This window comes from Budorcas taxicolor, chromosome 15 (genome assembly GCF_023091745.1).
Source record: "Budorcas taxicolor isolate Tak-1 chromosome 15, Takin1.1, whole genome shotgun sequence".
NCBI lineage: Eukaryota > Metazoa > Chordata > Mammalia > Artiodactyla > Bovidae > Budorcas > Budorcas taxicolor.
The window spans coordinates 41,320,922-41,393,010 of record NC_068924.1 but is presented as its reverse complement, the minus strand read 5'-3'; the positions used below and the strand labels follow the sequence as shown (position 1 = coordinate 41,393,010).

Sequence of the window (72,089 nt, the reverse complement as noted above, 5' to 3'; positions counted from 1 at the left end):
CTATAAAGTTGAGATTGTGGGCCTTCCCCTAGTTACTCTGTCAAGGCAGGCTTACATCTGGAAGACTTCTCCTGAAGTAGTGCTTCTCAACACGTGACTGCCTATTATACATGCTTTAAATTGAATTTCCTGGATTCTATTCCAGATTGAGGGTTGTAGAGCAGGGGGTTCTGTCATTTCTAACAAGCTTTCTAAGAAATTCCCACTGAAATTTGAGAACCACTGCCCTAACTAGTGACAGGCCAAAAAAAGACACTAATGAGCTCATGTGAAATGAAAGTTTTAGAATCCCCTAAATGCCTATAACTACTCTCAAAAAAAAAAAAAGAAAAGTCTATGCCATTTGTTGCAAAAGATTGTTGGTTTGTGGCCAAGATGGAATGGGAAGACCCTGAACTCTTTCCACAGGCATACCAAAATCGCAACTACTTACAGAAGGGAATTCATTCAACTCATTATCCAACAAACAAACAACCCAATTAAAAAATGAGCTGAAGACTCGAATGACATTTTTCCAAAGAAGACGTATATTAAATTGCTACCATGGTATGTATATTCAATAAATATTTTCTAAATCTGAGCTGATCCAGAAGACGAAATCAGAAAGAGAATTCTGGGATAGTTAATAGAAGAAAGAGTTGAGAACCTGGCTCTGTGTCCTCACAAAGCCAGTGTGCCCAAGGATGAAGCTGGAGAGGAAGTTGCAGTGTCCTCAGGCTTGGCCACATCCCAGTGGCTCACTACTGTCTCTAGTCACATAAATCCTGCCACAGTGTTCAGAGCTAGAACCTTGACCTGGTGAGAAGCAGAGCAACAACTGTCCAAACTCAGGTCTCCTCGGTGTTAAGATGCTGACACATTAATGCTGAAAGTGTGCAGCCCAGACTCAAGCACCTATGTTCTTGCCTCCTTCTAAGAGCAAAGCTCTCCTGGAGGAGCAGGCAGGAAGAGTCAGCCATGACCTTGGGTTCCCCTGAATAGCATCAAATGTATTGGGGTGTACATAAGTATTATCAGGGATGAAAGGTCTTCTGTTCCACTCTGTACACACCCTTTTGGCTTTCAGCTTTCCCACTTCCCTTAGTCTGGCATAAAGAAGGCCCAGCTGTCAGTTCTGGGCACTGCTTGTCCTCCAGCCTTCATAGGAACCTAGATCCCCTATAGAACAAGGAGAATAGGTAGCTGACATCCCCTTCACTTATCAGGGACTGAATTCCCAGTGGTGGTGTAATTTGCCATGAGGTATGAAGCTTCTTCACAGTGACCTGAACTGAAGATAGGAGGGAAAGAAGGTGAACAGAGTTGGGATCTGACCTCAGCTCTGGGCTCTGTGGATCCAGCATGGACAGCGGGCTTGGGGATAGCCTCTCTGACACTTTGGGAGCTTACCATCACCATCACTACCCACCACCACTGTCACTGCAGCTTAGAGAAAAGGGGAAAATAAGAACATCTACAAGTTTAGGTCCCACACATAAATTTGGAAGCTTGTGGGGCTCAGCAGGCCTGCCACTACCAATGTGTGACTGATACAACCGCCATCTCAGTAGAAGGCACTTCACTTCGAATGTTGAATGGTTACCATTGAAGTCCACTAAAATCCCATCAGTTATCAGGACTTTACAAGAGCTCCTAACAAATAATGATAACTTACTCATGGTTTGAATTGTATTACCCCAAAATTCATATGTTAAAGTCCTAACCCTCTTAGAATGTGACCATATTGGAAATAGGATCACTGCAGATATAATCATTTAAGATGAGGTCCCTAGGGTGGGCCTAATCCAATGACTGGTGTCCTCATAAAAAGAGAAATTTGGACAGATACAAACACACACGTACTCTGCACCATGTGAACAGACACAGGAGAAGATGAACATATACAAGCCAAGGAGAGAGGCCTCAAATAGGTCCTTTCTGATCAGCCCTTAGAAGGAACCAACCCTGCCGACTCCTGATTCAGACATCTGGCCTCCAGAACTGTGAGACAACATACTCCTGTTGTTGAATTACTCAGTGCTTGGTACTGTGTAATGCTATCCCTAACAAATGAATACTCTCACCATTGAGAAATTCTCACTATAAATCACGATCGCTTATTTCAGTCAGCCCTACAACAGCCTGATGAGTCAGGTACTTTAAAAAATCTTTATTTAGTTATTTTATTTGGCTGTGCCAGGGCTTAGCTGTGGCACGCGGGATTCTCAGCAGCATGCAGGATCTTTAGTTGTGGCACATGGGATCTTAAATTGCAGCATGAGAACTCTTAGTTGCAGCATGTGGGATCTAGCTGCCTGACCAGGGGTCGAACCTGGGCCCCTCTCATTGGGAGTGCAGAGTCTTAGCCACTGGACCACCAGGGAAGTCCCTAGGTACTTTTTTTTTAATCCTCATTTTTCCAAACAAGGCCTCTAAGGTTATGAAAGGTTAAGAAACTTGCCCCAAGTATTACATCATGGATCCAAGGTTTGACTTCTGCTGCCTGACTTTGAAATCCCTGTTCTTTTCTATACCACCCACCACTGCCTCAAGAGTTATGAATAATGCTGTTGTGGGAACTAGGCTCACATGAACTCTGCCTGGTAGTTGCGCTCCCCGTGTGAACATGCTCAACTCACTGTTGTCAACTCAATGGATTTCCTGACATGCCACTGGCATGGACCACACTTGGCAGTTTCCAGATGGCCAAACAGGATCCAGGGCGGACAACAGGTCAGCAAGGGCTGACAGATGAGATCCAGCTAATAGGATTTGGCAAGGAAGTGGGGCCAGTATTCACGGACCTGACAGGCTCAGTCATGGATCTACAAGGTGGGTGGTACTGGGGACCAAGAGAAGCCAATGAGAATCCCATGCAGGCAGGAAATAGATGGGCAGTTATTAGAAATTGAGCCTGGAGAGGAATAAGGACAAGACAGGGGCAGAAATGCAGGACCTGGGATCCAGAGAGACCAGGGAGGCTGAAATTCAAGGCTGGAAGGTGGGGACAGGCCACAGGAGCCCCTCAGGGAAGATGCTGCCAAAGTCAGAAGTAACTGGTCTCTGAGGCTGATGTCCATGGGCTTGACTTTGGTGGGAACAACGAAGAGAAGAGAAGAGGCTTCTCATCTAACTACTGGAGAAATAATTCCTCATGTGCAGATGAAGCAAATGGGGGAAATCTTGCATAAGGCAGTTGCCCCAGCTGCAGGCTTACAGCCACCCTGGGTTTCGCTCGGGGTTCCTCTGCCGCTACTAGGTCTAGTTCATGTCCTAGGTCATGAAGCCTTTAACAGCCCCAGACAGAGCATGCTTTCTTCATTTCTCTTCTGACTGTAGGCCCTGACTTCCTACAAGATAGGGTACCAAAACGCCCAGCCATTTCCCGAGCATTTCTCAGACACTATCAGTGGGCCACCACTGCTTCCTGGAGTGTCTCGGGTCCCAGATATGAGCTTATGGGCTCATCATTTGGGACCAAGAACAGCATTCAGGAAGCTGGTGGCAGGGCACTTGCTCCCCCTCTGGCTTCTACTCACTCGTGTTCGCACCACTGCAGGACTTCCTCACCGACCTTTTGTGGGACACGGATAAGCATTTTGAATGTCCTTAGATGTATATTCTAATCCAATATACACTTTGAAAAAGGAAAATGTTATGAGTGACAATGTAATGCTTACGGCTCCTTGGGATAAGTTTAACAAAAATGTCACAAGAACCATAGACAAATCCTACTTTTTGATCCCATAATATCACCCTTGTAAAGTCATTCTAAGGATATATGCTCAGGAGATGAGGAATATATTAATTCATAAATTTAGTAAGCTTGCCAAAGATGTGAGGACCTGTAGAGAGGTGAATGAACCTAGAGCCTGTTATACAGAGTGAGGCGAGTCAGAAAGTACATCAAACATTGTATATTAATGCATATATATGGGATCTAGAAAAATGATACTGATGTTCCTATTTACAGGGCAAGAATAGAGACAGAGACATAGAGAACAGACCCGTGAACACGGCAGGGGAAGGAGAGGGTGGGACAAACTGAGAGAGTAGCGTTGACATATATACACTACCCTGTGCGAAACAGATAGCTAGTGGGAAGCAGCCGCATGACACAGGGAGCTCAGCCCAGGGCTCTGTGGCAATCTACAGGGGTGGGATGAGGGGTGGGGGGAGGGGGGCTCGGGAGGGAGGAGATACACGTGTACTATACCTGATTCACCTTGTCATACAGCAGAAGCCAACGTAACATTGTAAAGCAATTATCTTCCAATTAAAAATAAATTACAATTTTAATTTAAACATAAATTTAATTTAAAAAAAAAAGATGTGAGGGCTGTGTGGCAGGATCACTGTGCAGGGCACTCACATTCCATCTTGCCAGCAGCCTTGGACTCTCCTTTTCATTTTTCCACCCACACGGCCTCAGAGGCTCCAAATCCACCCCCCACCACCACCATTATAAAGAATAACTTTGCTCTCCACAACTCCTTCCCCAACATTCCTCCACTCAAACCTGCCAAATGCTCCATTCAGTATACTCTCATTCCCCACTCCAGAGAAGGCAGTGAAAAATGGTTATTCTTAGCACAGTTTTTTATTCCTTCCCCTCACATATACTATGGAAATTAAACAGCTATTAGAAAAGAGGGAGGATTAGATCTGTATGTACTGACATGAGCAAAAGATGTCAGGGATTTATCATCAAATGAGAAAAAAACAAACAATTAAGCTCCAGGGTCATAAATACAGTGTGATACATGTATATCACACATCTGAGATACAGTTAAGCCTCAAGATCCACGAGGTCTGGCAGGCTGCGAGTCAAACTGTTAGCTGTTGTTTCCTATGGGGAGAAAACGGGATTAAGGTTATAAAGGAGAATATTCTTTTTTTTTTACTCCATACTGTTTGAACTTTATTTTACAATGAAAATGTGTTAAATAAATAAAGGAAAAACAGTCACACACACTCAAAAAAGAAAAGAAAGAAAGAAAACGTGTTGACTGTGTAAGTCAGGAAGAAAATATGTAGGATTTCTGCATGGGAAAGTGGCCAAGGATTGCCAAGGCCCTGCCCTCTTGGAGAAGCAAAAAACCAATTTTTTAAACATAGTTCTTTTTTTAAAAGTGTTTGTTCATTTATTTATTTGGCTGCATGGATCTTAGTTGCAGCATGTGGGATCTAGTTCCCTGACTTGGGATTAAACCCAGGCCCCCTGCATTGGAAGCATAGAGTCTTAGCCACTGGACCACCACGGAAGTCCCTTGGAAAAGCTAATTTTTACCTTCTGCTAGTTTGCTCATTTATCCTCAACTGCCCCAGGAAGCCAAGAGAGGGTGGTCTCTCCTGTTAGAGGCATTGCTTGGGGAGCCAGGCTGGACGCTCTTCCATTACTGCTGAGTAACAACCCTTCTCCTTCAGCCTTCCCAGATCACTCACCCGCGTGCAGTGCACAGGGGTAGGCTGGGGCCCAGAAGACACCTCCTTGATAGGTTCTCCTTTCTCCAGTAAGAGCCGTGCCCAAAAGCCTGGGGTTCACCAGGACCATAAGCTCCTCTTTGACGAGGAGAGGTGAGGGGATTCTGAGCTCCTGATATACCTCCTCACCTTTCTTGGCGGGATTGATCAGGCTTGGCTAATACCAACCAGTAACCCTGAATGAAAACAGAAAGCCTCAATTAGGAGCTGCGGAATTTGGGGGAAAGTATTGAACCTCTCTGAGCTTTAGTTTCCTCATCTGTAAAATGGATATAATGATATCTACCCTGATATCTTCAAGGTAAATATTTTTAAAAAAAAGAAAACAGAAAGCCTTAGTTCTATCCACTATGCCTCAACTCATAGGAAACAAAGGTAAGTCAACAGGTTATCATTTTTAACCACATTAATGGATCAGGGGAAGAAGCAGCTTTGAATGTCCTACCAGGTTCAATGGGAGTTTCCCTTGTGGGGGAAGAAAATTCTTGGCAAGTTGGCCCTAGTTGTTGGCAGGAGGCCTCAATTTCTTGCCGTGTGGACCTCTCTCCATAGGGCTGCTTGAGTGTCCTCACGACACAGCAGCTGGCTTGCCTCAGACTGATCAGAGAGTAATGCTCAAAATTCTCCAAGCCAGGCTTCAGCAATTCGTTAACCATGAACTTCCAGATGTTCAAGCTGGTTTTAGAAAAGACAGAGGAACAAGAGATCAAATTGCCGACATCTACTGGATCATCGGAAAAGCAAGAGAGTTCCAGAAAAACATCTACTTCTGCTTTATTGACTATGCCCAAAGCCTTCAACTGTGTGGATCACAATAAACTGTGGAAAATTCTGAAAAAGATGGGAATACCAGACCCCCTGACCTGCCTCTTGAGAAATCTGTATGCAGGTCAGGAAGCAACAGTTAGAACTGGACATGGAACAACAGACTGGTTTCAAATAGGAAAAGGAGTATGTCAAGGCTGTATATTGTCACCCTGCTTATTTAACTTATATTCAGAGTACATCATGAGTAACACTGGGCTGGATGAAGCACAAGCTGGAATCAAGATTGCCAGGAGAAATATCAATAACCTCAGATATGCAGATGACACCACCCTTATGGCAGAAAGTGAAGAAGAACTAAAGATCCTCTTGATGAATGTGAAAGAGGAGACTGAAAAAGTTGGCTTAAAGCTCAACATTCAGAAAACGAATATCATGGCATCTGGTTCCATCATTTCATGGGAAATACATGGGGAAACAGTGGAAACAGTGGAGGACTTTATTTTGGGGGGCTCTAAAATCACTGCAGATGGTGACTGCAGCCATGAAACTAAAAGACGGTTACTCCTTAGAAGGAAAGTTATGACCAACCTAGATAGCGTATTCAAAAGCAGAGACATTACTTTGCCAACAAAGGTCTGTCTTGTCAAGGCTATGGTTTTTGCAGTAGTCATGTATGGATGTGAGAGTTGGACTATAAAGAAAGCTGAGAGCCAAAGAATTGATGCTTTTGAACTGTGGTGTTGGAGAAGACTCTTGAGAGTCCCTTGGACTGCAAGGAGATCCAACCAGTCCATCCTAAAGGAGATCAGTCCTGAGTGTTCATTGGAAGGACTGATGTTGAAGCTGAAACTCCAATACTTTGGCCACGTGATGCAAAAAGCTGACTCATTTGAAAAACCCTGATGCTGGGAAAGATTGAAGGCAGGAGGAGAAGGGGACAACAGAGGATGAGATGGTTGGGTGGCATCACTGACTCAATGGAGATGAGTTTGAGTAAACTCCAGGAGTTGGTGATGAACAGTGGGGGCTGGCGGGCTGTGGTACATGGGGTGGTGAAGAGTCGGACATGACTAAGCGACTGAAATGAACTGATCAGGGAGTGATCAGGCCATGTGTTTTATGACCTAGTCTCAGAAGTCACATATTACTTCTGCCACATTCTATTCATTATAAGCAAGTCAGTAAGCCTAGCCTGTCATGCAGAGTGAAGTAAGGCAGAAAGAGGAAAACAAATATCGTGTATTAACACATATATATGGAATCTAGGAAAATGGTACTGATAAACCTATTTGCAGGGCAGGAATAGAGGCACAGATGTAGAGAACGGCCTTGTGGACACAGTGGGGGAGCAAACTGAGAGAACAGCTTTGACATATATACATATATATATATATATATACACTATTATGTGTTGAATAGATAGCCGGTGGGAAGGTGATATACAGCGCAAGGAGCTCGGCTCGGTGCTCTGTGATGACCTAAAGGGGTGGAATGGGGATGGGTGAGTGGGAGGAGATATATGTATACATACAGATGATTCATAATGTTGCACGGCAGAAAGTAACATAACATTGTAAAACAATTATATTTCAATAAAAAAAAAACAAACAGGGACTTCCCTGGTGGTCCAGTGGTTGAGAATATGCCTTGCGTTGCAGCCAACGTGGGTTTGATCCCTGGTTGGCAAACTAAGATTTCACATACCGTGGAGCAACTAAGCCTGTGCATTGCAACGGCTGAAGGCCCCGCGCTCTAGAGCGGTTGCAGCGCACTACTCTAGTAGTTGCTCCACGGCAACCAGTGAGCCCGCAGGCCACAACAGAAGATCCTACATGCCGCAACTAAAATTCGACTCAGCCAAATTAATCAATCAATTAATTTTTTTAATGGGACCTAATTAAATTTAAAAGCTTTTACACTGCAAAGGAAAGCACTGACAACATGAAAAGACAACCTATTGAATGGAAGAAAATATTTGCAAATAATACGACCGCTAAGGGGTTGCTATCAAAATCTGTATGTGTGTGTGTGTTTAGCTTATGCAACTCAATATTTTAAAAAGATTTTTTAAAAAAATGAACAGAAGACCTGAATAGACATTTTTCCAAAGAAGACATATAGATAGCCAACAAGCACATGAAATGATGCTCAACATCACTAATCATCTGGGAAATGAAAATTAAAAACCACAATGAGATGTCACCTCACAACTGTCAGAATGGCTATTACCAAAACGTCTACAAATAGCAAATGTAGGCCAGGATGCGGAGAACAGGGTATCCTCATACACTGTTGGTGAGATGTAAATTGGCACAGCCACTATGTGAAATAGTATACAGGTTGCTCAAAAAACTACTTCTATCCCAGATATATAATCAGAATAAATGAAAACACTAATTTGAAAAGATGTATTCACCCCAATGTTCATAGCAGCATTCTTTACAGCAGGAAAGATATGAAACAACCTAAGAGTCCATGAACAGATGAATGGATAAGAAGATGCAGCGTGTGGTGTGTGTGTGTGTGTGTGTGTGTGTGTGTGTGTGTGTGTATACACACATACATATAGCTGTTGTGGTTCCATCACTAAGTCATGTCTGACTCTATGACCCCATGAACTGTAGTACTCCAGGCTTCTCTGTCCATCACTGACTCCCAGAATTTACTCAAACTCATGTCCACTGAGTCGATGTTGCCATCCAACCATCTCATCCTCTGTCGCCCCCTTCCCCTCCTGCCTTCAATCTTTCCCAGCATCAGGGGCTTTTCCAATGAGTCAGCTCTTCACATCAAGTGCCCAAAGTATTGGAGCTTTGGCTTCAGCGGTCACTCCTTCCAATGCATATTCAGGGTTGGTTTCCTTTAGGACTGACTGGTTGGACCTCCTTGCTGTCCGAGGGACTCTCAAGAGTCTGCTCCAGCACCACAGTTCAGAAGCATCAATTCTTCGGCGCTCAGCCTTCTTTATGGTCTAGCTCTCACATCCATTCATGACTCCTGGTAAGACCATAGCTTTAACTATACAGATCTTTGTCAACAAAGTGATGTCTCTGCTTTTAAAAACACTGGCTAGGCTCGGACACAACTGAAGCGACTTAGCAGCAGCAGCAGGTTTGACATAGCTATTCTTCCAAGGAGCAAGTGTCCTTTAAGTTCATGGTAGCTGTCAACTGTCCATATCAATTTTGGAGCCCAAGAAAATGAAATCTGACACTGTTTCCACATTTCCCCCATCTCTGTGCCATGAGTCACAGGACTGGATGCCATGATCTTAGTTTTTTGGGTGTTGAGTTTTAAGCCCGTTTTTTAACTCTCCTCTTTCGCCTTCATCAAGAGGCTGTTTAGTTCCTCTTTACCTTCTGCCATTAGAGTGGTATCATCTGCACATCTGTGGTTGTTGCTATTTCTCCCAGCAATCTTGATTCCAGTTTGTGATTAATCTAGCCTGGCATTTCACATGATGTACTTTGCACAGAAGTTAAATAAACAGGGTGACAATATACAGCCTTGACGTACTTGAACCAGTCCATTGTTCCATGTCTGGTTCTAATTGTTTTTCCTGTCCTACATACAGTTTTCTAAGGAGGCGGGTATGGTGATCTGGTAGTCCCATCTCTTTAAGAATATTCCACAGTTTGTTGTAATCCACACAGACAGGATTTAGCATAGTCAATGAAACAGAAGTAGATGATTTTTTGAAATTCCCTTGCTTTTTCTATGATCCAGAGTATGTTAGTAATGTGATCTCTGGTTTCTCTGCCTTTTTAAAATCCAGCTTGTATATCTGGAAGTTCTCAGTTCATGTACTGTTGAAGCCTAGCTTGAAGGATTTTGAGTATAATCTTACTCGCATGTGAAATGAGTGCAATTGTACATAATGTGAGCATTCTTTGGCATTGCTTTTCTTTGGGACTGGAATGAAAACTGATATTTTCCAGTCCTGTGGCCACTGCTAAGTTTTCCAAATTTGCTGGCATAATGAGTGCAGCACATTAACAGCATCATCTTTTAAGATTTGAAATAGCTCAGCTGGAATTCCATTACCTCCACTAGCTTTGCTTGTAGTAATGCTTCTTTAGGCTCACTTGACTTCACACTCCAGAATGTTTGGCTCTAGGTGAGTGACCACATCGTCACAGTCAACTGGGTCATTAAGACCTTTTTTGTATAGTTCTTCTGTGTATTCTTGCCACCTCTTCTTAATCTCTTTTGCTTCTGTTCGGTCCTTGCCATTTTTGTCCTTTATTGTGCCCATCTTTGTATGAAATGTTCCCTTGGTAACTCCAGCCTTTTTAAAGAGATTTCTAGTCTCCCATTCTATTGTTTTCCTCTATTTCTTTGCATTGGTCACTTAAGAAGGCTTTCTTATCTCTCTTTGCTGTTCTCTGGAACTCTGCATTCAGCTGTGTGTATCTTTCCCTTTCTCCTTTGCCTTTCACTTCTCTTCTTTTCTCAGCTATTTGTAAGGCCTACTCAGACAACCAGTTTGCCTTCTTGAATTTCTTTTTCTTGGAGATGGTTTTGGTCATCACCTCCAGTACAATGTTATGAACCTTTGTCCATAGTTCTTCAGGCACTCTGTCTACCAGATCTAGTCCCTTGAGTCCATTTGTCACCTCCATTGTATAATCATAAGGGTTTGATTAATGTCATAACTGAATGGCCTAGTGGTTTTCCCTGCTCTCTTCAATTTGAGCCTGAATTCTGCAATAAGGAGCTGATGATCTAAGCCACAGTCAGCTCCAGGTCTTGTTTTTGCTGACTATATAGAGCTTCTCCATCTTCAGCTCAAAGAATATAGTCAATCTGATTTTGGTACTGACCATTGTCCATGTATAGGGTCATCTCTTGTGTTGCTGGAAGAGGGTATTTGCTATGACCAGTGAATTCTTTTGGCAAAACTCTGTTAGTCTCTGCTCTGGTTCATTTTGTACTCCAAAGGCCAAACTTGCCTGTTATTCCAGGTATCTCCTGACTTCCTACTTTTGCATTCCAGTCTCCTATGATGAAAATAACCTCTCTTTTTTGGTGTTTGTTCTAGGAAGTCTTGTAGGTCTTCATAGAATCATTCAACTTCAGCTTCTTCAGCATAAGAGGTTGAGGCATAGACTTGGATTATTGTGATATTGAATGATTTGCCTTGGAAACGAACCAACAGCATGCTGTCATTTTTGAGATTGCACCCAAGTACTGCATTTTGGACTCTATTGTTGATTGTGAAGGCTATTCCAGTCCTTCTAAGGGATTCTTGCCTGCAGTGGTAGATATAAGGTCATCTGAATTAAATTCTCCCATTCCTGTCCATTTCAGTTCATTGGTTCCTAAAATGTTGATGTTCACTCTTGCCATCTCCTGTTTGACCACATCCAATTTACCTTGATTCATGGACCTAACATTCCAGGTTCTTGCACAATACTGTTCTTCACAGCATCGGACTTCACTTTCACCGCCACAGTCACATCCACAACTGAGTGTGGTTTCCACTTGGGCTCAGCCTCTTCATTCTTTCTGTAGTTATTTTTCCACCCTACCTCAGAAGCATATTGTTCATCTACCAACCTGGTAGGTATGAAAAGGCAAAAAGTTACATAGATATATTTATATATGTATAAAATACATTCCTCAGACATAGTAAAGAATGAAATTTTGCCACTTGCAGCAACATGGATGGACTTGGAGGGGATACGCTAAGGGAAATAAGTTACACGGAGACTTATTCGGTCAAATACTGCATTTTACCACATATATGTGGAATCTGAAAAAGAAAAAAATGAATGAATGAATATAACAAAATAGAAACTGACTCAGATACAGAGAACAAACTAGTGATGACCAGTGGGGAGGGGGAGGGGAGGCAAGCTTGGAATCGTGGATTAAGAGATATAAACCAATATGTATAAAATAAATGTTACAACAATATATTGAACAGCACAGGGAGTACAGCTAATATTTTATAACAATTTTAAAAAATACTTATTTATTTGGCTGTGCCGGGTCTTAGTTGTGGCGTGCAGAATCTTCAGTCTTTAGCACTCAGAATCTCTAGTTGCAGCATGCGAACTCTTATTTGCAGCGCGTGTGGGATCTAGTTCCCTGACTAGGGATTGAACTCAGGCCCCCTGCACTGGGAGCAGGCAGTCTTAGCCACTGGATTGCCAGGGAAGTCCTTATAATAACTTTAAGTGGAGTACAATCTATAAAAATTTTGGATCACTATGTTGTATGTCTGAAACTAATATAAGGTTGTAAATCAACGATGCACAATTAAAAAAGAAGTTGCTGTCATCAAGAAGCTTTCAGCTCAACAAAGGAGACTGACCACCCTGGATTACATAAACCATGGGAACACAGAGAAGGTTTTCTCTTGGGGAGGGAAGGCCATGGGAGGGGAGCCTCTGAAAGGAGGTAGCATCTGATGTGGGCCTCACAGTGTGAGTAGGAATGTACTAGATCAGGTGAGCTGATGCTCAACCCCACTGCAACCTCCTTCCCGTGTTCCCAATACTGCAGGAGCTGCTAACATAAAACTATTTTTCTCAGACTTCCTTGCAAGCAGCGCTCTGGATAGGGTTTAGGTTCTACTCATAAGGTTCACAAAAGCATGACGTAGAGGGCAGGAATCAGGCGAGAGCCAAGCTCCCATCTCTTTGACTATTTCTGCTGTCAATATGGAGGTATTTGCTTTTTCTGTAGCACAGGTGGTAGCAGCCTCAGCATCAGAGTCTAGCTCATCGGTGTCCAGAGAAGGCAGAGAGAGGGGCATCTTTTTGCTAGTGAGACTGTGGCCAGGGTGACATGGTTTTGGAGGGACAGCTGTGTGATTCCCAAGAGTAGAAAACGTTCAGGCCTTCCAGAACCTCATCTAGAGTTGGAGTAGAAGAACTCAGAGCACAGGGACAGTTTGCCTCAAACTCTCCCTCCTGTGTCTACTAATCACCTCAACTTCTACCCTTTCATACCCTTAAATGAGGGAGGGGCCACCCTTTGCAGGCCCTCAGAGGTGATCTGACTTTGCTAAGTGTCAGGATCTTGGAGCCTTAACTACAGCTGGGAGTGAAGCCATTTCATTTTAACAGCCAGTTGCTCCAAGTTAAAAACCATGAAATGTCAACAAAAGCTTCAGCTGCCCTCTCCAGTCTTCTACGTCTCCCTCATGGAACCCATCCACACAGGCAAAGCTGTCAGCCAAATGAAAGTGTTGCAGGATTCCTTTAAGAGATAAATGTGGGATCTTTAGAAAGTCTATAAACTCAGCAGTTTTCAGGAAGCCAGCAACTGATATTTACCCTTGGTTTCTGGGCTGTGTACCTGGGATGTACTAGTTAGAATAGAGTTCATCTCCCCCCAGTCCTGGGCTGCAGAGATGCTGACTTGCAATGGGTTTTTACAGCTCTTGTTTTCAATCATTAATGCACTGACATCACGTGCCAGCTTCCGCGGCGCTCTTGTTCTCTAGCAGGCTCCCCCACTACACACATTCACACACATACACACACCACTCCAGATACTCTTCAGACACTGACATCACACATTCATTTGATAAATATTTATAGCTCTGGCTGGAAAGCCCACAACAACACTCATGGATCCCACCCACAGTGGGACTGGCCCTATGTCAGCTTGGTTTGTAAACCTCTCTGAGTGCAAGGCAAGGTGTCCTGGGCAAGAGGCAATAAACACACATTACTTGGTTGAGCCCCTGACTGACAGAATCCTGAAACCAGAAACGAGTCTACATTTCCTGCATAGCCTGTATGCTTTAGATCTCCACGGGTGCTCGGCCTCGATGGGAGACAAGCAAGAGGATGAAATGGATTTGGCTTTTGAAAGATGACTCTTTTTTTAATTGCAGCAAAGAATCTGTGACCAGGTGTCTCCGGAAGACCTCGTTATGCAGCTTCCAAACATTTTCTAGATCCTGGGCCCTTTTCGGAATGTGATTAAAGTTCTAGGTATTCTCCCCAGAAAAATGCACACAAGCACATGTACAAGACATTCTGTGCACGTAGTAATATCAGAGACAGGCCTTCAAGAAGCTAAGAGTCCCACAGAGAACGTAAATGAGAGGACAGAAATGCACATAAATAAAGATAAGACAGTTATGGGTGCTCTGAAGGACTGTGGCGTTTACGTATTTTGAGAGCTCCTGGGGGAGAGAGATCAAGCTGTAAGGTAGAGAGTCAAGCACCACATGAAGGAGCCTGTCTTAAATGCATTCTGATGTCCTGATGTCCTCCAGACATCTGCGGAGGGCCTCTGAGCCTTGATGTCCAGTGCGGTGGCCTGGACTTCTAAATCCCATGGACCGAGGAGTTCCACGCCCTCTCCAGCATTTCTGCGGGTTCCCTGTGGGGACCTCAGTCTCTTGGCCGTTCTACCTCTCAAAATGCTAGCTTCCTTACACACCATTTCTGTCCCCTTAGGACACTCCCTCCCCCAACACAAAATTCAGCCACTCATCTGGTTTGCACAAGAAAAACTCAATCACACCAAGAATTTATACACACAGGTTTCATACAGGAGAATGGCTCCTGGGATGGAGTCGTGTTAAATATCACCTGGCCTTCTACCATCCCTCTGCCCTCTCACCACACCTTTGTCTCTTTCCTCTTCTTTCTCAGAAGCAACTCAAAAAGTTCCTGAGCCTTAGTGCCAGCTGACACCTAGGCCTGGGGTGCCGGTGGGGCAAGGGTTGGTGGGAGAATTTCCCAAGGCCTCCTTCCAAAGCACACACACAGTCTTTCGCTAAGAGGAAGCTGGCAGTAAAAGTCTCTCCATCCCATTTGAATTGGTGAATTGAAGAGAACAAAATCCACTCAAGCTAGATTAAGCAAGAAGGGATTTATGACAGGATATTAACTGTCTTACAGGACTACTAGGAAGAATTTAGAAAAGATTTTAGGTTGAGCTTGCAGTAAAGTCTTCCAAAGCAGATCCCGGCCACCAAGGAAGCCACTTGCTCCAGAATCAGCAATGCTTCTGCTACAAGGCCAATGGCAGAATGCATGATCCTGGGCCTCCCAGCATCTATGAGACTGTGGCAGGATCCTGGGATGTCTGCTCATGCCAGCAGAGAAAGCTCAGTCAGCCCCTCAAGTGCAGTGCCAGCAGAAAGTGCAGGAGCAGCAAAGGGCTGGCCTCTGCCTGGCTACCCCCTAGATCTGTTTTGCCTCACACCTTGAGGTTTGATCATCTACGCCAGGGAAGACATCACAGTCTTCCCTGAGAGTCCATCACAGTCAGGATCCACTAGGCCTACCCAGCAGGTAGGGACTCTTTCCTGAGCACTCATCCTTGTAATGTGGGCCACACACACATGGGTGCCCTACTCCTTGGGCCCAGGCAGAGCCAGGACTGGAATGAGACAATGGGCACCAGAGGCCCAAAGTTGAAAGAGGCACTTCTGTGGCTCACGCAAATGCAAGGCCAGCCCCTGGAGTGAGTGTCTCCTTAAATATCTGTGCACTCAGTCCCCTGTTCGCCTCACTGTAGTTCCAGCCAGCTCCCAGGAAAGATGAACCTGTACTCCTCCCCCAGCCTTGACAATCTGGAAACAGGTCCTGGCTGGACACCATGGTGAGATTTCCATGTGGAATCACGAGGTGCCACCTCCAGCTTGATACCTAGGCCAGATATCAGAAGAGGCACCAGGCTCTCTGAAAGTCAACCCTTCTATGCCAGCTTCCTTAATTTGAGAGTCATCAATAAACAGATGTACTTTGTACCTCTTAATCCCTTACCCCTATCTTGTCCCTCCTATGGATACAGTTAAAAAAAAAAAAAGCTGTAATGATATACTGTTGGGGCTTCCCAGGTGGCATAGCGGTAAAGCACCTGCCTGCCAATGCAGGAGGTGCAAGAGACACGGCTTGGGTCAGGAAGATCTCCTGGAGTAGGAAATGGCAACCCACTCCAATATCCTTGCCTGGAAAATTCCATGGAAAGAAGAGTCTGGTGGGCTACCGTCCATGGAGTCGCAAAGAGTCAGACACAGCTGAGCACACACACACACAATGAATACACACAGGGAATATAGCCAATATTCTACAATAAGGCAAATGGAATACAGTCTTTGAAAACTGTGAATCACTATGTTGTACACTTAAAACTTATATAATTTTGACCCTGAGACCTGACCCCAGGCCAGCTGGGTGGCCAGCACCGTGCCACATTGCCTCCCTGGCAGAGGCTAACTTTTTAAGGTCCATTTCAGGATACTTCCCAGCACAAATGGAACCCTGGTATAAAAGGTCCTCTATCCTCCCCATTCCCACCACCACCCCTGTGAAATGTTAAATGGACAAGGATAACTGTTTCCTCCCACTTCTTTGCAGCCCCCTCCCCTGGAGACCCACCCAGACTGAATCAAACACAGGAGGCAGCCGGGAGTGTGGTGGGCGGTGTGCTGCCCTGTAAGGGAGACCGAGAGGCTTCCAGCCAAAGGGCCCTGGGTTGGAAGCCCAGCACCACCTCTATGCAGCACTAAGCAGGTGACACTCTCTCTGAGCCCCATTCATTATCTGTAAAACAGGATAAGTGATACCCACCTCGTAGGGTGGTGAAAGGGATTAAACATGTATGTATACAGTCTCGCCTCTGCATCCATAGGGAATCGGTTCCAGGAGCTTCCTCGGATGCCAAAATCCACGTATCCTCAAGTTTCTTAAATGAAATGGTATAGGATAATCAATACAGTCAGTCCTGTGTATCCATGGGGTTTTTATCCATGGATTCATCCAACCAAGGGTTGAGCAACTGGTTGAATCAGAAGCTGCAAAATCCAGCAGATTCAGAGGGCCAACTGTGTATACAAAATCTACGTTGCCAGCCAGGTTGCCTACCCTTTGAAATTCAAAAACGCTGGCTTAAATCTCATCTCAGCCTCTGCCAGGGACCAGATCCATTTAGAGATTTATTTCTGCACAAATTAGAATTGTGTCACTTTCCTTCGAAGGCAAAAAGGCTATAGTTGGCCTTGGGTTTAAATATTGTTTTCCTCTCTGTTATTCATGAAAATCTCTGAGAACTGTTCCAGGTCCACTGTAATCACTTCGAGGACCCAGAGGCCAAGGGGGGATAGAGAGGAACAGTCTCCTTCTTAAAGCAGAGACTGAACCCCTCCAAAGCCTCCTATAGAGGATTTCAGGGAGGAGCTGCTCTGTTCTGAGGTTTTATGATATAAGAAACAGAAAACCCAACCCGAAGGCCTTAAACACCAGGACGACTTATTGGTTCACAAAGTCCAAAGACAGGGTGAGCTCTAGCATGGGTTGTTCAGAGGCTCCCAATGTGTGGAGGTCTATACCCCAGTATATCCATGAGTCTTTCCACCCCCCCTCCCCCTCCCCCATCAGCTCTTTTCAAAGTAGCCTTTTCTTGGGGTAGCAAGATGGCTGCTGGCAGTTTCCAGGGTGACATGCTTCCTCATTCACAGCGAATGGATGGATGTGGTTGCATACCCACTCCTATGCCAACAGGGTAGGGACTGTGTTGATGACTTAGGCCATTTGAAACCTACCCCTGAAACCAAAAGTTGGCTTGACCCTTGACTTAAACCACATCGTTGTTATACATGCTGAGATGGAGAGGCAACCATAGTATCTGCTACAAAACCCCTTTATCAGCGTGGGTGCAGGTATGCTGTGTTGTGTGTGACATGTTTGATATGCCACTGCGTGTAAAGCATGAGTGTGCTATGTGCATGCGATGTGCCTGTGTGAGCATGTGTGTGAGATGCGCGTATATAAGTGTAAGTATGCTTAGTAATCATTTTGTAATATATACAAGTCAAATCTTTATGTTGTGCACCTTAAACACTGTGTGCATTCGTGCTAAGGCACTGTAGTTGTGTCCAACTCTTTGTGACCCTATAGACTATAGCCAACCAGGGATTCTGTCCATGGGATTCTCCAGGCAAGCATACTGGAATGGGTTGCCATGCCCTCCGCCAAGAGATCCTCCTGACCCAGGGAACAATCCAGGCAGGTTCTTTATTACTACAGCTACCTGGGAAGACCCAAACTTATACAGTGCTATATACTTATACAGCCAATCATAAGACGCTTTCTCCTCGGAAGAAAAGCTATGACCAACCTAGACAGCATATTAAAAAGCAGAGACATCACTTTGCCAGCAAAGATCCATATAGTCAAAGCTATGGTTTTTCCAGTAGTCATGTACTGGATGTGAGAGTTGGACCATAAAGAAGGCTGAGCATCGAAGAATTGTTGCTTTTGAACTGCGGTGCTGGGGAAGACTCTTGAGAGTCCCTTGGACTGCAAGGAGATCAAACCAGTCAATCCTAAAGGAAATCAACCCTGTATATTCACTGGAAGGACTGACTGCTGAAGCCGAACCTCCAATACTTTGGCCACCTGATGGGAAGAGGCGACTCACTGGAAAAGATCCTGATGCTGGGAAAGACTGAAGGCGGGAGGAGAAGGGGATGACAGAGGATGAGATGGTTGGATGGCATCATCGACTCAATGGATGTGAGTTTGAGCAAACCCTGGGAAACAGTGAAGGACAGGGAAGCCTGGCGTGCTGCAGTCTGTGGGGTCACAAAGAGTCAGACACAACTGAGTGACTGAACAACAAATATGTCAATCATATTTCAATAAAACTGGAAAAATTTAAAGTGTGTGTATGCTATGCGAGTGTGTATATATGTGTGTATGTGAAATGTGTGTGTTGAGAAATCCAAGTGTCCAGGTTAAGTGAAACTCACTCAGTCCTTCAGTTGCTGTCAGTCTAACTCTTTGTGACCCTGACCCCATGGACTATAGCCCACCGGAGTCCTTGGGATTCTCCAGGCAAGAATACAGAAGTGGGTTGCCGTTTCCTGCTCTGGGGGATCTTCCCCACCCAGGGACTGAACCCAGGTCCCCTGCATTGCAAGCGGACGCTACCATCTGAGTTGCCAGGCAGGTCCAGATTAAGCGCTGCTTCTGTTTGGGGCCTGTTACTCTGACCTCTGCTGCTACCATCTTGATGAGCGCTAAGGAGCACAATGCTGCCCCCTCTCCCCCCCCCGCCCCTGGCCAATTGTGTACAAAATCCTTTACCCCTAAGTACAGATGAGAGGTCGCAAATTTTGAAAACTATACTAACAAAAAGGAAAAACAGTCAATTCAGAGAGCATACTGCTACTGCTACTGCTAAGTCGCTTCAGTTGTGTCTGACTCTGTGCGACCCCATAGACGGCAGCCCACCAGGCTCCCCCACCTGGGATTCTCCAGGCAAGAACACTGGAGTGGGTTGCATTGCCTTCTCCAATGCATGAAAGTGAAAAGTGAAAGTGAAGTCACTCAGTCGTGTCCAACTCTTACGACCCCATGGACTGCAGCCTACCAGTCTCCTCTGCCCATGGGATTTTCCAGGCAAGAGTACTGGAGTGGGGTGCCATTGCCTTCTCCTTCAGAGAGCATAAGAATTATTCAAAGTTATTTCTGGCAATGTCCACTGAGGAGCCAATAATGACCTCCTGTTGACCCCAAAGCGCTGTCTGCCTTTGCTCCTTCCCAGCACGGGGCTGCGACTGAGACACATCTCATTCCCTGCTTTGCCGAACAGTCACCAGGAAACCTGTTCCCTTGCTGCTGCTGCTGCTGCTAAGTCACTTCAGACGTGTCCGACTCTGTGCGACCCAGGCCAAAATTTCCATCTGTGCTCACCATTTCACCTCAGGGCCCTTCCTCCTCCTCCCTCCTCCTTTCTCCTCCTCTCCCCTTTCCCCCATCCCTGCGCCGGGAGACCGCCCTTCGCAGCAGCAACCGGGCCACAGTGAATCAGCTTCATTATACTCTGTGATAAAAAGCAGCACAGTCTAAACACAGAAATATGGCCTCACGCTCTTCATCAGCGCACTTTAGGCTCCCATGAAGGACCGGCGACTTTCGTCACCTTTTTCCTAAGCCCCAGCCTGGGGCGGGGTCTAGCTGCCTAGCCTGCTGCCCAGCCACCCCTCTCACCGCCCCGGGCCAGGCCAATCCGGCAGAACCACAACCCTATGCGGCCCTCTACTGCCCTCTGCTGGGACTTTGCTTACACAGCCCTGGAGTTCACTAGCAACCAGGGACCAACTCTACTAAAAGATGAATCCTCTTCAGTCTGGCCGCTGAAATGTAACTAACCAATATTTAACCCACCCATCGCTACTCAAATGCTTTATTAATTTTTAAAAACGTGTATGGGATTTAAAACTCTCACTCCACAGGGCCAGGATGCAAATCGAAAGGGCTTACTTATTCATTCATTCATGATTCAAAAATTGATCGCAGGCTACTTGCTAAAATCCATATTAGCCCTAAGGACACAAAAAAGACTAAGAGAGAAACTACCCTAAAAAGGAATAAATAAGATGCTGGGATAGAATATAATAAGGAGAAGCTACTTGCATGAAGAGGAAACAACACTTCTTTGCAGCAACTTTTTTTCGACTCCTCCCAGTCTCCAGCAAGAGTGACAATGTCATATAGTGGGAAACTGGAGCATGTCACTTTTCTACTTCAAATCCATTAAGTGCACCCCTTTATACTGAGGACAAAGCCAAGCTCTCCAACAAAATGTGGCCTATTATTCCAACCCCTTCATATCCTTCTCTTCTGTGTTTGCTGTGCTCACCACACTGGTCTTTTTTTTTTAAATAGCTTCTTCAAATAAGCCAAGCTGTTTTCTATCTCCCAACCTTTGGATATGTAGCTCTCTCTACCTTGAATGTTTCTGCCTTCATCTCCATGAAGCTGGCTACTTCTTATTCTTCAAATGTTAGCCTAAATGTCACCCACCAGCAAGACCTTCTCTGTTTAGCCTGTCTAAAACATGTCCACTTCTAGTTCTGTATGGTATCAAAATATATTTCAAACCTTCAATTAATAAAGCAGTTTGATATGAGAATAAATTAATGAAACCAAAGAAAAATAAGACATAGACTCTAATGCACAAGGGAATTTACTGTAAAGATGGAAAAGTGAGACCTCAAAATGCTGGGGAAAAGAGGCTAGTGAATAAAAATAAGTAGTGATGGCACAACTTGTCTGTATATATTGAGATAAAAACAAAGCTGGGATCTTATTCCTTATATCCAATTCTGATATATCAAATATGAACTGTAAAAAAATAACTCAAAAAATATCCTTAAAAATATGTTGCTGCTGCTGCTGCTAAGTCACTTCAGTCGTGTCCGACTCTGTGTGACCCCATAGACGGCAGCCCAACAGGCTACCCCACCTGGGATTCTCCAGGCAAGAACACTGGAGTGGGTTGCCATTTCCTTCTCCAATGCATGAAAGTGAAAAGGGAAAGTGAAGTTGCTCAGTCGTGTCTGACTTAGGGACCCCATGGACTGCAGCCTACCAGGCTTCTTCGTCCATGGGATTTTCCAGGCAAGGGTACCGGAGTGGGGAACTAAATGCTAATCTAAAACAGAGGCTTTTCTAAAAAGACTGTGAAATCTAGCAACTATATGGGGAAAAATTAGTCAAGTTCTCTAGGTAGCAATGTAACTTTGGAATGAAAAAAAAAAGGAAAATAATGACAGAAACTGAAATTTAAATGAAAGGCTGTTTCAAAACAGGGAAAACAAATTCAAAGAACTCTTTTTCTTAACTTAGATAGAACTGATATAAATGAATATTTTAAAAAACAGCGCAATAGAAAAGTGTGCAAAGGATAGAAAAAGTTCATAAAAAAGCAAATTCAAAAGATAATAAACATGTGAAAAGATGCTCTAATTCACGCATACTTAAAGAAATGCAAATCAAAATGGCAAGAAAACTTTTTTTTTTTCCTTATCAAACAGGTACAGGACTTTTCAGATGCTGGGAGGGATATGAAGAAACTAATATTCTGGCTTCCCAGGTGGCTCTAGTGTCTAGAATCTGCCTGCCAGTGCAGGAGATGCAAGAGCTGTGGGTCTGATCCCTGGGTCAGGAAGATCCCCTGGAGGAGGAAATGGCAACCCACTCCAGTGTTCTTGCCTGGAACATCTCATGGACGGAGGAGCCTGGTGGCTACAGTCCGTGGGGGCCACAGAGTTTGACACAGCTGAGCACACCCACGCAACACTCTCATTCACTTTTAAGGAAAGGAGGGTGCAAATTGATACAGTTTCTTACTGCAGATAAGTTTGATAAATACCAAAATTTAAAAGGCACATATCCTTTTACATAGCAAAAAATTTAGATATGGTTATACCTACAATTGGAGAAGGCAATGGCACCCCACTCCAGTACTCTTCCCTGGAAAATCCCATGGGTGGAGGAGCCTGGTGGGCTGCAGTCCATGGGGTCGCGAAGAGTCAGACACGACTGAGCAACTTCACTTTCGTTTTTCACTTTCATGCATTGGAGAAGGAAATGGCAACCCACTCCAGTGTTCTTGCCTGGAGAATCCCAGAGACAGTGGGCCCCCGTCTATGGGGTCACACAGAGTCGGACACGACTGAAGCGACTTAGCAGCAGCAGCAGCATACCTACAATAATTTGGCCACATATGTACAGGAATCTTCCTGGCAGAATTTTTATAGAAGCAAGAACCAAAGTATGAATTAAAAGTGAATAAATTATCCATCATCTATGATTCCATACATATAGAGTTCCAAAGATGCCATGGAAAAACTACGAGAGCTCATTGATAAATTCTGTGAAGTTACAAGGTAAAAAAATTAACATATAGATATCTATTGCATTTCTATACACTTACAACAAGCTATCAGAAAGAGACATTAAAACAGTCCCATTTATAATCCCATAAAAAAAAATAGCTAGGATTAAATTTAACCAAGGAGGTAAAAGACCTGTATTCAGAAAACCTTAAGACACTCATGAAAGAAATTGAAGATGACACCAACAGATGAAAAGATATATCATGTTCATGGATTGGAAGAATTAATTGTTAAAATAACCACACTACCCAAAACGATATTCGATGAAATCCACAGATTCAGTGCAATCCATATCAAAATATCAATGGCATTTTCCACAAAACTAAAATAATTTTAAATCTTGTGTGGAAACACAAAAGACCCCGTATAGACAGCAGTCACCCTGATTTCAGACTATACTATGCAGCTATACTATACTGTACCATAAACTCCTAGAAGAAAATATAGGCATAACACTCTTTTAACATAAATAATTTTAAGCAATTTAAAAAATCTATCTCCTAAGGTAAAGGAAGCAAAAGCAAAAATAAATAGGACCTAATTAAACTTTAAAACTTTTGCACAACAAAGGAACCCATCAACAACATCAAAAGAAACCTACTGAATGAGAAAATATTTGCAAATAATATGACCAATAAAGAGTTCCTATCCAAAGTATATACTGTATGACTCCACTTATACGTGGAGTCTAACACAGCAAAACAAACAAATAGGCACTAACATAGTGTTGTAGGTCAAAAACAAACAAATTTTAAAACTCACAGAGAAAGGTATCAGATCTGTGGTTACCAGAGGCAAGAGTTGGGAGGAGGGAGAATTGGATGAGGGCGGTCAAAAGGTATAAACCTCCAGTTGTAAGATAATGGCATCCGGTCCCATCACTCCATGGGAAATAGATGGGGAAACAGTGGAAACAGTGTCAGACTTTATTTCTGGGGGCTCCAAAATCACTGCAGATGGTGATTGCAGCCACGAAATTAAAAGATGCTTACTCCTTGGAAGAAAAGTTATGACCAACCTAGATAGCATAGTCAAAAGCAGAGACATTACTTTGCCGACTAAGGTCTGTCTACTCAAGGCTGTGGTTTTTCCAGTAGTCATGTATGGATGTGAGAGTTGGACTGTGAAGAAGGCTGAGCGCCGAAGAATTGATGCTTTTGAACTGTGGTGTTGGAGAAGACTCTTGAGACTCCCTTGGACGGCAAGGAGATCCAACCAGTCCATTCTGAAGGAGATCAACCCTGGGATTTCTTTGGAAGGAATGATGCTAAAGCTGAAACTCCAGTACTTTGGCCACCTTATGCGAAGAGTTGACTCATTGGAAAAGACTTTGATGCTGGGAGGGATTGGGGGCAGGAGGAGAAGGGGACGACAGAGGATGAGATGGCTGGATGGCATCACTGACTCGATGGACATGAGTCTGAGTGAACTCCGGGAGTTGGTGATGGACAGGGAGGCCTGGCGTGCTGCGAGTCATGGGGTCACAAAGAGTCGGACACAACTGAGCGACTGAACTGAACTGAACTGAGGGAGAAGGCAATGGCACCCCACTCCAGTACTCTTGCCTGGAAAATCCCATGGATGGAGGAGCTTGGTAGGCTGCAGTCCATGGGGTCGCTAAGAGTCGGACACGACATTAGCAACTTCACTTTGACTTTTCACTTTCATGCTTTGGAGAAGGAAATGGCAACCCACTCCAGTGTTCTTGCCTGGAGAATCCCAGGGACGACAGAGCCTGGTGGGCTGCCGTCTATGGGGTCTCACAGAGTCGGACACAACTGAAGAGACTTAGCAGCAGCAGCAGCAGGATGTAATGTTTAACATGAAAAATATAATGAACAGTGCTGCATGTGATACATGGAACTTGTTAAGAGAGTGAATCCTGAGTTCTCATCTCCAGAAAAAATGATTTTTTCTATTTCTTTGATTTTGTATCTACAAGAGATGATGGATGTTTCTTAAACTTATTGTGATGATCACTTCGTGTTGTATAATGAAATCATTATGCTGTGTACCTTAAACGTATGTACTGCTGTATGTCACTTGTATCTCAATACAACTGGAAGAAAATAAATTATTCATCATTCACATGATGCAATATTCTTTTATTTTTAATGGAAGGATAACTGCTTTACAGTATTGCCTTGGTTTCTACCCAACATCAACATGAAACAGCCATGGGTTTACCCATGTCCCCTCCCTCTCAGACATCCCTCCCACCTCCCTCCCCACATGAAGCAATATTGTGCAGAGATTAACAAGAATATGGGTGTTCTGAACATGCCAATGGGGAAAGACTTTTAATACATTAATATTTAATATTTTAATTTTAATTAATAATTAATTTATTTAATTATTAATTCTCTTTTGTTCTTGAAAGCATTCTGTAGAGGAAAATGATCCCTTTTGTATGATTTATAGCATTGACACATAAGTGGGTAAGTGCATCTTTTTCTGGAAGGAATCATAGGAAACTATGCTTTTTACCTTTGAAGAGAGAAAATGGGATGGGAAAGGAAGGAACAAGATTCTCCATTTTTGTGTTTTCTGGAGTAAAGCTGAAGGACTTGAAAAGTTTCACCTTGGATTTATATTATTTTTTAACACTTTAAAAAAATTTGACACTCAACTGTTTGTAATGAAATTATGGCCTCAGTTCTGAATGCCCCTTTCATATCATGTTCTGTGCTAAACAACAGGATCCCTTTAAGCATTTCTCCTTTAAATTGAGCAGGATGTGAAAACTTTCTTAACTGGATGCACTGGAGGGATGCTGCAGGAGAGAGTAGGCTTTCATGTCATTCCCAGGTTGGAGGGGTGGGTGTGGGGACGAGAGCCTGCCCAGCCATGGCGCAGAGCACTGTCCCTCCGTAGCCCTGCAGCCTCAGCCTATGTAGGGTGACCTTCCCTTAAAACTCAAAACCTTGAGCCCCCATGCAGCCCACATATTCTAAAGGGCTCCTCCCTAAGCCAGGGCCCCAGACCATCCACCCTGGTGGCACATGCCCCTCCTGTGTCCCAGGAGGTAGGCTATTGCTTGTCCAGTGAGGCCAGAACAGCTCTGGCCTGCCCCAGTCAGCCAACCTCTCTGCTATCCCACATCCCACGGCAGAACCGTACTGCTATGGACTGGATTTCCTCCGCCTTAAAATTCACATATATAGTTCTAACCCCCAGTGGGATGGTAGGTGGAAATGGGGGTTGTCCCCAGTAAGAGCTCCTTTATGAAGCAGTGAGTGCCCCTTCCTGAGAGGCTTGACAAAAGCTGAAGAGTCATGGATCAGGTATGTTAGAGAAATTATTCCTACGTGAGGAAGAAACTGGGACTAGAAGATCTTTAATCTAGATAAGAAAGCATATTTCTTTCTTTCTTTCTTTTTTTTTTTTGAGTGTAACTGCCTTACAATGTTGTGGTAGTTTCTGCTGCACCACAGTGTGAATCAGCGATAAGTATAGATACATCCCTTCCCTCTTGAGTCTCCCTCCCACCCCACCCCTCCAAAAAAGCATATTTTAACAGAAGTAACATTCATCTAGAGACAGAAAAACCTGGGTTCAAATTCTGGCTCCTCCACTTACAAGCTATGTGATCTTGGATAACCAAATTAACTTTTTGAGCCTCAGTTTCTTGATTTATAAAATAGCAATAATTGTTTCTGATTTGTAAGGTTGTCATCTGGATTAGATGTTAACAGATGTAAAGTGGCTTGCACAGTATCTGACCTAATATCAATATCCAGAGGTCCAACTCTAGAATTCTCTAATCCCAGGGTGTCTCAGCAGCAGTTCTCAGTGTGGTCCCTGGACCAAGAAAAGAAGCATCAGGAACTCATTAGAAATGCAAGCTCTCCATCCCACCTCACACTTACTGAGTCAGAAACTGGGATTAGGCCCCAGAAATCTGAGTTTTAACTAGCTCTCCAGGTGATGCTTATTACACTAAAGACTTTGAACGACTTTGAAAAGCAGTTCTCTAAGCAACAGTCTTGTCTCTGAAACATAAGAATGGGAAATCTCTCCAAAACTTGAAAAGTTCTTGCTTTTTTCCACCATAAAATAAAATTATTTTAAAATAAAAATAGTGCTGAAATGTTGACCCAAATGCCTTTTAAAAGGCAATTGCCTTTGTAAACAGGTTTCACAGGCAGGAGTTATTTGCACTCTGGGGTAAACATGTCAGTATGACCTGGGCTTGGCAAGCATGCCCTCAGCCAAAAAGCACTGATAAATTGACTTACTTTGGTTACACCATATAAACCACTAATTTGACCAATCATGAACTACACAGTCGAGCTGATTTTCCACACTCATAAAGGGGGTAAGTCAGCAGAATAGTTGGAAAAGAATTTCTTAAATTGTGATAGTTCTCTAGATGGGGAGTCACCTTGAGGGTAAGTAAAAAGAATTCTCACTGGAGTGCACATTAACTTTTTCTCTGCCCGAACAAGTCTCAGAATTCAGTGATATGTTTATCATATACATAAACCTGGACAAAGAATCAGGTTAAAGTAATTTTTAAACAGTTTTAAACTCATTTTATAAACAGAGGGGATCTTTTAATATACAAAATGTAGGATAATTCCATCAAAATAATCCATTTTTTCTTGAATTTGAAATGTTTCTCACGGTTTTTAGGGATGAATGCGAAGAAAAATATTCACTTTTCAAAGTTCTGAGACTATCTTGAAAATGTTGTTTAAACAGTCAGGCAGAAAACTTCATCTACACAAAGCAATAGTACCCAAATTCCCTGGGCACATTTGCTTTTGAAAGGAATATCCTTTACTGTGCTTCCAACTCTGGCTTTTACCAAGCAATTTAAACTTCTAGGCTCCTCAAGCTGGGAGAGGGGAGTATTCAAAAAGTATTCTGACCTTGAGGAAAGGAAGAGTCAGAGGGGAGAAAACACTGCATTCAAAATAGGTATTTTAGGGACTTCCCTGGGGGTCCAGGGGTTAAGACTCTGCTTCCAATGCACAGGGGTGACTGGTTTGCTCCCTGGTTGGGTAATTAAGATCTCACCTGCCACTCAAACAAAATTGGTATTTTAGCCTCTTTCCATGCTGACACTGCTCTCACAAACATGGTGAATGTTCCTAAAACCCACCAGACTTTCTATAAGAAGTGTGGCAAGCGCCAACCGCACAAAGTGACACACACCAGGGAGGGCAAGGATTCTCTGCCTGCCTAGGGAAAGCGGCATTATGCCAGGAAGCAGAGTGACTATGGTGACCAGACTAAGCCGATTTTCCAGAAAAAGGCTAAAACTACAAAGAAGAGTGTGCTGCAGCTCGAATGCATGAAGCCCAACTACAAGAGAATCTTGGCTAAAAAGAGGTACAAGCATTTTGAGCTGGGAGGAGATAAGAAGAGAAAGAGGCAAATGGTCCCGTTCTGAGCTTCATAGTTTTATTATGAAGAAAATAGAAATTTGAGATTGTTTACCTCAAAAAAAGACACATATTTTAAATATACTGTGATATACTAACATGGAGAACAGACTTGTGGTTGCCAAGGGGGAGAGGGTTGGGGGAAGGATGGAGTGGGAAGTTGGGATTAGCAGATGCAAGCTATTATATATAGGATGGATAAACACAGGTCCTACTGCGTAACACAGGGAACTATATTCAATATCCTGTGATAAACCTTAACGGAAAAGAATATTTTAAAATATATATATATGTGTATAAATTAACACGACATTGTAAATCAACTATACTTCCATTTTTCTAATAAAAAAAATAAATTAGTATACTGTGATACATACTTTCTTCCAAAAAGAAAGGAGGAGAATGGGGCAACAGGGGATGAGATGGGTGGATGACATCACCGACTCAATGGACATGAGGTTAAGCAAACTCCAGGAGACAGTGAAGGACAGGGAGGCCTGGCGTGCTGCAGTTCATGGGGTCACAAAGAGTTGGACAGGACTTAGCGGCTGAACAACAACAAAACTGAATATCGTTCAATGCCAAGCTATTTTTGGAGACAATAAGACAAATAGAAAGGAGAGAGTTTCCTGAACGATGTTAACAAGGAAGGCTTCTTGGAGGAGATGGGAAATGGAATAATATGTATATTTTAAGGCAGGCAAGAACATTTAAACAAAATTCTGCCTTTCTGTTCCATTTGGGCCTCCTCCCTTCCCCCTTAATGTGCAGTGTGCATCTATCTGCATTACAAGTTAACCAGAGCTCCGCAAAGATGGAAATTCCTACTCGAACTTAAACATCAATTTTTTTTTCTTCTTTCTGCTGATGCTAGCAACATAACTTCCCAAAAGATTCACATTCCTTCCCAAGTCTGTAGGCAGTCGTGGGAACTTACTGCTCAATTTGTACATGTTTACCTGGACTATGTATTTTTGGTGAGTGTGATTTAACATATCAGTATATCATTTTAATGTATGATCCTTTGTCTCAAGAATGTATATGACCTTGCCTTCAATTTCTAACAGGTCTCAGAGCTTCTGAGAGTCTGTCTCCTGGGTTGTAATCCTCAGTTTGGCCTAAATAAAATCCTCTTTTTTCTTCTTAATGTGATTTTTAATTGAATATTTGTCAACAGACACATGATGAATGTCAAAGAACTGGTAAGTTTTAATGCTGGGATGAAGGCTTCCCTTGTAGCTCAGCAGTAATGAATCTGTCTGCCAATGTAGGAGACTCAAATTCAATTCCTGGGTCATGAAGATCCTCTGCAGAAGGAAACAGCAACCCACTCCAGTATTCTTGCCTGGGAAATCCAAGGAACCGAGGAGCCTGACAGGCTACAGTCCATGGGGTCAGACACGACTCAGCAACTAAATAATAACAATGCTGGGATGTACTCACTTGTCACTGGCCTTTAAAGAGTGTTATTCTTGCCATTAAGATTTTGCTTGAAATGGTTCCCACATCTGCCTATTCAAATCCTACCCATTTCAAAGCCACTTCAAAGTCCATCTTCTTTTCTTCTTTCAACAAGAATCTATAACGTCCTTAAAATAAGAAGGGACCTGTGCTTCTTACCTTTGGAGACAATAAGAAAGAGAAGAAGTGAAGACTTTGAGAGTCTGTCATCCTATCGGAAGTAGAAAACCCCAAGGGATAGAGCATATGGTTGCAGTTTCCAAAGTAGAGTCACATGCACTTTGGCCCATCACTTTATACCTCATCTTATTTCCACACTGATCCCAGGAGAGAGATATGACCACCCGCCTTGGCCTCCGTACCTTTGACAGTTTACTGTACCCATGTCATAAAGCTGTTCTGAAGATTAAAGGAGTTTCGGCATTTCAAGTACTGGAACAAGCAAACATTCAATACCTCTTAGTTACTACTATTTAATTTCTAGTAGGGGAAGTACTCCAGTGTTCTTGCCTGGAGAATCCCAGGGATGGGGGAGGCTGGTGGGCTACCGTCTATGGGGTCCCACAGAGTTGGACACAACTGAAGTGACTTAGCAGCAGCAGGGGAAGTAAGGGCCAATCAATCAAAAATATTAAGTAACTTGCCCAGCCATGCCAGGGACACCACACACTTACGGATAATTCCTATGCTGTCTTGCCTTGGGAATTCCCAGACCAAGAGGAAAATGTCAGATACTCAATCTACCTGATATATAGATCCTGTGGTTGCAATTTCTTGAGGGAGATTCTCCCACCCCTCCCCCACTACCAACTGCAAATTTTATACCCTGAGACCAGACTGTTATCTGTATTGGTGGGATTTTTTTTCCTTACCCTCTTTTACTTAGAGAATAGCCTCTTAAGGCTTCCAGCATAAGCCCCAAACCTCTAATTCTCTCTCTCTGTGAGCATTACTATTACCCACCACTATCTAGGTAGTCTTAGCACGGACTTTAATTTCTGTTATTCAGATTAGTAGATCTCTCAGCTGTGCATTTACAAGGACATGCCATACTATAATATTCTCATTTTTTTTTGAATTCAGCATATCTAGGTTATCTAGCAACATATTCAACATGTCTAGCAGAAGGATTTTCTGGTTATTTCAGTTTGCCAGAACTAAGATTTCTATCATAGTTTTTCTTTTTTACTGACAATGAAATTATTAATAGTTCTGTTGATCTTTACATTCCCAGTTCTTATCTAAGGGAGCTTTTTATATAGTTTTAAATTTCTGAAAATAGGCTCATGTTTTAGAGATGAAAGTTTATTAAAAACCTAGAGGTGGGGGAAGAATAAGGGGGAAAAAAAAAAACCTAAAGGAAACTATGACATAGATCATAAAACAACTGCCCAGAAAAATGTAATGACAAACTAGAAGCCTAAAAAGTTTACTAATGATCAGGCATCCCACTACTACAGGAACAAGGCTTATTTTAAAAAAGGACAAGAAAAAGCACAGTTTAAAAATTCACCTGGGAACTTCCCTCATGGTCCAGTGGTTAAGACTTGACCTTCTAATGCAAGGGGCATGGGTTCAATGCTCAGGGAAATAAGATCCCACATGCCTCCTGGCCAAAAATACCAAAACATAAAACAGAAACAATATTGTAACAAATTCAATGTAAGCTTTAAAAATGGTCCTCATCCAAAAAAAAAAATCTTTAAAAAATAAAAATTCACCTGCAAAGACATATCCTATGATAGGCTCTGTTAAGGCCTATATTATGTCTTCCCGTAATTCAGATGTTGTAATCCTAACCCCCAGTGCCACAGAATTTGACTTTATTTGGAGTTAGATCTTGAAAGAGGTAATTAAGTTAAAATGAGGTCACTAGGGTTAGTCCTAATCCAATTATGACTGGCATCCTTAAAAGAAGAAGAAATTAGGGCACAGACACCCAAGAGACAGCCAGGTGGAGACAGAGGGAGAAGACACCACATACAAGCCAAAGAGAGAAGAATCCTCAGAAGAAACCAGCCCGGCAGACACCTTGATCTTGGACTTTCAGCCTCCAGAATTATGAGAAAACAAATTTCTGTTGTTTAAGTCACCAGGCCTGTGGTACTTTCTTGTGGCAGCCCTAGCAAATGAATACAATTCCTATTCTTTCTTAATAATGTATACAAACTACTTAAAATATACACCCCTTTGTGTCCCGGTATTTAGGGGGCAGGGTGGAAGGGAGGGTCTACAGGGAAGGGATATATGTACACACACAGCCGATTCACTTTGTTGTACAGCAGAGTCTAACACAATGTCGTAAAACAATCATACTCCCAGAATAGAAAATATAAATAAATAAAAGATATCTAATTTGAGAGCTCAAATATTCTTCACCAAAAGATCAATTATTTCAATAAGTACTATATTTGATCAACATGTGAAACAGCTCACTCTTCAGAATGGTTAAATATACATGTTTACCAACACAACAACCAACCAAAAATCAATATCAGAAAGCTGAAGAATCTTAGCAATCTATTTAGAATATGTATTCACCAAATCCTACACTGACCAAATACACTAACTGCTTTACCTTGATCTGGGCCACCCAAACCCAACGTGGAGCCTGCCATTTGTGAACAGACTTTGCACACGCGTGTCAGCTGGAGGAAAATCTCTGTACTCACTACCAAACTAGATCTGCAGCTTAAAAACATCGAACTTCAGGCTCCCCTGGTGGTTCAGTGGTTAAGAATTCACCTGCCAGTACAGGGGACTCGGTTTCAATCCCTGATCTGGGAAGACCCCGCCATGGCACAGAGCAACTAAGCTCATGCGCCACAATTACTAAGCCAGAGCTCCAAAGCCTGTGAGCCACAACTGCTGAAGCCCACAGGCCCAGAGCCGGTGCTCCACAGCTAGAGAAGCCACCGCAGAGAGAAGCCCTGCGCACGGCAATGAAGACCCAGCACAGCCAATATATGAATAAACACATCTTAAAAAACAAAAGTCTAATTTCACCCATGTCTGCTACGGTTAGGGGAAAACAAAAGGCTGCCTGTCACTCTCCGTATCTAGTTACAGTTTAAGTCCCAGCGGTTGCCTCACGATTTTCTCTCCTTCTAGTCTTCTAATTCCTTACAGAACCTCTTCCCCTACCTGCCTACTGCATACGCTACAGTTCCTCATAGCTTGGTCCTGGGCCCTCCCTTGTCTCTCTACATTCTCACTCGAGTTTATCTCAACCTTCCCCATAATTTTAAATTTCACCTATATGCTAGGAGCTTTCAGACTTATTTCTCCAGCTCTTAGAAACTATCTTCTAAGCTCCAGACCTGTATATTCAACAGCCTGTCTGATATCTGTCTCAGAGATGTCAGAGACAGGGCAGGCAACACAACTGAAACCCACTAGGGATCTGCACTTGCCCAAATGTGCTCCTCCACTAATCATATGTATCTTGGAAAATGACACTTCATTCACCGAGTTGCCCATGCCAGAAACCTGGAAGTGCTTCCTGACACTACTTTTTCAATGACCCTTGTATCCAGTTCATTAGCAAAAGAAGTGAAAGTGAAAGTCACTCAGTTGTGTCCAACTCTTTGCGACCCCATGGTCTATACAGTCCATGGAATTCTCCAGGCCAGAACACTGGCGTGGGTAGCCTTTCCCTTCTCCAGGGGATATTCCCAACCCAGGGATCAAACCCAGGTCTCTTGTACTTCTGGCAGATTCTTTACCAGCTGAGGCACAAGATTATACACACACACATACACATGTGGAAATGGAGAAAAGTGAAGAGATCATATTTATATATATCTACCACCACCTACCTGTCTGCCTGCTAAGTCACTTCAGTCATGTCCAGCTCTTTGCAACCCTAAGGATGACAGCCTACCAGGCTCCTATATCCACAGGATTCTCCAGGCAAGAATACTGGAGTGGGTTGCCATGCCCTTCTCCAGGGCATCTTCCCTACTGGTGTCTCTTATGTCTCCTGCATTGGCAGGTGGGTTCTTTACCACTAATGCCACCTCCATCACCTTAAACCTATTCTTAGCTATTTATCATATGTAACTCGGACAGTAGTTTTCTAAGTATTTGGCCCACATGCTCTTAAACACTCTGGAATCCATTCTCCACAATGTAACCAAGACAATCTTTAAAACCACAAAACAATTCTCTCTTTCATAGAGACCTATTCAATGATACATATACATCACTTCATTGCACCTAAGATAAAATCCAAACTCCTTAACCGACTTTATGTCAAAAGAAGTCTCATGGACACATGCATTAGAAAAAGTATTTCCTTAGGAAAATACTTGCACAAGTTTACAGGTGAGTCAAGGCTTTAGTAGGACTGCTTCATCAAACACCCGTCCCCCACCCAAGGTTATAAGGTCTACAGTCAGCTGATTCATGACTGAAGAGCAGTTTTCTCATACGACTTCCATATTCCCCCAAATTCTTGCATATTTTCAGACTTGCAAAAGTCAGCCCTGCAAACGTCATTGATTGAGTTGTTTTTGTTAGAGAATCAGTAACATGGGAAACACTGAAGGTTTCATTCACTTTGGAGACCTACAGATAGTGTGACACAGATTTTGTTTGGTTACCTCAGAGTGCAATTGTTTTGTTTTTTTCTAACTGTGATGTCTATACTTACATTAGAAACAGGGCAAGGCACCAGCTTTGCTTTGCATGGATAAACCTGGGCATGATCTGGCTATTTCTTATGTCTACAAGCCTCAACCCATGCTACTCTCCGCATCAGTTTTTACATTCTAGCAATTTGACTTTCAGGTTCACAAAGCTCTTCCCCAGAGTACTGTCCCTTCTATCTCGCATACACTCTACCTGAGCCTTTACCTAGCCAAATTTTACTCATCTTCCCAGTGACAACCTAAATATCACCTCCTTCAAATTCCACTCTAAATCAGGCTCTCGTATTACTCAATGATAGTGTTCTGCACTGTCAGTTAGGATGCTGTTGATTGCCAGTAAATGAAACACCAATTCAAATGTGTTGCTAGCGTCTTTAAGGCCAGGAGGGTTTGGGCAAGAATAATAACATTCATCATTAAGTTTACTTTTGTCTAATGCTCACTTTATAAACCTTAAAATGTATTAAACAGTATTTCCTGAAAATACAATACAGAATCCACTAACCATATGTACCTACTGAACACTTGAAACATGGTTAATGGAACTAAGGAACTGAACTTTAAATTTTGTTTATTTTTAATTAACTTAAAATTTTAACTTTAAACTGATGATTGATTCAGTTACTGAAAAACTTGTAAATTTGTTTGGAAAATTCAAGTATGTGGATTTCTTTCTTTTTTTGGCTGTGCTGTGGGGCTTACAGGATCTTAGTTCTCTGACCAGAGATTGAATCAGGGCCCCAGCAAAGAAAACATCAAGTCTTAACCACTGGACTGCCACAGAATTCCCTGGATCTATTTTCTTTTCAATGCCAAATTTTATGAAATTTAAGTACAGGTCCAATAGTTCCAATTAAAATTAAGCAACTGAACTAAGTATATAAGTGTAAAATACATACTGCATTTGCAAGACTTACTATGAAAAATAATGTGAACTATCTCAATTTTATATTGATTATACATTGAAGTTTTATTTTTTATATATTGGGTAAAACAATTTATTAAACTAATTTCATCTACTTCTTTTTATTTATCTAATGTGGTTACTAGAAAAATTTAAATTACCTACATACCTAGTATTATGTCTATATTGGACAACTGATCAAAACATAAATTTAATGAAGTTTCCACTTAAAGGTTTTGAGGGAGGTGGGAGGAAACACAAATATCAAGCTAGTATTTTTTTTAAAGATAGATGTGTAACATGCTGAAGCTGGATTGGAGTTTCGGATCAAGAGTGGATGACATATTGGATAAAACAGGAATTTATTCCAGGAAAGTCAGGCTATTGGTTTGGTCTAGAATGGAGGTTGTGGAGATGAAGCCCATACACATAAGAGGCACTAGGTAAAATTGACAGTGTTACAAATCTGTTTAATCAGTTTCTTTTCTGGCTCACTCAAAACAGTGATTACAAGCTAATCTAATCACATTCTATAATTTAATGAAAACACTAATTAAAATGTACTTAGTCAAATTCTATAATCAAAACGCTGATTACAAATTTAATCCAATTCTTCAACAGTTTTATTAAAATCACAAATCTAGCAGATTCTCATATGCTTCAAAGACACTCCCCCCCCAAAAAACCCAAACAAAACCCACACAAAATACATGAACTAGGACAATGATTACAGAATTCACTGAAACGTTTCTATCTAAGCTCGTCACAAAGCTCGCACAAATAGGACGAACGAAAAGTAGCTGCTAACTGAACAACCAATTTGCGTTAAGGAATGAACCGATTGTCTCATTCATGGTAATCTGGATTAGAAAAGGAGGCTGGCCGGGCCCATCTGGTAGAGGATAAATCCCGGGATCGGGGGCGGAATCAGGCTCAGGAAAGGATGGTTATAATTGGCCAGAATTCCCATGCCAGTCATGGGCTCCTAGGGCTTCCCTTGTAGCTCAGTCAGTAAAGAGTCTGTCTGCAATGCAGGAGACTTGGGTTCGATCGCTGGGTCGGGAAGATTCCCTGGAGAAGGAAATGGCAACCCACTCCAGTATTCTTGCCTGGAGAATCCCATGAACAGAGGAGCCTGGCAGAGTCGGACATTACTGAGCGACTTTTCACTTCACTTCACACATGGCAGTCAGCGGCCAGGCCCCGAATCCGAGCCTCATTCGCCCCTAAGGTGGGAAGGGGCGGATACGCTCTCCACCTATTTATCCCCGCACCTGGGCGGCTTCAGGTTCAATAGCCTCAGGCCCTCGGAGAGGTAGGGCTGCGAATCTTCCGACCCTCCTTTCAGATCGGGGAACCTAAACCACAGGAGGAGCGTTCCCAACGGACAGGCCCTCCCGCGTGGAAAGTTTCCGGGGCAGGGGGCGGGGCTGCCGGAAGTCGCCGGTCGCCGTCTGCTGTTCGTTGTTTGAGCGGCTGACGGGAAAGAGAAGCCGAAGCTCCGGCGGCGCTGCGGGGCTGCAGTCACAACCGGAGCCCGAGCCGCCGCTAGTCTCCGGACGAGCTATAAGCCAGGAGTACCGGCTGTGGAGAGGCGGGGCCCGACGCCCGCTCTCCTTCTCATTTCACCATGTCGCGGGGCTCTATTGAGATTCCCCTTCGGGACACTGACGAGGTAAGTGTCGAGCATGGGGGAGGGTGAGGGCCGTGAACTTGGACGATCTCCCCCTCCCCCTTTCTCTCGACTTCGCTTCCGAAGTAAGAGCACTGTCTCTCCCAGATCGAACTCCCCTACCGAAGCTCCGACCACTTCCTTCCCCAGCCCCGGCACCCTCCCAGGCTGGGAACATCAGGTCCCCGAAACCTTGAGGCCACCCCGAGAAGGAGTTCTTTTAAAGTTCCCCTCCAACCTGTTCGTATTTGACAGTACTCCGCTCTTCCTAGTTCAGAGGCGCGGGAGTGTGAGTGTGCTTGATCAAATGTGAGGGACCTCACAGACCACAGAGGTGGACACTGATGTCACTGTGTTCTCTCTGCTGCTCAAACTAAGTGTCTCTCCCCGGGAATATGTAGGATGTCGCCCTTCCTCCCTTAGAAACTCCCGTGTCGCTGCACAAGGCTCTCTCAGCGAAATAGAGACCCCAAGCCGCTGCTGTGTGCTAATAGAATTGCCCCCCTCTCCCTTGTCTCCTCTTTTATGGATGGCCAATAGCTTGTCTGAGTAAAGCTCTCAGAATTGCTGTTGTCTTATTGGCTATCTCATACTCCTATTTGTTTGTTTGATTGAGATACAATATTGAGATGTGTTTCACTTACTATAAAATGCAGTGGTTTTTAGTGATATTCAAAAAGCAGTATAACCACCACCACGATCTAATTCTAGGAAATTTTTCTACTGTGATTTTTGTGCCACAGTCAGGAGTGTGTGTGACACAAATGCTTCCTCCATGTTGCCTTGCTTCAAGGATTGTGCTTCTTGTCAGACCAATGGCATCAGAGTCTCTGGGGTGCTTATCTACACTTGACCTGCACTATGCATTAAGCAGAGTTTCCTTTCATTTTTTTCAAAGCTTTATATAGTTCTAGTGATTTGAAGACAGCTAGCAGGATTTGTTTGCTATGCTTTTACTTTACTATTCCATATAATGTATTTGGCATATGCTCCTTAAACATTTCTTAACATATACTTGTTTAGCCTTACAGAAAGTGAACACAAATCCTATGAATTAAAAAAAAAAAAATTCTATGTATAACCAGACTGATGAATCTCTGGGAAAAGAGCAGTCAGAGGAGAAACATGGATTTCAAAAAGAAAAACAGGGACTTCCCTGGTACCCCATGCAGGGTTAAGACCCTGCATTTCCACTGCAGAGGGCACAAGTTCGGTCCCTGGTTGGGATATAAGATCCCACATGCTGTGGTGGCATGGCCAAAAAAAAAAAAAAAGGAAAAGTAAGAGTTAAAACCTACATTTTGTATTTTAGGTCATTGAACTTGATTTTGATCAGTTACCGGAGGGAGATGAAGTTATCAGTATTCTGAAACAGGAACACACACAACTGCACATATGGATTGCTTTGGCCGTGAGTATTCATGTAACATACTTTTTATATGTCGACTGGAAAAAAATATGTGGTTTCTGTTTTCAGATACAGTAATAGCCAGCTTGGGTGAATGATAGTACCGTGTATGTGAAAGTTAATTATATTATAATCCAGTTTCCTAAGTGGTCTGCTGGCCTCTGGTAAATTAGAATATGTTGGTAAAAGCAAAATTCACTTAAGCCAAATAGTACTCAGCATTGAACATTTGATTATTTAGTGGTTATTCAGTGAGGACTGGCTTATGATTTGCAGATAAACTGAGAAAAAAGCAAGGTGCCACAATGTAAACAATCTAACACCTCAGTACTAGCTGCATGATTATGTTTCTTTTTTGTGGGAACATTATAGGAAATGATTATAGTAATGAAATATAGTGAATACTTTAATCATTATTCTTAAGCAAGTTTGCCACAAGTCACTTTTCATGTAAGGATTTAAACAAGGCATCTAATGTTAGCTTGAATAGTCAGAGAAACAGATCTGGAATTAGGTTTGTGTCCAGTGCTCAGGTGTAACTCCTGAGTTTCTTAGGCTTGGGTTTAAAGAGAGGTGCTATCAGTGACAAGCAGTGCCTTCCTGACTTAAGTGCTAAGTTTTCTCAGTCTTTGGAGAACAGGCCATTTATGCTTGTCACTCATTTTTTTAAAACCAGAAGAGAACTTAAGTTGTTTTTTTTTTAGTACAAATGCCTCCTTTCACAGCACTTATATGAAAATTGGAGTCTTGCAGGGTTAGCATGACACCTGTAGTAAGATAAATTTATGAACCATTGTGGGCTACAGGTTGTTAAAACAAGAAAGAATGTAGGCTTTGGGATTAGAAAGGCCTTTGTTCAAACTTCAACACAGCTGCTCACTAGTTCCGTGACCTTCAACAAATGATCTATCTTCTGAGCCTATTTCCTCATCTAAAATAGGGGGTTGTTAACACTGGATTAAAAGATAGTTGTAGAGATTAGAGATAATGTCTAAGAAACTCCTGGCATTGTTTGTGGCCCAAAGGAAGGGGCTAATGATGGATATTCCTTATATTATTAACAAATGAAACAAATATCCACAGAAGTTATTCAGCAGGCCCAAAGTCATAGATATTTTTGGTGGATCTAGAACTAGAACCCAAGTTTTTTGTTTGGAATTCTTTATACCTCTCACTATTTCTTTCTCTCTTTGGCTCTGATTTAGTTTGCAATCAACTATTGCTGAGTAAGGAGATGGAAACATTTGTAGTGATTTTAATTTTTTAAGCAACTTGATTAGGTATATTTCACTGTAGTAAACTGCATATGGTTGATAACAGTCAAAAAGGAGAAGGGTTCCTTATTAAAATAGAAATTCCTCACACTGTTGAATTAATATGGGCATATTTAGCATAGAAATTTATAAACATGTTGAGCTGGTAATTCTAACATCCTCAGGTGAATTTCAGACCACTGAATATAACACAGACATTTGAGAAGCTTTAGCACATATATACACCTGTGAAATGATCACCATATTTAAAATAACATATACATCCATCACCCCTGAAACTTTCCCCCCAGCTCTCCCTTCCCCACCCTCCCATAGTGCCCAGGCACTTGTTAATATTATTATGTATGATCAGGTAAATTAAGTCAGATTTCTTTGAATTTATGATAGAGGGAAAAAATGCCACATGAAAGCAAAATAGTGCCCCGGCACCCCCTGATCAGCTTTTTGTCAATGAAGATTAGTTTGAGATTTATCCACATAGTTGCATATATCCAGTAGCTCCTTCTTACTGCTGAGCAGTAGCCATTGTACAGATAGACCACAGATTGTCCATTCACCTTTTCATCAACAGTTTGGTTGTTTCCAGTATGGGGCCTATAAAACCTCTGTAAACATTTGTGTTCAACTTTTTGTATGGACATAGAATAATTCTAACTTGATTATATGCCTTATAGCTGGAATACTACAAGCAAGGGAAAACAGAAGAGTTTGTCAAGTTGTTGGAAGCAGCGCGTATAGATGGCAATTTGGATTATAGAGACCATGAAAAAGACCAGATGACTTGCTTGGATACATTGGCAGCCTATTATGTTCAACAGGCTCGTAAGGAAAAGAATAAGGACAACAAGAAGGATCTTATTACACAGGCAACCCTATTGTATACAATGGCAGATAAAATTATTATGTATGATCAGGTAAATTAAGTCAGATTTCTTTGAATTTATGAAAGAGGAAAAAATTGCCATGTGAAAGCAAAATGTGTGTAATAGGCAACAGAGTTTCTAAAACAATTTTTAGTATGGTTGATAACAGTCAAAAAGGAGAAGGGTTCTTTATTAAAATAGAAATTCCTCACACTGTTGAATTAATATGGGCATATTTAGCATAGAAATTTATAAACATGTTGAGTTGGTAATTCTAACATCCTCAGGTGAATTTCAGATGTATTTTAAGGAGTTTGAACTTTTCGTTTTGTCATTTTTCTTGGCTTGCATTTTGGGATAATTTCTCAATTTGTAATTCAGAATTGCTTACTGATGGTTTAAACACACTATAGTGTTAGGGGAATTTGTGTGATGCCCAACTTCTCCCCTGTATGGTTTTCATTTTCATGTTACACGTTTGTCTTAAATCACGGTTAGTCCTATGTAAAGTCAAGTGTAAAATGGTACGTTACTTTTTCAGAACCATTTGTTAGGAAGAGCCTGCTTCTGCCTTCTTGAAGGTGACAAAATGGATCAAGCTGATGCACAGTTTCATTTTGTACTTAACCAGTCTCCAAATAATATTCCAGCACTGCTTGGTAAGTCATTTTCAGCAACCATCTTAGGAATCTTCATTTTTCAGCATGTGCCTAAAATACATCTCTTTGTTGATAGCTCCTTAGTAACTGGGCTGGGCAGCAAAGTAGAAGAGCTTTACCTTAGTAAAAATAAAACCTTCGTGGGGTGGGGAGGAGACTTCCCTGGTGGTCTAGTGGTTAAGAATCCACCTGCCAATGCAGGCAGCATGGGTTCAATCCCTGGTCCAGGAAGATTCCACATGCCACGGAGCAACTAAACCCGTGTACCTCAACTACTGAGCCCGAGTGCTGCACAAGAGAATCCACCACAACGAGAAGCCCATGCACCATATAAAGGAGCTCCCATTCACTGCAACTAGAAGAGAGCCTGCATGCAGTAACAAAGATCCAGTGCAGCTAAAAATAAATAAAATTTTAAAAAACAAAAAAACTCTTGTAGGGAGTTCCCTGGTGGTCCATTGGTTGGGACGTCATGCTTTCATGGCCAAGGACCTGGGTTCAGGGCCACCCAGCGTGGCCAAAAAACAAAGACGGAAAAAACTTACTGCAGGAGATCATCATTACTGTTGGCATTACAGAAATAAAATATATACCAGTTAAGCATAATTTGTAATCTACTTCTAGAGAATCAGTAAACAACCTATTTGGACAACTCTAAGCTAATTTTTGTTTTCTAACATTTCACATAAATATAGGACTGTTCTATTTATAGACATAGATTAATAGATCCTTATGGAAAGCAAGTTTAAATATGAAATCATTTTTACTATTGACTGTTTTTTACTGGGAGATATATATTTGATCTAGGTTAGTTAGTGGAGAGTATATAACACTTGAGTTCTTTAATAAGTGCATGTTTATTTTTAAAAATCATTACAGGTAAAGCTTGCATTTCGTTCAACAAGAAGGATTACAGAGGCGCTCTAGCTTACTATAAGAAAGCCTTGCGGACTAACCCAGGTTGTCCAGGTAAGAGAAAAACTTCAAGTCTAAGCTGTATATGATCTAACTTAAAATATTGATATTTGATTCAAAGGCTGAGTAGAAGTAGTTCTTAATACATCTTTTTCCTGTATACTTTTTTTCTTTGCAAAATCACATTCATTTAGCAAATTTTGAAATTAAATATCAAGTGTTTCCAGAAGGAGAGATTGTCAGACTGTGTCACATTCTGTTGTCAGGCCAAGTAAAATAGGGAATGAAAGTTGCTCATTGGATCTGGCAACATACAAATCATTAGTGACCTTGATAAAAGCAGTTCTATTGGAATGGTAGAGGTGAGATACTCATCGGAGTGGAGTCCAAAGAGAAAAGGGAAGGAAAGGAATTGGAGGCAGCAAGTATAGAATCTAAGGAGCTTGACTTTCTAAGGAAAGTAGGAATGAAGTGACACTGGAAAGACAAATGGAATCAAGAGAGGATTTTTTAGGATAGGGGGGTGTGTATGGATGAGAATGATGTAGTTGAGAGGGAAATTCTGATGATGCAGGAAAAAGAGGGGAGGGTTGCTGGTGCAGTGACCTTAGATGAGAAGGGGTAGCATCTAATGAGCACTGGAGAGGTTGGCCTTTGATAAGAACATGGTTGACTTTTGGCATGGGTTTGAAATTGGGAAGCATTTATAAGCTTAGTTCTGCAGATGTGCATGTAGCCAGTCACTTTATTTAAGCCTATAATGAAGCTCTCTGTTTAAAAAATTGCTGTTTAAAAATTAGAGCTTGAAGGTACAGTATAGTCAGGCATATTGGAAGACAAGAAAAATAACATTATTTTTCTGACCCCCAGTGAAGTCAAGATTGTGATACACCCAAAGATTTTATGGTGGGATTATGTTGAGGTTAATTCTGGCATTTTGCAACTTATAAATAGTGTGTAAGCATTTTAAAAAATTTAAATCCTAAGAATGCCTTAGTTTGACAGACTAAATAACTTGATTTTATTTTTGTAGCGGAGGTTCGTTTAGGAATGGGCCATTGCTTTGTGAAACTTAACAAACTGGAGAAAGCTCGTCTGGCATTCAGCAGAGCCCTGGAACTCAATTCCAAGTGTGTGGGAGCATTGGTGGGACTGGCTGTTCTAGAACTCAATAATAAAGAGGTGTGTGATAAAAAAACTGTTTAGTTTCTGACCGTTTTGTCAGGTGAATAGTATTAAATTATATATTGAATTATATCTCAACAGAGCTGTTAAAAAATGCAATCTTTTGGAGTCTTTCCTATTATTTGCCTTGGGGATTAGCAGTAGATTGTTTAGGACAGTGATATCAGGTATATTTATTACATTCACCCAATTTCAAAGGGCAGGAAATGCTTTCCAGTGGCAGTGTTTCTGCAGTGAAGTCTGTTAAGAAAGCTAAATTCTGAAAGTTTAACTCACTGTTTGAATTTATTTCTATTATTTTTCCTTTAATTTTTGTAGTTTTTAAAGATTACTTTCCATTTGCGTTATTACAAAATCTTGGCTATGTTCTTCATGTTGTACGCTACATCCTTGAACCTTTCTTATACCTTGATAGTTTATGCCACCCACTTCCCAACCCTTATATTGTCCCTCCCCTCCCCAACTGGTAATCAGTAGTTTGTTCTCTATATCTGTGACTACACTTATTTTTTGTTATATTCACTATTTTGTTGTATTTTTTAGATTCATATAGCATTTATCTTTCTGTGACTTATTTCACTTAACGTAATGCCTTCCAAGTCCATCCATGTTGTTACAAACGGCAAAATTTCGTTCTTTTTTATGGCTGTGTTGTATTCCATTGCATGTACATGTGTGTGTATCATCTTTATCCATTCATCTGTTGATGGACACTTAGGTTATATATCTTGGCAATTATAAGTAATGGTCTGGATTTTGAGGTAGTGTTTCCAGTTAATATTTGGCTTTTCAGCTGTGTGCCCAGGAGGGGAGTTGTTGGGCCATGTGGTAGTTCTGTTTTTAGTTTTTTGAGAAACCTTCATGCTGTTTTCTGTAGTGGCTGTGCCAATTTATAATCTCACCATCACGGTTTGAAATTTGTTATTGCTGGCGAGAAAGTTAAAAAAAACTATATTTTGGTATCTGAACTTAGATTTGTATAATCTTATTTCTTCAGACTAGAAAAGAAACTTTGAAAAAGTGCTATTTAAGTAATGTTTCACTCATCCCTGTCATCACTGTGTTTCCTTTAGGCTGATTCCATCAAAAATGGTGTCCAGCTTCTTTCCAGAGCCTATACTATTGATCCTAGCAACCCTATGGTATTAAACCACTTAGCAAATCACTTTTTCTTCAAAAAGGTAGGAGAAATCATTTATTAAAGTTGTTTAATTTTAAATCCTTATCTTTGCTTTTCTGCACTGCAGTTGACACTTTATCTTTTTAACTTCAAAAGAAATTTTAATCAAGAGAATTTTTTCAAGTTAGAGTTTATATTAGTATCTAGATATGTCTGTTTGTTCATTCAATCATTTAATAATTATTGACCCTGTATACCATACCCAATGTTGTGATGGAGGTGTGAAGTTCAGTAAGACATTTTTTGCACTCAAGGAGTTCAGTTTCATAGAAAACCCAGACATGTGAACAAATGTAAATGTAAAAATAAAGGTCTCTACCCTGCTGTGGTAGAGAAATGAAAGAGGAAATGATTAAGTGGTTAAGAAAAGTGTTTACCACCAAGAAGGAAAACGCTCTTGAGCTACATTTTTAGAAGATGATCACTAGGTAGCTGAAAGAAGAGAGGCACAGCTTGTTTATTTTTGTATGTTGTTTATTTTGTATGTTGATCATGATGTCATTTTTAAAGTTGCCACTAATTCTGTAGAGCAATGGCTTTCTAGATTTCTTAAATACTAGAAAAGTTTTTATATAGTTGGTAAGCATGAGTTTAATAAATCATTTTGCAACTAGGTACTAAATTATACCAAGAACTTTAATTAAATAGCAATTTAAGTAAAAGTTCACAAAACTACATCGATCCTTATTAGTAATACATGCTATATTGCTGTTATTGTTGCTATTGGTATGCACTCTATCCTTACTAAATGCCAAGTACTGTTAAAAGTGCATGGCATGAATTTATGTAATATTCAAAACAATCCTGTGAGATAGGTAATATTTTCTTAATTTTGTGGATGAATCATGGAAGCAGAGTTAATACCCTGAGGTCACAGAGCTGTTAACCATGGTGCTTTACTCTCCCTGGCTATAGAAGCCCCTTTCATAGTGAATTATTAATTAAGCTTTCAGTTTAGTTCAGTTCAGTCGCTCAGTCGTGTCCGACTCTTTGCGACCCCATGACTCGCAGCACGCCAGGCCTCCCTGTCCATCACCAACTCCTGGAGTTCACTCAGACTCACCTCCATCGAGTCAGTGATGCCATCCAGCCATTTCTTCCTCTCTCATCCCCTTCTCCTCCTGCCCCCAATCCCTCCCAGCATCAGAGTCTTTTCCAGTGAGTCAACTCTTCGCATGAGGTAGCCAAAGTACTGAAGTTTCAGCTTTAGCATCATTCCTTCTAAAGAAATCCCAGGGCTGATCTTCTTCAGAATGAACTGGTTGGATCTCCTTGCAGTCCAAGGGACTCTCAAGAGTCTTCTCCAACACCACAGTTCAAAAGCATCAATTCTTCGGCGCTCAGCTTTCTTCACAGTCCAACTCTCACATCCATACATGACCACTGGAAAAACCATTTATGCTATAGCTATTACAGTCCTAAAAGGCAGCTACTTAGGGAGAAGATGGAAATATATTTTAAAAGTAAATGAAGTGTTACTGTTTTAAGATAAAACATTAACACAAGTTAGATTGGTTTTTATTGGGGAAAAAAATAACAAAAAACAGAGGACTAATGATTCTAAATATTTGAGTGCATATCTAGTAGTCAGTGCTTACAAATGTTAGGACAGCTTCCTTGAACCAGATGAGAATAACGCATTTTTGATTTTCGATGCTAGTCATGCTTCCACTGCTGAAGATAGAGACTTGCTTCTACTGAGCACAATTAGTATATTCAGAACCTTAAAGGTTACCTAGGTGAAATATGTAAATCAAGGGAGTCTATTTGAGTGTTACTGAACATCTGATCTATGATCAGTGCTGTGCCAGGTGTCATGAGGTCCTCTTGCATTGAATATGTCTGTAAGGCTTACAGAGCATGTTTGCATACGTTTTCTCAGTTTGTCATTAAAACAAACCTAGAAGGTACACAGGCTATTTCCATACCCTCATTCTAGTGAACAAGATATAAATTTAGCTAAAGGCTGTGTCATGTAATTAAAAGTGTGGAGTTTGAATCACTTAGTTCAGATTCTGGCATCACCATTATATATAATTCCTTGGCTTTGGGCCAATATACTGATTTCCCTAAACCTTAATTGCCTCACTTGTAAAACAGTAATAATACCTACTTTATAGGATTTGAGGGGTGGTAGTTAGGGTTGTTAAATGTAATATCCATATTACATACCTACCTAATGGGAAACAGTCCCTGTTAAAAGCTGCAATCCCATTATTTATAATATTAAAAAAATGTCAAAAGTTTTACATCAGACCAGATTTCTGGTCAGATGAATAAAACACATTCCTATTAAAACTGAAACATTGTTTCTACCCCTGATGTATGAACTGTGACTTTTGAGACACTTGGCAGATTAATCAAAAGGAAAGTCAAATCTAGCAGAAAGGTCATGACCCAGGCATTCAAATAGCGTTGAATGCAGGTCCAGGCGCTGGTACTTGTTACCTTCATGTGACAGAACATATCCTTGGAGTGGGGAAGAAAGTAAACTGAGGTTCTAGCTTTTCACTCTGGATAACAAAGTTTACTTAAGTTTCTGTTTTCCCATCAATAAAATGGTAATAATGACATACTTTGCAGGGAAGGTTGATTAAGCTTAGAACTAACATAAGTATACCTAGCGGAGTACTTTGGATATAGTGAAAGTGTAGTTGCTTAGTCGTGTCTGATTTTTTGCAACCCTATAGACTGTATCTCACCAGGCTCCTCTGTCCATGGAATTCTGTAGGCAAGGATACTGGAGTGGATTGCCATTTCCTTCTCTGAGGGATCTTCCTGACCCAGGGATCAAACCTGGGTCTCCCACATTGCAAGCAGATTACCATTTGAGCCACAAGAGAAACCCTTGGATATAATAGTTCTTATTAAATCATAACTGCTCCCATTACTGTTAATAAGGGACTTAACTTCTCTTGGGTTTTCTAATCACAAAAATAGGCCTGATGCTTCAAAGGATTATTGTGGAGATTAAATGAAGTAATAGACATACTGAGCAAATGTTAAGTACTATACAAATGTTAGTTCCCATCTTCCCTAAGTTTATCAGCAAGGGGAATAAGGAGAGTGATTTGTAAATATGGGTACAGTGCTGTTATTGTTAATTCAGTTAACAGATTTTTAAAGTGAAATTTGAGGAACCCTATGACTGAGACCAGTAGAGTTGTTGGAGCTTACCCATTGATTTTTGGGTCTTCCTTGATCAGGATTACAGTAAAGTCCAGCACTTGGCTCTCCATGCATTCCATAATACAGAAGTGGAGGCCATGCAAGCAGAAAGTTGCTATCAGTTGGCTAGATCATTCCATGTCCAGGTAAGTTAATTTTACATCCTGGAGTATCTTAATTCTTTAATGGTTTTCCAGATCTTTAAATATGTTTGTATATATTGTTGGTCTTGTTTTATTTTCATTTTTTAGGAAGATTATGACCAAGCTTTCCAATACTACTATCAAGCCACACAGTTTGCCTCATCCTCTTTTGTGCTGCCTTTTTTTGGTTTGGGACAAATGTACATTTATCGAGGTGACAAAGAGAATGCATCTCAGTGCTTTGAGAAAGTTTTGAAAGCTTATCCTAATAATTATGAAACTATGAAAATTCTTGGCTCTTTATATGCTGCTTCAGAAGACCAAGAAAAAAGAGATATTGCCAAGGTACGTTTTAAAAGTCTTAGTTATTTTCTGGTAGCTATCCCTAGATGCTCATTTCTTGTTATTGCTTATAGAAATATGGTTTTGATAGCTGAGTTTGTTCCAGTTGAAATAACAACTGACATTAAACAGGGTAGAGCAGCTACCACGTTTTACTTTCATAGCCTAGAGTTGGAATGCCTTAGCTTAATGATATCTTTTTATCCCAGGGCCATTTGAAGAAAGTCACAGAACAGTATCCTGATGATGTTGAAGCTTGGATTGAGTTAGCACAGATCTTAGAACAGACTGATATACAGGTATTTGATCACATTTTTCATCTACCTAATGTGTTTTTGGTAAGCCTGGTATAGTGTTTCTCTCTTTTTCACTTACACCTTATTCTGTCCACCATGAAAATACAGGGTGCCCTGTCAGCCTACGGAACAGCAACACGCATCCTTCAGGAGAAAGTGCAGGCCGATGTCCCCCCAGAGATTCTGAATAACGTGGGTGCCCTTCATTTCAGACTTGGAAATCTGGGTGAGGCAAAGGTAGGAACGAAGGACTGATTCCTTCTTTTGAACTATCAAGTTCAGTGCGCACCTTTTTCGATGTATCAGCCAAGTCTTTTCACAGTGTAATTTTCTTTTCTTTCTCCTAGAAATACTTTTTGGCATCTTTGGATCGTGCAAAGGCAGAAGCTGAGCATGATGAACATTATTATAACGCCATTTCTGTTACAACGTCATACAATTTAGCCAGGCTGTATGAGGCGATGTGTGAATTCCATGAAGCTGAAAAACTATATAAAAACATCTTACGGGAACATCCTAATTATGTTGACTGTAAGAATTTTAAACTTTATTTTTTATGTATTAAATGCTCACAACAGGAGCAAAAATTTAGCCTGAAAAAAATCTTTCTTGGAACTAATAATAAATAGTTTTAGGGAATTTCCTGGTGGTCCAGTGGTTAGGATTTCTTGCTTCCACTGGAGATTAATTCCCTTTTCGGGGAACTAAGATCCTGTAAGCCACACAGTGTAGCAAAAAAAAAAAAAAAAAACTATTGAAAAAACAAAACCAACTGTTCTAAAGGTTATACCTTTTCTTCAAAGCAAATTTGTGGCCTTAAAAAAAAAAAAATGCAGCTTCACTTAAATTTATCCTGGAAACAGAAGGAAACAACTGAAAACCAGTGGGACCATATTTTATAGACTAGTCCATCTTCAGTGGGTCAGCTACCTTTACTAGGCTTTTAACAACTCCTTGACATATTTGGTTATGGGTTTATCTTAATGGTGGCTTCTGTTTTGATTTACAGTGTTTTTAATAGTCATAAAGGAGAGTGCCTTTCCTGGAAATAATTATTCCTAAAAATGTCCTACCTTGAGTTTTTGCAGCCTGAACAGTGTGAAATTTGGAAAGTTTCTAACTGAAAATCATTTATATGCTGCACTTCCCTTAAAAGAACCTAGAGCTATGATGTTTTGACTCTGGTCAAATCAAGGGCTGGTAACTTGGCCCCTGTCATACTATTATGAATAAAAAAGTGATTTAAAATAAGATTTTAGTTGAATTCCAGGCTTAATTTGAACTGAGTTGATAGGCAATTGTAAACCATTGTTGGTTTCTTGAGAGAGTGACATTTTCTGGAAAAAATAACAATTTGACATTTGTGTGGCACTCCCTGGTGGCTCAGATGGTAAAGAATATGCCTGCAATGCAGGAGTCCTGGGTTCAGTCCTTGGGTCGGGAAGATCCCCTGAAGAAGGAAAGGCAATCCACCCCAGTATTCTTGCCTGGAGAATCCCATGGACAGAGGAGCCTGGCTAGCTACAGTCCGTGGGGTCGCAAAGAGTTGGATACGATTGAGTGACTAACACTTTCACTTTTAAAATTACTTAAGGGAAAGAGACACAGTTAGAGCCCAGGTTTTCTAACTAGTAATCCCTTAGTGGTCTGTGTTTTCACTGTTGTGTGATATGCCAAGCACAGTGCTGTATATCAGAGAGAAACGGGAAACAAAATGATGCCAAGCTTTTAAAATAACTTAACTTGAGATAATGACTTGATCCAGAGTGCCAGCTTGGGGAATGGAGTAGAAGAGAGAATCTGAGATTTCAAACAGGAAGGTTTGATGGTATTGAAGTTGCACTTTAACTTATTAGATATACAATTAACTATATTGATGCTTGATGTTTTTTCACCTGTGATGTGTTAATGAAAAGCAATTATTTTAAAAGTGCAACTTTAAAATTATGGTCCTACTTTATAGCTAATATTTTAAACATAAAAACTTGTGTATTTTCAGGCTATCTGCGCCTAGGAGCAATGGCTAGAGATAAAGGAAACTTTTATGAGGCTTCAGATTGGTTTAAGGAAGCTCTTCAGATTAATCAGGTTGGTAATAATAATTCTTGGGTTTGAAAAAATAATTACATTACCACATCACCATTTTCCTTCGGGAAATCAGTTTTTTCTTTTAATGGCTGTGTAGGTTGGCTTCCCTCCTCCTTTTTTTTTCATTTACTTTTTAAAGATACTAAAGGGCTTCCCTGAGAGCTTAGTTGGTAAAGAATCAGCCTGCAATGCAGGAGATCCTGGTTTGATTCCTGGGTTGGGAACATCCGCTGGAGAAGGGATAGGCTACCCACTCCAGTATTCTTGGGTTTCCCTTGTGGCTCAGCAGGTAAAGAATCCACCTGCAATGAGGGAGACCTGGGTTTGATCCTTGGGATGGGAAGATCCCCTGGAGAAGGGAAAGGCTACCCACTCCAGTATTCTGGCCTGAAGAATTCCATGGACTCTATATAGTTGCAGAGTCAGATAGAACTGAGCAACCTTCACTTCACTTCAAAGGGTGTAGCGTCATCTAGATGTTTGGATTGTGGCCCACAATGAGAATTAGATTTCACGTCACAGCCTAGTACACACACACATGTGTATGCAAATAGCTGAGATCAAAGTTTTACAGATTAATAAATGTGATTTGTAAAATCATATTGCCCTAGGCAGTACATTGATGTTTTTACTGTATTCCATTTTATTGCATCTCTTATGCTGATAACTAAACACTAAATTGATTTTATGAGTCATTAATCCATCTCAGCTGTCAGTTTGAAAAACACTGTTGTAAATGTAGCCTATAAACCTCTCCAGGAATCAGCTGTTCTGGAAAGATGGTTGATCTCCAAAGCCAAATTACAGATCTTGCTTCTTTTTATATGTGTGTTTTTAGGACCATCCAGATGCTTGGTCTTTGATTGGTAATCTTCATTTAGCAAAACAAGAATGGGGTCCAGGCCAGAAGAAATTTGAGAGGATATTAAAACAACCGGCTACTCAGAGTGACACTTATTCTATGCTGGCCCTTGGCAACGTCTGGCTTCAAACTTTGCATCAGCCCACCCGAGATAGAGAAAAGGTAATCTCTTTTCATTTCTTTAAAACAAAGTTGATTCTTACTTGATTCTTATTTGAATTTTTTTAATAATCTTTTTATAGGAAAAGCGTCATCAGGATCGTGCTCTGGCTATCTACAAACAAGTACTCAGAAATGATGCAAAGAATCTGTACGCTGCTAATGGCATAGGTAATTATAAGATTTGGATATCCATAATTATGAAATAAATGCTTTTGGAAGGATGTTTATATATCAGATTTTCTCTCTAGTTTTTTTTCTGGCTACAAATAGGAAGTTCTAATTCCGTGACCCTTTTTATAACTTTAGGAGCTGTCTTGGCCCACAAAGGATATTTCCGTGAAGCTCGTGATGTATTTGCCCAAGTAAGAGAAGCAACAGCAGATATCAGTGATGTGTGGTTGAATCTAGCACACATCTACGTGGAACAAAAGCAATATATCAGTGCTGTTCAGATGGTAATGTTTTATTTTTCAAAATATTTTGTTTTGTGATCATCGTTGAGCAGTTGTTTTCTTAACCATTCTGGCCCCATCGGTTTAGAGGCTTATAATTTTATAAGGTTAAGACCAGTCTTTGATGTCCAGACAAAGATGTGAGTCCTGGGTCCACCATCAATTGCACGTCTTGGGCATGTCTATAAGACAGAAATACTTGTACCTTAATCTCATAGAATTTTATGAGGATCCAGAATGAAAAATACTTGGCACTAATTTGCCTAGCATAGCAGTATAAGTGCCGGAAGATAGTGGGATTTATTATTCATTTGGGCTTCTCTAGTGGCTCAGCTGGTAAAGAATCCACCTGCAATGCAGGAGACCTGGGTTCGATCCCTGGGCTGGGACGATCCCCTTGAGAAAGGAATAGCTACCCACTCCGGTATTCTGGCCTGGAGAATTCCACGGACTGTATAGTACATGGAGTCGCAAAGAGTCGGGCACGATTGAGCAATTATTCATTTGCTCATTTTATCCTGTTCCTTTTCAGATGAGAACTGCAATTCGGAAAGGTTAAAAGACATTTAAAAAGAAAAAACTCCCTCCATGGGGATAACTTCATAGCTAGAGATTTTTGTTACGCTTTTCATATTTGTTGATTACTTGAAGTGAAAGAGTCATGCCCAGCATCTTTAGCATAGTGAGCATCTTTAGCATACCTAGTGAAAAAGGAAAAATGCTCTTATTGAAATTATGGCCAGAAAAAAACAAGTTTTCTGACCAAAGATAGAAGACATGAGCAGTCCAGGCTCTGGGAAGTAGTTAACCATTTTTTCTAAAAAGGATGAGTATTATTATTATTATTGGGAAGGTAACTCATCACAAGGACTTACAGAACCCTGATTGCATATGGTAGTCTCAGAGGTTGTATTTTTGGAGGTCAGCCTTCTTGGTCTGCAAGTCAATTGCTAGGAATAGCCAGGGATAAACCATCTAACCGTCTTCACTGAGAAGAACTTGCCTACAACACTCCTAACGTTGCATGGTCAGAAACTGACTTGTTCGTGGCAAAATTAATACCTTCATTGCTATATTAGTTTTACGAAGAGATTAACAACCAGAACTGTGAGGCTTCTCATATTGATTACCAGTAGGTTCCACCAGCCCTAAAGAAAGGTGGTAGAGCACCATAGGAGCCAGGTGTATGACTTCTGATAAATCATCAGTAAGTCTTTTCTAGATTGTATTGCTAAAGATACAAAAAAGACTTTCCATCTGTTTCACCTTTCAGTGTTGGTCCAGATTTCAAATGGAAAGACTATTTCGAGTATGTAATTTTTCTTATCAGGTTTTTATGTTGTGAAAATGTGTGCTGGTGAATGTCAAGAATCAGTCTCAATTTAGTCTTTGAAACTAACCATCCAGAAGATACAATACCTTTTCACATAGCTTTAAGATCGCTTGAAATTTTGTTATAATAGTATGTAATTGTTGTTGTGCTTTAATTAACTTTTTCTCTTTTTGTAGTATGAAAACTGCCTCAGAAAGTTTTATAAGCACCAGAACACAGAAGTTGTGCTGTATTTGGCCCGGGCCCTCTTCAAATGTGGCAAGTTACAGGAATGCAAACAAACCCTGCTGAAGGTAAAAAAAGAGAACTCAGTTCTGTGCTAGTTTGTATTTTTTACTCTGTTTTACACATGCTTACATGCCTAATACTCTTAACTAAAATTGTTTTCATAACATATGAAAAATTTGCTTTGTTTTTATTTATAGGCTAGACACGTGGCACCCAGTGATACAGTTCTTATGTTTAATGTGGCCTTGGTCCTACAAAGATTAGCTACCTCTGTCCTGAAAGATGAAAAGAGTAATCTGAAGGAAGTACTTAATGCTGTGAAGGAACTGGAACTTGCACACAGGTAAGATTTTGTACCTGTTCCAAACAACCTTTGAAATTGTTTCTTTAAACCCATATGTCTCAAAGGAGAATCATTCTCTAGTAGAATCATTCTGGCAACTTTTAAACCAAAGCACACAGCTGCCACTAGGTGACATCAAACCATAGCCAGGATCCTGCTAGAATTGGATCCTATAGTCCAACCCCTATAACTGGCTAGCTTTATAGGCTTGCCCTAGATTTTTTATTAATCTGAGAGTAATATGACCCAGAATTTTACATACTAGAAACTTTTAGACTCCACTTATGTTGGAGTTATACCAGTGTCTTCTTTGAGATAGGAGTTTTCCTTGAGCTAAGATTAAGGCCTTTCCTCTTAAATAACTGAATAAGTTTATTTGGCTTAACTCAATTTATGTAACTTTATAGTATTTAGTTGGTAACTCAGTGTATGTTAAAGTTAAAATCTGACATCTCTTCAGGTTTTATCCAACCTTATTTGAGTTCTTGTTTTAAGTATTTCTTGCCTTTCCTAGTAAATTATATGTGCTTTCATGGCTTAAGCCTCCTAACCTCCATGCTGACATATTTAGTAAATTTGATGTTTAGTAAATATTAGTTGCTGGAATTGATTTTTGGTTGTTTGTGAATTTACTGATAATGTTAAATATAACTTTATCTTCATGAACTTGGCTGGTATTGCGTGGTATGTTGTTGAGAGTTCTTTTTTAAGTGAGTTGTATATGTGTTTTTCCTATTGAGATGATAGCCCTTTGTGAATACATTTAAGTATTAAGTGTTCATTAATTTCAGTCAGTATGTAAGCCTTCTCTGAAACTTCTTTTTGAAAACAGATTAAAAATCTAAAGGGTCTATTTGATTAATTTTTTTTTTACATATTTTATTTTCTCATTCCATTTAGATATTTCAGTTACTTGAGTAAAGTGGGAGATAAAATGAGATTTGACTTGGCCCTCGCTGCTACAGAAGCCAGGTAATGTTACTATTTATTATGGAAGGTGACTTTGGGTGAGGTAGTGATATCCATATGGGCTGGGAGAGTGACACAGTAGTGAGGGATTCTGACCTTCTAGGCATCAGTCTTTCTCCTCTCTGGGATGTTCCACCCTGGGCTAAGGCTTTTTCTTGAGGGTTCTTTCGGGGAATATGCCAAAGTTAATTTAGTTCAAGTCCTGAAGTTATATGGGAAAAGACTTTTCTGATTTCACTAACATCAGCTATGTAGTCAGAATCAAGACACGATTCCTGACTCTGAGTTATATGTAAAGATATTGTTGGGAATCTTTTTAGCTGTGCTTTGGGAAGACAGTTATAATTTGGACACTTAAAATAGTTGACAGTATTGGCTTATGAGAAATTAAGTTAATTTTGCTAATTAAGACTTCCTATGATCCTGCTTCAAACTTTTAAATATGTGTAAATAATATAAATGCTCTGAGTTTTTAAATAAAAAGTATACTAGCTGCATTCATATTTCTTGAAATTGGGAACGTTCTAGGCAGTGCTCTGACTTACTGAGCCAGGCGCAATACCACGTGGCCCGGGCACGCAAACAAGATGAAGAAGAAAGGGAGTTGCGGGCCAAACAAGAACAAGAGAAAGAACTGCTAAGGCAGAAACTTCTCAAAGAACAGGTATTTCTTGTGTTTGCGGTGATATAGAATTAAAGGTGTGCATATATACACTTTGTTAGAAAAAGTTCTTTTGATGATAGCCATGATTTTATGGTCATAAGAACATTTTGATGAGATTTTTCCCTACCCTGTTTTCCTCATAGGAAGAGAAACGTCTCAGAGAAAAAGAAGAGCAAAAGAAACTTTTGGAGCAGCGGGCCCAGTATGTAGAAAAGACCAAAAATATTCTTATGTTTACCGGAGAGACTGAAGCAACAAAAGAAAAGAAAAGAGGTGGTGGTGGTGGACGGGTAAGATGACTCCAGCTGGAAATGAAGTTACCTGCCTAAATGCACTCAACATTTAGTCGCGCTTTGGCTTCCTCCTCTGCTAAAGGATAGTCTTCAACGCAGAGAATGCTTTAAATGGTATCTAGTCTTTAGAAATGCACTTCAGTGTTAGTTTTAGTATAGTTTATCTTGTAGCAACCTTGCAGCTGATGATCTTTGCTATGAGAAACATTCATCCCAATTAGCAGTTTTAAAGTATGGGCCTCACCATGCACCTCTTCCAGTCGACTCAGGGGACTGATGGCATGAGGCCTATTTCATACAGCCATATTCTGCCAGCCAGGACAGCACTGACTGTGGTCTTCTTTGGATTTCAGCGTTCCAAGAAGGGAGGAGAGTTCGATGAATTTGTCAATGATGACACCGATGAGGACCTGCCTGTCTCCAAAAAGAAGAAGCGAAGGAAGGGCAGTGGTAGTGAGCAAGAAGGCGAGGAAGAGGAGGGCGGCGAGAGAAAGAAGAAGAAGAGGAGAAGGTGGTGTCATGGGATAACTTTTTCAATCACTTCATGAAAGTGGAAAACACCTTTCACCTTCTGAATCTTAGGGCTAGAATTTGGGAACACCTGGTAATCTCTTGATCCACCCAGACAAAAACCTTTCCTGCTCCTGCTTCCTGCTTTAATCCTAAAATGGACCCCAGTTACCAAATACTAAAAATTTCCTTCTGAGAGCTCTGAGCCAGTCATAATTGCCTTTCTTATGTCTATAAAATTGCAACACTTAATTGGAAAACCTATGCAGTTTAGAATGAGAAAAGTTAGTGGTTCTGTGCCAACTGTCCATCTTAATAACCTTAAAAAGCCCCAGACCTCAGTTTCTCTCTGTAAAATGGTGAGAGCTGTGGCTCACCTCACGTTTCACAGGATGGGTAAAATGTGAATTTAGCTGACAGAAGGGCTTTTCATCCTCCCACGCCATCCGCTGTGAGGACAGGGGGTGCCTTGTCCTCTTACCTGGAGGGGCCCTTGAACTCTCCCACTCCTCTCGTGGTGCTTCCCTGTCCAGGAACCCCCAGGATTATCTAGGCCTGTTCTTCCCAACCCGAGGCTGACTCTGCTTGTGGAATTCAACCAGACACACTGACCTGTGGAATTGAAGCTGCGGCTGAATATTAGCAGACCTAGGATGAGTAGTTGGGAAGGAAGGAAGAGGAGGGGGAGGATGCTGAGTCTGGAGCCTGGATCTTTTCTCACATCCTCTTATCACTCACCAAGAGCAAGATCTGAGCTTACATGCATTAAGAGGGCTCAACAGTGACTCACGTAGTCAGAAGACTTTGCATAAATCCATGGTTTATTTGTATGGCAGACTGCTGAGCCTTGTGCAGCAACTGTAAGTTGTGGCCTCACAGTCTGGTTTCATTCAGCACCCGTAGAGAAGGGTGTTGAGAATGACTCACACCATTTGGATGGCGGAGAAGTCTTGGGCTTTATAGGCATGTGAGTGAATCTTGACACACTTTCTTTTGGTATTCACTATAGACCTCCGAAGGGAGATGAAGGATCTGATGATGATGAAACAGAAAATGGCCCCAAACCGAAAAAGCGCCGTCCCCCGAGAGCAGAGAAGAAGAAGGCTGTGAGTGTCCGACACCTTTTTCTTCCCTGGTAGGCATAAAAGATGTCTGCTAGAGACATCCTCCTCCTGCAGTGTCTCCAAGCACAGACGCTTGCTGCTAAAGTCTGTTGGTTGCCATTTGATGGTATCATTGCAGTGCAAACCCAATTTAACATGACATCCTAACGGAAGTCTTCACTAATGTATTGTGTGTGTTCTTTCTTCAGCCCAAGCCAGAACGTCTGCCTCCTTCAATGAAGGGAAAAATAAAATCCAAAGCCATAATATCATCAAGTGATGATTCGTCTGATGAAGATAAACTGAAAATTGCTGATGAAGGGTAGGAATTTTTTGCTTGGTGTGTTCTCCTAATGAAAGGTAACCGAGAGTGGTCACTGTGACAGAATGTCATCTCTAGTTTCTTAGAATCTTAGAACTGGAAGACACCTTATCACACACCTCATTCTGATCTTGTCATTTTGTCTACCAAATATTTGTCCCTTACAGAAGGAAACCTATTTTGAAACCTCCTTTCTTCTTGGATATTAGTTGAAATTTTCTATATGACATCCTCCTACACAAAATGTATCATTTTGCTACACCTACACTGCCATTGACTGGCGTAAAGTATTAGGAGTAGCTGGATCTTGGTCACAGGAAGAAAGGCACTTTCTTGACCATTTCCTCCCTTGTCAGGCAGGGATGACTCAGCACTACCTGCCTGTGGAGGGCTTGTCCTGTACTCCTTTAGCTTACAGCCCACTTGGTCGAACAATATTCTGTTTTACTTGTCCTGAACTTGCACCTGAAGCTCCACATTTGGATTCCTAGACTAGGACTCTTAATACCATACTACACCTTATTCTTCTGATGGCTATCATTTCACTGATGGGCATCATTTCATTCACTCATCCAACAGATATTTTAATATCCATGTTATGAGATGAGTGCTAAGTGCTGGAGATGCAGAGGAAAAAGACATTGACCCCTCTCAAAGGAATTTGTCCTTTAGAAGCAGTTAGAGAATGACAGATAAGCCAAAACTACATTATACTGGGGAAAGTGTTATCACTTATATTTTCCATTTATTGCTTGCCAGGGACCATATGTAATCTGGAGTTGAAGTATTAAGGGTAATTACTGAGATATATTTTGTAAAAGGCTGTTTAAGTCTTTTAGAAGACTAAAGAGTCCTAATCACCTGTACTTCTAAAAAAAAAAAACAAATAATAAAAAAGAGTTTTTTAAATAAAAGCAAGAGAGGGAGTCCTGGTGGGTTAGAGGTGAGGCAGCAGTGAGAGGTTAGCATGTTGAAGGGGCTAGGGGTCTGCGGCTGGGGGTTGGGTGGCTAGCCTGGTAGGGTGAAGCATCTGTGAAGATGTTTGGCTCCCATTTGCTCTGAAGACACTGGTTGACACAGATTCAGATTGCTTTTCCATAAACCACTGGTCCTTGCCCACAGTGTTATCCTGGTCCATGGATTAGAGGCGTGATGGTTGAACCCTCAGGAAGTGTTTCCTTCTTTAGCCAGATGGAACGGAGTGAATTAGATTCAAGGGGCCCACTGGTACCTGGTGTATACACAGAAAGAATATCCAGCATCCTCTTGTGCACGCTTCACGTCCTTCCCGAGTGACCTGAGTTACATGATGCGTGTCTAGGTCTCTTTCAGATGTAAGCACAAAGAGCCTCTCTTCAGTCTGCAGGGATGTTTTCATTGTTGGGGAGAGTAATCTGTTTCACCTCCATCACCCTTCTTAGACTGACCCTGTAGGATTTAATATTCCTTTCTTGGAATGTTTGTCATGGAAACCAAAACCAAGGAATATGCCAGAGGAGAAGCAGGTCCCTCCTGGTGAGCGCAGTGCAGTGGGGGGTTGGGGGGGTGGAGGTAGCAGCTGTCACAGTGGTTGAGGGAACGTTTGTTCCTGCAGGAAGCCAAGATTGCCTTGCCACCACCATCCCGAGCATTAGCACAAGTCCCTTTCCTTTAACGTCTGATGTGTAGAGAGCAAGCAGCAGAGCCCCCCAGCCCAGTGTCCTGCGCAGAGTACGTCTAGTCATGTCGGAGGGCGCCAGAGCAGAAGCAAAGCCCAGAACCGGGATGGTGGCTTGGCTCCTTGGCCGACTGCTGCACAGATGGGACAGGGAGCCCCACTCAGCCAACCCCTGGGAGAGGGTTCATGTCCATAGTCTCTGTAGCCAAGTGAGGTCCTAGGCTTTACCTCTGCTGCTATGGATTTGCTTATAAAGATAAATGTATTCCTTCCTTACCTGATTTTACGTGTGAAATTCATTCTGATGAAAGGTGCCTGGTGTGACCAGTGAGAGTCATCCTTCCCTGTTTTTATTCTGTCTTAGGGCTAACGTGCCTTATTCTTTCTTCCTACTTAATCCCATTTTTATTATGAACAACATCTCATTTACAAAAAAAGTACACCAAAGAAATATCACAGTAAAAACACTGATCAGGTCCAGAATATTCTGCCCTTCTCTTTTAAAAGGCCATCCCCTGATTGTCAGGTGGTGTCGGCCAGAGACCTGGCCTGTAACGAGCATTTCTCTTTGCCAGGCATCCCCGCAACAGCCACAGCAACAGCGACTCAGATGAGGGTGAGCCGCGGAAGAAGGGTGCCTCCTCGGAGAGCGACTCGGAGGAGAACCAGAACAAGTCCGGCAGCGAGGCCGGCAGCCCCCGGCGGTCCCGGAGATCCCACTCCGATGAGGATTCAGACAGCGACCAGCCGGCCAGGAAACGCAGGCCCTCAGGCTCCGAACAGTCAGACAACGAGTCCCTACGGTCAGGGCGGAGCCGCTCCGCAGGCTCTGAGATGGACTCCCGGCCCGCGTCCCCGAGTGCCGAGTCGGACCACGACTCAGAAAGAGCATCTGACAATGAGGGCTCCGGCCCAGGTTCCGGAAATGAATCTGAAAACGAAGGATCCAACAATGAGGCCTCGGATAGGGGCTCAGAACGTGGTTCAGATGATAGCGACTAGGCTCTATTTCATGAATACGCTTCATCTCTGCAGGAAACTTTTTAACATATGAAAGCTGTGATAAAAACATTTCAGGTGTTTGGTCAGTGGTGAAATTTTTGCTAAGGCAATTTTTTCCCCTATCCATTCGTACATTACTATGACCCAAGAGATGTTTCCCGTGCTAGAGTCTAATATTTGAGTCTCTCGAGCAAAAGGTGACTATTCTTCATTATGGTACAATTCCACCTATCATATGTGAAAACCCCAGAAAAATACACCCATGTGCTGAAGCATTCCTACAGAGTTGTGAGTGCCTACAACAGTGGCACACGTGTCATCTTTGTATGTTAAGCAGTATACTGTTTGGATTTCTATTACAATCTTACCAAGTGGTGTGAGAAACTTGGTGTTACTGTCTTTTTCCATTTCAAGCTTAGATCAAGAATATTTTTATTTTCTGGAGAAAGAGGTATCTACTGTATAATTGCACCAAAGTACAAATGAAAGGAAGGTTTTCTTCAATAGGGTAATACTGCAGCCATGTAGATAAAAACAAATATATCATCTGTTAGGTTGACTAAGATGTGGAAAAATGCTTTTCTGTTAGTAGAATGCAAAGACCTACCTAAGCCACATAATAAAATTCTTTTACCAATTTTTATGTGTAAACTTTGTGTCATTTGGGGAGGGGGGGAGCAGTACATTTGTATATGAAAATTTAGTATCAATAAACTGCAAATATTTGGAAGAACCTGAATTAAACTGAAGACTGTTTACTCAAAAGTTTTGTAATTCTTTGTAGATTTCTGAAGTGTTTTTAAAAGATGCAAGAAGCTATTTACAGGGACTTTCTTGGCAGGCCAGTGGTTAAGTCTCTGGGCTTCTCATGTAGTAGGGGTGGGTTAAGTGTCTGGTTGGGGAACTAAGGTCCCACATGTGTGGCTCAGCCAAAAAATTAAAAACAAACTGGAAGCCAAGACGGAAGCAACCTGAGTGTCCATCAGCAGATGAATGGATAAAGAGGTGTAGTATGTATAATGCATATACAATGGAATGCCACTCAGCCATAAAAAGGATGAAATACTGCCGCTTGCAATGTTGACAGACCTAGAAATTACCATACTAAGTGAAATAGAAGACAGATACACAGTATCACTTATAGGTGGAATCTAAAAGTAATAAATAGGAATTTGTTTACAAAACAAACACACTGATAGATGTAAAAAACAGTTACTGAAGGGGAAAGGAGAGGAGGGATAAATTAGTATGAGATTTAAGAGATACACATTACTATATAACCAGGATTTGCTGTATAGCATGGGGAACTGTATCTGATATCTTGTAATAACCTATAGTGGAAAAGAATCTAAAAAATATACATATCATAATATATATTCATATATATATATGAATCATTTTGCCGTATTCCTGAAACTAACACAATACTTCAAAAGAAAAAGATGTTTTAATATGTAAGACCAAGGTGCTAGTATGTATTTTTATTTTCAGTACCTTTTGTGATTAACGACTTAAGGATCATCATTTTATGTAGTATTGAACAGTTTGTAAAAAGAACTGCAGTTATTTTGGTCGGCAAGTATGAAATGCATTATAAAGGCATTGAGAACAGAGATCAAGTGTCTTTTCTATCCTCAAATGGAGTGATGTTTGCACAGGTTATGGGAGCAAAGGGAGAACAAAGTCAAGGCAAGGTTTCCTGAAGGACAGACTTGAAGCAACTCACCCAGTGGAGAGTTGAGGAAGGTGTTCTCCGCATGTGCAACTCTAGGAACTAGAGTAACTAAAGGAGGAAAGGTGGATATTAACCCCACGCCACCCCACCCCCTGTGAAACGTGACAATCCTGAGATTCAGAATCTATAATAGCAAAGGTGAGGTTCAGACTATACTCCAGGTCCTCTGTCTACTCTCCCCCTGCTTTTTCCAATATGTCACATGTAACTTGGGGTGACATAGTTAATCCCCAAAAGACAAATCCAACTACTGGGTAATCATTTCCTAAATGATGACTCACTTCAAGCAATAAGTCTATTGGTAGAAGTTCCCTTGGAGAGCTGTTTATGGAGAGATTTAATCTAGTGAGAGTGATTTCCCTAATATTCCACTGCCCACTTCAGGTTTTGGCTAGGATGGTGCTTTGGAGTACAGTTCCAAAGCACTTTTGCACGTCTAAGTCAGTTCCACTTAAGATGGCTCTTTCTTCCAGGGAAGCCCTCAGATCAACAGAACGGGAATATTCTCCGCAGTCACTTTGTTCATGTCAGAAAGCACCACGTGGTTTCTTCAGGTCCAGCTCCCTCTGGTCTTAGGAGCCTAGAGATGACGGAAATGACCAAGGAGCAGGAGGTGCCCCTCAGGACGGGGAAGACCCTTCTGACAAAGGAAACCTGACTGACCTGCCGCCTTTGCCCTTCTGCCACTGTTCTCCAGGACTCAGAGCAGCCTGTGTGTCTGGACAGGCCTTCTTCCTCTTTTTTTTTTTTTTTTTTTGAGGTGTAACTGACATATAACATGATGTTATTTTTAGGTGATTTGATATTTGTATTGCAAAATGATCACCACATTTAATTAACATGTCATCTGACGTTACAAAAATGGAAACAATAAGGATATTCCTCAAATAATTAAAAATAGAACTGCCATACAGATCCAGAAATTCCACTCTGCTTATTTATGAGAAGAAAATGAAACAGTAATTCAAAAAGATGTATGTCCTCACTATGTTATATAAAGGCTCCTGCGCCTCGCCGCCTCCCCGCCCCATGGCTCAGCGGTAAAGAATCTGCCTGCAATTCAGGAGCACACTTTTGATCCCTGGGTCAGGAAGATCCCCTGGAGAAGGGCATGGCAACCCAATCCAGTGTTCTTGCCTGGAGAATACCACAGACAGAGGAGCCTGGCAGGGTTCAGTCCACAGGGTCACAAAGAGTCAGATACAACTGAACCAGCTTAGCACACACACATTATCTATTGTAAATATGAAGCATTATTTACAGTAGCTGAGATATTAAAACAATCTAAGTGTCCATCAGCAGATGAATGAATAAAGATGTGATACACACACACACACACACACACACACACACACACAATGAAATGCTAGTCATCCACACACAAAAAAAGTCTTGCCATGTGCAATGAGTCAGGTGGACCTTGAGGGCATTATGCTAAATGAAATAAGTCAGAAAAATATCCTATGATCATTTATATGTAGACTCTAAAAAACAAAGCCAAACAAACCTAAACTCATAGACACAGAGAACAGATTGGTGGTTGTCAGAGGCAGGTGTGGGGGAATGTGGGTGAAAGGGTAAAGGAAGTCAAAATGTACAAACTTCCAGTTATAAAATAAATAAGTCTTGGGATTTAATGTACAGCACGGAGACTACATTTAATAATACTGTAAAGCATATTTGAAAGAGGACATCTTAAAAGTTCTTATCACAAGAAAAAAAAATATTTTGTAATGATACATGGTAACAGATGAACTTTATCGTTAATCTTGCCCTTGCTCTTGGCTGTCTCTCAAACCTTGGTGCTTGTCCATACAGCTTGCTTCATTTTTAATAGATCCTAGCAGGTGAGGGTCTGCTGACACCTGTCAGTGTCTCAGTGGAAGGAATTTGAGATACAGGTGAGCTGCTGCAAGGCGGAAAGAGAATGCAAAAATGGCGTCAGGCCTTAGCTTCCCCAGAAGGGCTCTTGAAGTGTGCCTGCCCCTCAGGCCACAACTCCTGGGCAAGAAAATAGACGTCTTTCAACAGAAAGAGCGGGTAAGTTTCAATCTGCTGTCTGTGCTGCTGGGAGTGGGGGTGGGGGTGGGGGGATGGATGTGTGCCAAAGATAACTAACTACTTATCTGATTGTTACAGCCCCCTGGGCCCCAGGAACTAACCCCACCCCCAGAACCAGGCAATGGAGGAGGCGTCCCCTGGGCTACAGCTGTAAAAACTGGGTCACCAGATGTAAAAACCCAGGCACCAGACGAGGGTAGCAGCTCCCCTCCAGCAGATGCTGGCTCTGGAGGGCAGCGAGGGAGCAAAGATGGCGTCCAGCTGGAGCGAGGCCGGCGGGGGAGGTTCAGGGCTGGCGTTCACAGAAAAAAAAAAAATTAAAAGAAAGATTTTTTTTTTTAAGATAAAAAGAAAAAGAGGGTTCTTCTGGCTTTAGCAAGGCAGAAAGAGTGCTGAAGGACCCACAAGCCTCCATCCCTTGAGAGTATCCCAGCAGGCCAGGGCCCCTCAGTCCAACGCTTTAAAATCAGCAAATGAACCTCGCTCAGGTAAAGTCTGGGCAGTTTTCAGAGTCTGCTCTCTGCGGGACCCTGGGGTGAAGCAGTCTGCATGTGAACTCTTCAGGAGACACTTCTGAGTATGCCACGGCCCCAGGGGTCTTTGGGGCATGAGCCGTTGGTTTTCAAAGCTAGATGTATTGGGGGCTTGCCTTAGGAGCAGGTCTTAAAGGTTGGGTTGCACAATGTGGAGTCCAAACCCTCGGCTCAGGGAGAAGCTCTAGGCTGGAGTTCCCTTCCCATTGTGGGTTGGGGGTTTATAATGAAATCGTGTCTCAGCCTTTTCCACCCAGTTTAATGTGGTCTTTTTCTCATGTACCCAATACAAAGGAGTTGTTCTGCTAGTTTTTAGGGGTTTTTTTTTCCAGAGAAAATCGTTCCATAGGTAGCTGTAGATTCAGCACACCCATGGAAAGAATTCAAGACCCTTCAAGTCCCCTGCTTGAACTGGAATCTTTGCCTTCTATTTCTTGGTGAATTGGTGAAATGGCCTGGGCTTCGCTGGTGGCTCAGACAGTAAAGGATTCGCCTGCAATGCAGGAGACCAGGGTTCCATCCCTGTGTGGGGAAGATACCCTGGAGAAGGAAATGGCCACCCACTCCAGTATTCCATGGACAGAGGAGCCTGGCAGGCTACAGTCCATGAGGCCGCAAAAAGTCAGACATGGCTGAGCGACTGTCACACTTTTTTTCTTAGTGAACTTGGTGTCAGCAGAAGGCAGCAGGGAATAGTTCTGAAGAGCAGAGATCCTGCAGTCCAGGAGCCCTGGAATCCATTGGCCTGGGGCAAGCTGCTTCCCTGTAGCCACCTTCTGTCCAACACAAGCCATTTCTTCTACCCTGTATGTTTTGAAACCTCACCTGGATCTGTCACAATTAGAGAATGCTATTTATACTGACTTTGATGCTACTTCGGAACTGAACCAGACTTGCCTTGTGGTCCAGTGGTTAAGACTCTACCCTTCCAATGCAGGGGGTTACAGGTTCAATCTGCTATGCGATGTGGCCCCCACCAACCCCACCCCCCAAAGAAACAAAAAACGTTAGAATCAGACCAAGCTCCACCACCATTATTTGAGCTACTAAACTTTAAAATAAATTTTGCTGAAATTGAGGTAAGAAAAACCACTGTTAGTCTGACTCTGAAACTAACTCACTTCCTCCATTGGAGTTACTATGTTTATAACATGAAGTTTCCTAACTGGGCAATTATTCCAAAATAGCAGAGGATTATAACTAACTCATAGGATTGTTGTGAGGATTATAAAGTTAGATTCAGTGATGAACCTATGGTGAATTCCCAGTGATGTCCTCCCTATCACTGAATCAATGCTGCATGTCTGACAGTATTCATCAAACTCACAAATCCTTGTTCAGTCCAAGGCGGGACTGGGTCAGTTACTCCTTCATAGGTCATCCTTTTAAAATTGCATGCTTCTTCCTAGTTCCTGTTGAGAAAAATATTTTTAATCTCCAGGAAATATGACTTTCCTGGAGCTTTTTAAGTATCCCTTGTTTTGATCCCACACATGAATAGTTTCTTCCCTGGGAGAGTCGGTAGCCAATGGAGTCTGGAAAAACTATTTAAAGGAAATTAGAGTCAGCTCCTAAAATGAGAATTTGGAGCATGGGCAAAACAGCTTTTTCTTTAAAGGTAGTTTCTGATGCTCTGGTCGTTTGGGTATGTTAGAGCAGTGCAGGTCAGTTGTGATGCTCGCCATGCAATGTCAGGAGTGTGTATGTGCTGCAGGCTAATCCAGTTCATCTAGATCTCAGGGTGTCCACTGATCTGGGTGGAACGAATCAGCCTGTCATCAGAGACTTACTTTGCATCAAGCTCCAGCAATAGGAAGGCTGCCCAGGCCTCCAGCCTGACTGTCATCCCCACTGATGGGACAAAATGCTTGACTTTTCAGCTTCAGTATCCTTACCCATAGTATAAAACTGTCTAAGACCCACCCTTTAAAAAAAATAGTTATTTTTTAATGGAAGGATAATTGCTTTACAGAATTTCGTTGTTTTCTTGAGACCCTTTTAAGTTATACATTCTAGGGTCATTGCAGAGAATTTTAAACAGGTTGTCTAGTCTGTGTCAACTGCATTAGTAACTTATGGTTTTTCTGTGTCGAGTAATTGGAAATCAAGTCTGCTATTTCAAACGTAACTTTTCCATCAATACGGATTTTTATGTTTTGCTTATGAAACATATGCATTTACTCTTTTGCTTTTATTTATTCTGTTTACTACCGCAAAAGGTGGTTTGTAACATTTTTCATTTTGAAAATATTAAGTTTTGAAAAATATCTTTTTAATGCATTTTTCTTGACATAGTTGATCAATTCTTGATCGCCACTATGGCAACACTGCTGGGGGCAAATCTGTATTTTTTTTTAATGCAGTCCACAGGTAAGCAGTGAAGTGGACACTTATTAGGTAAAAGACATTATGCTGGATTTTCAAGCCTCTTATCCAAAGGTGACTAGATTTGTGAATTCACCTTCTTGTCAATTCTGTCTCCTGAGTATTAATAGGACACCAATCCAGTGTGTTCCCTGTTGCCGCACACAGGTTCGGTGGTTGCAGTGTGCAGGCCTGAGATTGCCCAGGCTCCGGTAGCTGCAGCTCCTGGGCCCTGGAGCACGGGCTCTGTAGCTGTGCCCACAGGCTTAGTTGTTCCAAGGCAAGTGGAATCTTCCCAGACGGACTGAACTCATAACCCCTGCATTGGCAGATGGATTCTTATCCACTGTACCACCAGGGAAGTCCTCTTAGAAACCTTTATCTGGCTCACCAGATCTTGTTCTCATTTTGACAATTGTGAAGGCACAAACACTGGTGAAAACACCAAAAGGTGACCCCTCTGAGCATGAGCCTAATAAAGAAAACTGTGGGTTGGTTTTTAGTCCCAGACTGGGTTCCTCTAAGTGAGCTGAAGTGTCTATGATAGCATCTTCTCCCGAAAGAGCTCGATGCCAAAACCTTTGTTCTCTCATGGGAAATTTTGTTCTTCGAAACAATGCTGCTTTGATTTCTCCAGTGGGAACTAGTGCTCCAGTTTCCGTGGCTGGAAAGAAGTGGAGACTTCATTTCCTGCTGCAGTCTCCACTGCTGGGTGCAGACACGCTCTTTGCTTATCTCTCCAGCCCGCAGTGGCAGCGAAGCAATGGGAAAGAGCCAAGGAGGTGGGAGAAGGCAGCACCATCATATCCCTTGGCCATGAGCACTTCAGGGAAGGATCAACGCTGGGGCTGGCTTAATGGATGTTCAAACCTTGCTTCAGCACCTGCAACCCTCTTATCAGTCTAGTCTGAGTTTCCTATCATTGGAGTTGCATGCATCTTTCTTTTCTATGGTTCACAGAAATTGCAGATGTCAGTATTCCACTCTTCTGATTCCAAGGAGACTGATTCGGGGACACTTCCTGCTGGAGTCGCACACTGCAAATGGCTGATCTTGTCCAAAACCCCTACTCAAATCAACTTTGAAGCTCTCACTTGTCATATGAGCTGACAGTGCACTCCAAGGGACAGTCGTGCTGTGACCAGTGACCCCTGTTTCCTGTGGTGGGGACTGCAAGTACCTTATAGTTATTTGGCCCCAGGGAATGGATTCCAAGAATGGGGAGATGGTTTGGCTTTTGGAAGGAGTTGGGACCTTTGATCCATAGAAAAAGGAAGGGAGTCACATGGGGACAATTGTTGGCAAGTCAATAGTTTCAGTGGTACGAAGATTTGGAGGGACTGGGATTGCTTCTCAGTGGACTAGAAGCTGAGTCCCAGGCCACCACAGGTTGGTGGTCAGCAACTGGGGGGGCTCTATTAGGTTATGTATCAAGGGTTGTCAGACTTCAATGGGGATTCTGATCCAGTAGGTCTGGAGTGAGACTAGGTAAGTCTCCAGGTAATACTAGAACAAAGACTATACTTGGAGTAGCGAGGCTGTGTATCATTACAAATATGCCTTCACTGGGGGAACACCCACAGTGTTGTTTTTTTTTTTTTTCCCATTGGGGCTGAAAAACCTGGCAAGGCAGTTTCACCAGCTAGGGCTGGGGTGTGGAGAAGGGGAGGGGAGAGTCAGATATAGCTTAGGGAAGGAGGAGAAGATGTGAGATTATTTTATTACTATTTTGAAGAACAGTGAAGTCAACATGCCAGGGAGCTAGTGACATCTGATGGTACAAACTTCAGAGGATCTTGGGGTTTGGAAGAAAGGAGGGCAGAAGTGGTTGGAAAGAGCTCGTGGGAAGCGAGGTGGATACTGCCCCCCCTCCCTGAGGCCATTGGCTTGAGAGGAGAGACAGCAGGGGGAGTGATGGCATCGGGGACAGCTGAGTTTCCCTCAGAGCAAGTAGCAGGAAAGTTCAGAGAGAGAGATTGCAGATAACAGGGACAAGGACCCAGAGGGTATGAAGTGAGGGCTTGCGAGCAGGGAATTGGGATAGATGAGCAGATGCATGGAGAAGTTCAGAGGCGGGGTCCAGGGTGGATGTCAGGGGGCTTCAGGTTTCTGCTGAACTGAGGAGGGGATGAGGCCCGATGGGAAGATGGGCAACCAGTTCAGGCTGCATGGTGTAGGGCCTTGGACGATACTGTCTCCTGCAGCTCTGGTAATACACACATCATTTCCGGGGGAATCATAAGACTCACAGGAGCAGCATTACTCCTGGCACCTGAGTTACAAGTGCCCATCAGCATCACATGGGGATCGTCCACCTTCCCCTTTGTCCAGTAGGTGGAGTATTTCCCAACTCGGTTTAGAGTACGGAGTTTTAAAATGATCCTTAAACTGGCTCGTTTACCTTTTTTCCTAACTCTTTGGATTGTGTGATCATGTCCCCAGGAATAATGGTTAAATTTGTGTTAAATTTCTTTGTGCTTTTTGACACAACTTGATGACATCTGCAAAGACCTGATTTCCAAATGAGGTCACACTGGCAGGTACCGAGAGTGAGGACATCAACTTATCTTTTGAGGGGGTTCACAACTGAACCCATTACCGGGGGATTTAGAGGCTGACTGCTCCTTGCCTCGGGCCTCTGGCCTGACCCTCAGAAGTGCTGCACCAGCTCTGCGCACCCCAGGGAGGAGGGGCTCGCTGCCGCCAGGATGGCTCTTCTACTTTCTCACCCCTTCTCTGTCCCCTCAACATGTAGTCGTGCCTGTGGTGGGGAGGGTTGGCTCTTTGAGATGCGATGCAGGGTCCAAATCACGACTCCGTGACTTCAAACTTTCAAAAGAGCATGAGGAGGGTGCTCCTATCCACGGGCTGAGTAAAGAAAAGTCCTTGGGTAAGGTGTTTAACTTCTCAGAGCCTCAGTTTCCTCATCAGTGAAATAGAAATGGCACAGTACCTGCCCCAAGGAGGTCGGGAAGATGAAATTGTACCTAGTCCAGCCTGGCATAGGCTAAACGCCCAAGAAATGTTAGCTAGAACGGATGTTAGTCGTTCAGTCGCGTCTGACTCTTTGCAACACCATGGACTGTAGCCTGCCAGGCTCCTCTGTCCATGGGATTCTCCAGCCAAGAACACTGGAGTGGCTTGCCATTTCCTTCTCCAGGGGATCTTCCCCACCCAGAGATTGAACCCATGTCTCTTATGTCTCCTGAATTGTCAGGCAGGTGCTTTACCACTAGCATCACCTAGGAAGCCCTATTAGTTAGAATAATCATAATAATATGCCATAGCATAGCACTGGATAGTATTAATGTTATTAACATCGTTGATAAATAATAATAGGAATCCTCCAAAGACAGTCCACTCCACTTAGAAAAAAACCTAAAGCCATAATTTTGTCCTACGAGTTCTACAGGTCGCCCCTGCCCCTCTGCAGCCTCAGGCCCCTGGTCTATTCAGTCACACTGACCCCTGCATTGACCCTCAAGCACTCCACCAGTGTTCCCATCTCAGGGCCATTGGCGACTTTCCTTCCCCACTTCCTGCAGGTATCTGCATAGTTCCCTCCCTAGCTTTATTTAGATCTTTGCTCAAAGGTCACTTCCTCCCTATTTCAAGTAGCGTGTGTGTCCCTCCTTATCTCTTCTTCTCTTTATTTCTTCACGTAAAGCATTCTTTACTACTGACAGTATATATGTGTTCTCTCCCTTTCCTATCACCTAGAGTGTTCGCTTCCTAAGGAGACTTTCCCTCATTTGCTGGTATATCTAGCACTGGAATAGGGCCTGGCACATAGCTGAGACTCAATAAATATTTATGAGATGAATGGACTTGGAGAGCAATCCCATACCTGAACAACACCGTTTTTCATTATCTATCTGTCTCCTCACAACCACTCTAGGAGGTGGACACACCAAGGATTATTTCACATTTAAGGAAAATGAAGCCCAGAGGTAAAGCTATTGACCTAAGCTCATAGAACTAATTAATGGGGAAGCTGGGATGCAGGCTCTGGTCTATGACTCTGCATGTCCCATGGAGACCTGAACAGCCCTCAAGGATTCACTGCTTATCAGCAACATTGTTACACCGTCTAGAGTAGAGGCCAAAATGCTCACTGTCTCTTCTCCCGCTGAAGAGCATGTCCAATAGGTCTTGGCCTTTCCTTGGGGACAAGGATACAGTACCTTTCTGCCAAGGAGGAGTGGCTTCTCCTGGGAGCTCAGCAGAGGGCGCGATAGAGACAGCATCCTGATAGGTGGCCTTCCTCTATCCCACCATCCTGGACTAACTCCAGGTGATGTAGGCTGGGAGGACAGCCTGTGGGTCTGGGCAGCCTATGTGATTTCAGCATCCTGTTTCTGCTCCTCTCTGCTGTGTGCTGAGACATCCCCTTGGCAAGAGCCCTGGCTTTCCTTGGAGGATGCTTCTTGGAAGTCTCAAAATCGATTGGGATAAATGTGAAAGAGCTTTGTGATTCCTTGTCCTCCTGGCCCCGCTGAACAGCTGCTGTTCTCCAGCAAAAGATGAAAGACGTCCCCTCATTTGGAAGTGGACTCTGTCCTGGTGTCAAGTGGAAGGGAGAGGAAAGCTCTGTGGAGCCAGGAGACAAGTGGAGTTGGGTCCCCCACTTGTGCCTTTGAAAGCCCTCCCTCAGACGTTTGCTGGGAAAGCCATTCTTCCTTGGAGTCTCAGCTTCTCTGGATGTTTCCTCCTCTCCCCTCAGGAAGTCCCGTCCTCCCCTCAGTGTGTCCAGCACCTGCCCCATGGCCACAGGGTCTGCTCCCGTCAGCTCCCCTGCTGGACAGTGGGCTCCCTGCGGGGAGAGATGGCATCTTGCTCATGCTGTGTTCCAGCTCCGGGTGCCCAGCTGGCACAAATGAGGCACTTATTTTTGCGTGTACAAATGAATAAGTTAATGGGATGTTGGGAGTTGGGTGCTTTGGGATTGGATTGGAAGCACTGGGAAATGGTAGGGCCGTGCACGTGTGCTAAGTTGCTTCTG

At 42.2% G+C, this 72,089-nt stretch overlaps 1 protein-coding gene across 2 annotated transcripts; it reads left to right on the top strand.

The window, feature by feature from the left end:
- Positions 1-36,788: 36,788 nt before the first annotated feature.
- CTR9 (CTR9 homolog, Paf1/RNA polymerase II complex component) lies at positions 36,789-61,005 on the top strand. Of its 2 annotated transcripts, none has more exons than XM_052652559.1 (25): positions 36,789-36,976; positions 38,286-38,384; positions 40,330-40,569; positions 41,060-41,177; positions 42,057-42,146; positions 43,126-43,274; positions 44,351-44,458; positions 47,664-47,771; positions 47,877-48,113; positions 48,320-48,409; positions 48,515-48,643; positions 48,754-48,937; positions 50,406-50,494; positions 51,333-51,518; positions 51,599-51,686; positions 51,825-51,880; positions 53,480-53,596; positions 53,729-53,874; positions 54,775-54,846; positions 55,372-55,507; positions 55,651-55,797; positions 56,154-56,311; positions 57,320-57,416; positions 57,623-57,735; positions 59,968-61,005. In XM_052652559.1, exons 1-25 carry the CDS (start codon positions 36,932-36,934, stop codon positions 60,392-60,394), a joined length of 3,429 nt encoding a protein of 1,142 aa, XP_052508519.1. In that variant the 5' UTR covers positions 36,789-36,931; the 3' UTR covers positions 60,395-61,005. The 2 variants fall into 2 exon arrangements, with proteins under 2 accessions (XP_052508519.1, XP_052508518.1); XM_052652558.1 differs by having other exon boundaries at positions 51,825-51,973.
- The last annotated feature ends 11,084 nt before the right edge of the window (positions 61,006-72,089 follow it).

What these genes read in the sequence shown, in the direction of transcription:
- CTR9 (XM_052652558.1), top strand. Translation starts at nt 36,932, where the DNA reads ATGTCGCGGGGCTCTATTGAGATTCCCCTTCGGGACACTGACGAG. An exon ending in AAAAAAGAGATATTGCCAAG is followed by an intron (nt 48,114 to 48,319) that starts GTACGTTTTAAA and finishes TTTTTATCCCAG; the next exon opens with GGCCATTTGAAGAAAGTCAC. An exon ending in ACATCCTAATTATGTTGACT is followed by an intron (nt 48,938 to 50,405) that starts GTAAGAATTTTA and finishes GTGTATTTTCAG; the next exon opens with GCTATCTGCGCCTAGGAGCA.